Source organism: Schistosoma mansoni (assembly GCF_000237925.1).
Source record: "Schistosoma mansoni, WGS project CABG00000000 data, chromosome 7 unplaced supercontig 0100, strain Puerto Rico, whole genome shotgun sequence".
In the NCBI taxonomy this organism is placed as follows: domain Eukaryota; kingdom Metazoa; phylum Platyhelminthes; class Trematoda; order Strigeidida; family Schistosomatidae; genus Schistosoma; species Schistosoma mansoni.
In genome coordinates this window covers 133,680-205,768 of record NW_017386020.1, presented here as the reverse complement: position 1 = coordinate 205,768, position 72,089 = coordinate 133,680, and the positions used below count along the sequence as shown (strand labels likewise).

The following is a 72,089-nucleotide window of genomic DNA, read 5'->3' as shown; positions in this document are numbered from 1 at the left end:
AAAGGATTGAAGTTTATGTATTTACATATGAAATACACTATTTTTATTTTCTAAGTTTGAGTCTTTCAATAGATAATAAGTACTGAAACTGATCAGTCATTTTTTGGCGTATTTGCATCCTGAATGAACTACCCTGATATTAACAGATATTCACAAATACCAAATTCGTCTCCGTTGCTTAAATCAGTGGAGATCTGAACTGAATAGCATATCAGATAATGCGTTAGCGTCCGAAGTGAAACATACCACGTTAGAGTCCCAGTGCTCGCATATCAGTGCTGAGATTCAGGTACATACAGCCAACGAGTGTCAAATAGAGAGAAACAGACTTTTTGAATTACATTACTAGTCGCTATCCAACTTTACCATAATATACTATTTTTATTTGTTAAACATTTTTTAGTAGTTAAATGATAACGATCGATGAGATTCCAATAAATGCAATACCTGAACCACTCATACAACCAATGAATTTTAATTTATTGAATAGAGTGGATCATGACAGAACTCTTCTTGGTGGATTCCAGTACCTCGGTCAATCATTTGTAGAACGACGTTCAAATGAGACTGAAGACGCGTGTTAATGAATAATGTAACACGGCATTCAAATAATGACTTTAGTGAAGTGTGTAGTTTCACTAACCGAGTCTATAAATCAAAGTGGTGAGTTGCTTAAAATCGTTACTCATTGCTTGAAAGTTAACCTCTGAGACTAATTGGCCATGTTTGGTGTGTAGATTTTGAAAAAAATATGATTTTGGAAAACATCAAAAGATTACATAGTAGAATAAACACTGAAGTGATGTAATATTCAAAAAGATTTAATTTATTTCACGATATCTTAATTTTTAAATGTTTTGGTTTTATTTTAAACAAAATTCGTTCTCAAACATGAACTGGAGGGTCACTAAAAACCAGATTGAACTCATAACCGTCTTATGTGCGTTTAAAACGTATCAACAGCAAGATATATAACTAAATCTAGGAAATAGAAGTCTAGAACTGAGTTGGATAACTCAAGTCTATTGAGATTCATTCCAGTGAACTGTATTTCTAATGTGAGATATGGTTATTTGACTGTAAATAGCCATACTATTCACTTCTATTGATTTAGCTCACAGATCACAATTAAAGAGAGTGTAACTAGAAGATTTAATTTTCCAGCTTAGGTACTTATTGTAAATCTATTTAAAGCAGCGTAATACTTTCCATCAATATAACTCAAAGATCTACCTCAACTTCAATTTAGAATTCTTAGTTCCTTCAGAATTATGGAGTGTTTTGTTGACTGATTCACTGACTTAATATCATAAATTATGTTCGAATTAAATCATTTAACAATTAAACTCAATAAACGACCTGGATAATCTCACCTGAGTAGAAAGCATAATTGCATTGATATAATCAAATACTCTACCAAATTCTTTACTGTAGGGTATTAGGAATATTAATTGAGAAAAACCCAACAACGGCATCAGAAATATTATAGCTTTAATAGCTTTCCTATAAAAGAGAGATTTGTGGTATTTTAAAAAAAAACGACAGAGAATTAGTGGTACTAATAGTTTGTATACATATACTGAAAAAAATATGGATCACAGTCATAAATAAAAAAGTCATAACGAATGAAGACTGTAATAAATAAAATAGAAAGGCAGTCGAAGCTGTAAACGTAAGTCACTGAATCTCAACTTGATGATTTCTATTGTAAATACTTTATTTAAATTATAAGCAAAGATGAATAATGGCTAGTAGTGGAATCCAGGACATGCGTTTCGTCCCATTTAGGACTCGTCAGCTGACTGTAACTGCATCCTAGATTTGGCGCATACCCCAGGACTCGAACCCAGTGAACACCAAATCTTGGATGCAGGTACATCCAGCTTACGAGTCCCGAATAAGACGAAACGCGTGTTCTGGATTCTACTGCTAGGCACTATCCATATTTGCTTGTACAGCTTGTGACTTAAGGCAATATCGAGGCAATCCGCGCTAAATGCACATATGTCAACAAGAGACTGATCAATTGCAGTCCTAAACAACAATGAGAAGATAAAAGGAAACAACATCAAGTGAATTTAACTATATTTGAATGTTTTCACAAAATGTTTGAAACCGTTATGACATTGTGTGAAGAAAAACGAATTTCAAAAGTCTAAAACTAACTTTTCAATAGCTTCATCTTCAAAGAACACAACAATTTGATATTCAAATATATTTCAATACATAAATAGTATCAGTATCAGCCTTAGGTCATAAATGTTAACCGTCAATCACTTATAAACCCTTTGATTGAATATACTCTGATGATTTTGAGAAATAAGGATTATTTTTCATTTGTACTGTTTGATATTATTAGGAGGCTTCTACGGATTTCAACATGGGCAATAATGGAAATATGGTTTTGTTATTTAAGTACTTATGTACCAAGCATTACGATATGAGTTTAAATGACACTCCACCTAATTCTATGTAAGCAATCTGGCAATATACTATCACCAGATTATATCTTTAACTAAAACCTAGGTACAATAATCTATGTTTGGTTGTTCGGCTGAATTATTTATTATCTTAAATAACTGAGAATCTACCTTTCATAATCTCATCGACAAACCAAGAAACCGTTTATAACACTCATCCATATATAAATATACATTTTAAAAAAATGTAACATTTACCTAATCTCTTTTATACGTATTGCAGGGGAAGATAAGAAATTACTATCGATACTTTTACGTTGAAAATGTCTGCTAGTTTTCCATCGGTTAATTGAAGAGTTTTTACAAACTTTTTTATTATAATTGTTTGTATGTTTGTTATTGATAATTTTATCTTTCATAATAATTGTTTTATCAGATTTAATTGGTTGAGTTCCTGAAACATTTGAATTTGCAGAAGTGATACTTGCAGCCGCTGAATATAATGAAGCACTTGAAGTTTTCGAAGACGATTTTAGAAATTTTGTTTGCATCTTCTTGCCTGTTGTTACCTGCATACTATCTCCTGCCGTCTTTATCCTTGTAGTTGCTTCTGGGATTGTTTTTAGTGGTATAATTGGTGTTTGAGCATCTAGATTAATTATTTCAGCAGTGATATTTGTTTTGTTATGATTATTACTTTTGGTATTAGCAGTATTAGTGGTAATAATAGAATTGTTATCATTGTTTATTGTTTTAATCCTGTCTTGTTGTATACTAGTCTTATCGTTTAATCGTAATTCAGCCTCAGATTTATTTGCTCTTTCCAAAGCTGTCATCGTTATTGTGGTTATTTTGTTACTTAGTGTAATTGCATTATTCGACAACAACCCTAGTTGACATGTCCCACGTGAACTTTGGCGTTGTAGTTCAATTGTTCTATTATCTTTCGTTTTTCGACTACCCACTATTCCAGTTGGTTGTCTATGAAGTTTTGTCAACAGCATGAATAGTGTGATTGACATAATCAGAAAATTTACCTGAGAATAAGAATTGAAGAGAAAAACCAAAAAGACAATAAGACTGTAATAATAGCTGTACGTGTGATTGTCCTCATTTTTTTCCTTAAAAGTAAAGATTTAACGATTTTAATTTAAACACAAAGTGAATAGGGCTTCTTCGTAGTGCATTTTATTTATACCTTACCTATGTAAAGTCATACATATTTACAAATGATAAGTAAATAGATTTTTGGTGTTTGCTTACCTTATACGAAGTAAATTTCGTTTTACAACAAATCAAAATCAATAAGATGTCTTCTATGATGTCTCCGACTGAGTATATCAATATAAGTCCATACATGATAAAATAAGGGAGAAAAGTACATGTTCGTATCTGTGATAACACTTCTACCGATATTTTCTTCATAAGCTTAATCTGAGACGGAAATGATTTACGTTAAGTACTTTTTCGAAACAAAACAAAATTGTCAAGCATTTTATAAGAATGGGTATGGAAGCGTTGTAACTTCGTGCCGTCATCTGCTAGTTCGCATTACACACTGATGGGTTTTATATAAACGCTTTATTTTGAGCACGAATAATCATTTGCTGCTGTTTGGTCACTGGGTAGTGACAAATGTCATGTGTGTCAGGTCCTTCTTACTTTACATAGAATTCTATCGATCAAGTTGCAATGTGGCCACTAGTCTAGGTGACTCGAAATTGAATGCACTGTGTTGAGATGTAATTTTGATTTTATATTCATCCATCTAATCATCTTCAATAAGTTGATGATTCGTTCTTCACTAAACCGTTTTGGTATTGTTAATATTATAGCGTGTAGTAGAAATTATTGAATTTGAATTTTCTCATAAAGGATAACTATACTAAGAGGAAACAGCTGTTAATTTCTTCCCCATCTTTAATAGTTCCCTAATGAAAGTTGATTGATGATGTGAAATGTTTTTAAACGTACAGTTCCATTTTCACTTTGTGCCCATAAATTTTAACTAGAGTATATACCTTACCGAACGGTTTATAAAAACTGAGAGAAGTGTATGTGCGTCAATTTATTGCCATTTGAATAAATAGGAACTCTCTTTTCAAAAACTAATTATACCACCTGATCTACACCATTGATATTTCCAGTGACTGTAGTGATATGAGTTAGTCAGATGTAAGTTAGTAATTATATGAATTGTTGTCAAAAAAATTCCTAATCTACGTCACGTAGCGTCACTATGGGAGACGTTACTAGTGATTTATTTGGTTTATGGAAGTGCTCATCTTCCAATTAAACATTCAGGCACCAGTTGATCACAAACAGGTATTTATGCCATCTTGTTTATCCTTTACTACTAATAGATATCGATGCACCACAGTTTGGTACAGTCATAAAAATAAATAACCCGTTTTACAATCAACGCCGTTTGATATTAGATAATTACAAATCAATTGTCTTGTAGCACCATAATTTTCAACATTATATTTGATCGTTTTGAACATATCACTCAAATAGCTTTCTATTTCTGTCTTTTACTGCTTTATACACATGTTTGTTGTAAATAATTTTTCCTTCCATTTGTCCTCTATCGACTGGTGATGTGGTTCATTCGTCTTTGATTATTATGTACGAATAACAATCAGTTTTAAAAATAAATAATCCCTTGTCCTATAATTTCCAGTTAGTCCTCAACGTAGTTCTTTGATGAAAGTTTATTAAGTAGTAAGTATATGGTTTAAGCAAATAAATCTCAATCACTATTATTCAACTGATAAATAGCAGATCATTAGATCAATTTATATACTCCTCCTACACTGAATTCGAATTACTACTTTAGAAAAACATCAATGAATTTTATTCCAAGCATATAGATGATAACGATGTAAATAGTTGATGTAAATAGTTTCGGTTTTAAACTCACTGTGATTTCATCACGATTAACTCGTTGGTTTGATTTTTTAACAATTCCTCACTACTTATTAAATACCAACTTAAATGTGTTTTAGAATTTTACAAAATGACATGTATATGTTCCATACATTAGCCATGTTCTCACTATAGATGTAAGTACTGCTATTGAGTTTAGTTGATGCAAAAACATTGTTCACAAAACATCCTTATAATTATGTTTAATGTAATTAGACAAAAAGAAAAAGTATCTCATCCTCTTCAACAATACAAAGTTCAATATAGTTATCTAATGTGTTCAATTTTATTTCAATGAAAAAGATGTCATACAAGAAACTTTACAAAAAAGCATACATTATACAAAGACATTTCTAATTTATACTTGGCTAGATATAAATGATTGCAATCAAAATTCGAATCTTAAAAATACTTTATTTCAGTGGTACTGTTTTTGTTATAATCAGATAGGTAGATTATGTGTATTGAACACTAGAAATAGGGACATATTTTAGATTATAAGCCTTTGTGATTAAAGCATTATGTAAAACTTCAAAATACTTCTGATGATTTTAACTGAAATTTAATTTAAAAGTTGAATTCATGAGTCAATTAAAGCTAGACCACCATGGATAACCTGAAAGCATTGGGTGGCCATTTCGTCTTATCGTGGGACTCCTCAGCAATGAGCATCCACGATCCCTCCTCGCAAGATTCGAAATAAAGACCTATCAGTTTCGCGCACGAGCACTTAACCACTAGACCACTGAGCCGGCATCCAACGGTGGTAATGTCTAACTCCAAACAATCCACGAAATTGAGCAACCGTCCACCATTTTCTTCAGTGAGTTGATCCACATTTAAATGAATATTATTAACGTTGAATGGATATCGATGTAAAACGTTGTGATTTGTAAGTAAAAGTATATTGAATTTCTAAGAACTATTGTTCAGATTTAAGTGACTAGTTTCACAAGAGTTAGGTATGTGAAATTATATATTTATGGAAATGTTAGACAATGAATTTAAATAGTTCCAATGTTTTCAAATAAACAAAAACAACAATTTAATATCGAAATATTCATTCATAATCACTTACTGCAAGTGTAATAAGAATTGATGTGACAACAAGTATCCCTTCAGGGTCAGATGTAGTTGGTTCAGCCCAAAGACTCGATTTATATATAATACATGCAGCAAAAATAATTAAATCAATAGGAATAAAAGAAAAAAAGAGAACATTGTTTATATCATCGTCTTTTAAAGATTATTTGTTTTCAAATAAATAAATTGATGAAACTACTATCCTGTTGGAATCGCCAAAGATTACTGGTATTATATGAGGAGTGAAATGATAACTTTTGTACTATGAAATCTTCAAACTCTGACTCCTTGGACATTCTAATTCATTAAACCTTATACTCCAAACGGAAATGAAATTTGAAATATATAGAAAATGTACTTCACATATTAAATTAAACATAAAAAGCAACGGTATCTATTAATAAATAGGTGACCTATGGATTTCATAACTCCGCCTGTAGCTCCTCTGGGGGTTACTGCCGTTCCCAAGACCGGGTAAAGGAGGAGGGTTAGGCATTGGGTTAGCGACCCCATCCCGTAAAAAACCAACTCGCTAAAAAAACGCTAACCAGAAAAAATTATTCAAACCATTTAACCTCTGCCATGGGAGTTGAAGCAATAATTATGACGTCTCATGATGAAAGCCGGGTTCCTTCGGAAGTCATGAGGCCGATGCACCTTCTTACAACCAGAGCGACAATTTTTATGGGTAAATGGAATGTCCGGACAATGTGGGAAACCGGAAGAGTCTTCCAATATGCTGCAGAAATGAGAAAATACAACCTGGAGGTGCTTGGAATCAGTGGAACATATTGGACGCACGTCGGACAACAACGACTATCTTCAGGGGAACTTCTGTTATACTCCGGTCATGAAGAAGAAAATGCCCCACATACACAAGGAGTGGCATTGATGCTGTCCAGAAAAGCACAAAATGCACTTGTAGGATGGGAATCTCATGGACCAAGTATCATCAAAGCCTCCTTCAAAACAAAGAGAGAGGGCATTACAATGAACGTCATCCAATGCTATGCGCCTACCAACGACTACGATGAAGACGCTTAAGACCAATTCTACGATAGGCTGCAGTCGATCTTCGAAAAGTGCCCAACCGAGGATCTGACCATTCAGATGGGAGATTTCAATGCCAAAGTTGGAAAGGACAACACTGGATACAAAGACGTTATAGCAACTCAGATGCAATTGAGTTTGTTTACATCTAATTCAGCTAAGCCCTTTTGTTAACTTGTTTAATGGACAGTCATTCATACAATAAAAACCTATCTACACCATTGTACTTTTATTATATACGCTTGAACATTGCTTACCGCCTACGCATGTATTCATTCCACTAGCATTATTATTAATCGCTTATTTGATCCGATGATTCATGCTTTTCCACTTATATATATATATATATATATATATATATATATATATATATATATATATATATATATGTACGTTTTTATCCTGTTTACTACTTGCCCTGCTTGCTCTCTGTTCTGCACTACGCTACACCGTACTGTACACGCTTACTCATTCATTCGGCTCTACGGCACTGCACTTTCATGTTTGCTTGACGTGCCTGTAATATTGGATAACTGTGTGTGGTTCAGTAATAAACGCGATCAACCCTTCGTATTCGTCTTCTGATTTATACATCGTTAGAACGTTGTCGAGTAACGGTTATCAAGACGAACAATATACGAAGCTTAGGGATAGTACCGAATATCGACCACCACAACGTCATGGGACGACATGGACTGGGAGAAAGGAACGAAAATGGTGAGAGATTTGCAAACCTATGTGCCTTCAATAAACTGGTCATAGGTGGCACCATATTCCCACACAAAAACATACACAAAGCCACTTAGATTTCACCGGATCACACTACACAAAATCAAATCGACCATATCTGCATCAACAAAAAGTTCAGGAGGACGATGGAGGATGTGAGAACCAGAAGAGGAGCTGATATAGCATCCGATCATCATTTGCTGGTCGCCAAGATGAAACTAAAACTCAAGAAGCAGTGGACAACGGCGCGGACAACATCACAAAAGTTCAATACGGCCTTTCTTCGAGATGCTGACAAACTCAACAAATTCAACATAGCCCTCAGCAACAGGTTCCAGGCCTTTCATGATCTACTCAATGGCGAGGGGACTACCATGGAGAGCAACTGGAAAGGTATCAAAGAGGCAATCGTCTCAACATGTCAGGAAGTTCGGGGCCAAAAAAGCACCATCACAAGGAATGGATCACTGTTGGTACACTGGATAAAATTGAAGAAAGGAGGAACAAGAAAGCATCAATCAATATCAGCCGAACAAGAGCAGAAAAAGCCAAGGCATAAGCCGAATACACAGAGGCAAACAAGCAAGTGAAGAGGAGCATCAGAACCGACAAGTGTAAATATGTGGAAGATTTAGCGATGACAGCGGAAAAGGCTGCAAGAGAGGGAAACATGAGACAACTGTATGATACGACAAAGAAACTTGCTGGAAATCACCGTAAACCAGAAAGACTAGTGAAAATCAAGGAAGGCAAAGTAATCACCGACATTGAAGAACAACGAAACAGGTGGGTAGAACACTTCAAAGAACTCTTGAATCGACCAGCTCCACTGAACCCACCCAACATCAAAGCAGCACCCATAGACCTCCCAATCGATAATGGCCCACCAACAATTGAAGAGATCAGCATGGCCATTAGACAAATCAAGAGAGGCAAAGCAGTGGGACCAGACATTATCCCGGCAGAGGCAGTGAAAGAAAATGTAACAGCAACTGCCAAGATACTCCACATCCTCTTCAGTAAGATTTGGGATGAAGAACAAGTACCAATAGACTAGAAAAAGACTTCTGATCAAGATACCAAAGAAAGGCGATCTCAGCAAGTGCGATAACTACAGAGGCATCACTCTTCTCTCAATACCAGGAAAAGTCTTCAACAGAGTATTGTTAAACAAGATGAAGGATTCTGTAGACGCCCAACTTCGAGATCAACAAGCTGGATTTCGTAAGGATAGATCGTGTACAGATCAAATCTCAACTCTGCGGATCATTGTGGAACAATCAATCGAATGGAATTCATCACTCTACATCAACTTCATTGACCACGAGAAAGCATTTGATAGCGTGGACAGGACAACACTATGGAGGCTTCTTCGACACTACGGTGTGCCTGAGAAGATAGTCAATATCATACGGAATTCCTATGATGGATTAAAATGCAAGATTGTTCATAGAGGACAACTCACTGACTCGTTTGAGGTAAAGACCGGTGTCAGGCAAGGTTGCTTACTCTCACCCTTTCTTTTTCTCCTGGTGATCGACTGGATCATGAAGACGTCAACATCTGGAGGTAAGCACGGAATACAGTGGACAGGTAGGATGCAGCTTAACGATTTAGACTTCGCGGATGATCTGGCTCTTCTATCACAAACGCAACAACAAATGCAGGAGAAAAGGACCAGTGTAGCAGCAGCAGTAGGTCTCAATATAAACAAAGGGAAAAGCAAGACTCTCTGATACAATACAATATGCACCAATCCAATTACACTTGAAGGAGAAGCTTTGGAGGATGTGAAAACCTTTACATATCTGGGCAGCATCATTGATGAACACGGTGGATCAGATGCAGATGTGAGGGCGCGGATCGGCAAAGCAAGAGCAGCATACTTACAACTGAAGAACATCTGGAGCTCAAAACAATTGCCAACCAACACCAAGGTCAACACAAATGTCAAGACAGTTCTACTGTATGGGGCGGAGACGTGGAGAACTACGAAAGCCATCATCCATATGATACAAGTGTTTATTAACAATTGTCTACGCAAAATACTTCGGATCCGTTGGCCAGACTTTATCAGCAACAAGTTATTGTGGGAGACAACAAACCAGATTCCAGCAGAGGAAGAAATCAGGAAGAAGCGCTGAATGTGGATTGGGCACACTTTGAGGAAATCACCCAATCGTGTCACAAGACAAGCCCTCACATGGAATCCTGAAGGTCAAAGGAGAAGAGGAAGACCAAAGAACACATTACGCCGAGAAATAGAGGCAGACATGAGAAGAATGAACAAGAACTGGATAGAACTAGAAAAGAAGGCCCAGGACAGAGTGGGTTGGAGAATGCTGGTCGGCGGCCTATGCTCCATTGGGAGTAACAGGCGTAAATAAGTAAGTAAGTAAGGGATTTCATAATTTTTTATGGTAAAATGATTTAGTTGATAATTGACTAAATAAAGTTAGTTGACTACAATGAGTTATCTTCTCGATTTTCCTAAGATGATTTATATGAATTCTAATTGATCAAAGTATTTTTGGAAGTTAGTTTCTAAAGACGATTTCTAGGAACTACCAATGACTCCTAATATTAAATAATACAAAGTAGTAATTTTGCCAAAATTAACTATGATATAACTGTTTTAGCTGTAAAGTTTTGATCCTTTCAATCTTGTGACGGGAATACTAGTTTATCTGGTAGCTGCCCTAACGTTTTTCTGAGAAATCGATTTGGCCAAATTAGAATTAAACGTTTTTATTTATGTACAGTGTTTTCGAAAGGTCATTCAGAAGAAAACATGTAAGTCACAACAAAGCTACTACGTTTGTAAAATAATATTGCAAAGTCCCTATGTGAACATGAATATGAATGAGTTAACGTTTTAAGATGTTTTGCTATTAAAGTTACCACAAAACCTTATGTATATTGCAGATATAGAGTAGGTAATCTTCTAAAGATATTCTGATTTTCTCGAGCTATTTTTCTATACGAATTGAATATATCTGACTGTCTACTGTTAAGCTTATTCAATATTATATCTAATCGAAAAATACTATAATATAAGCCATTAAAAACTATACAAAGCGTTACGAATTCTGCCGTTATTAGCAATAACATTCGATATAGAGTTAAATGACGTTTCTACTGTTAGGTTTCATTTTATTCTTTTTTGAGTAAATAAGCGATTGTTAAACATGTTACACAGAGTTATGGATATTTCTCAAAGTTGCTTGAACAATTCAAATCTAGGGGACCTGAAATGTTTTTTATACATGCGGTTGTATCATAAATCTTAACATACAGCAGGTTGACTTATCTTATCTAATAATACAAATGTTGTGTTGCAGTCAGTGTTTCAACTATAAGACAAAGAAATTCTTCAATATCCTTCTTTCAGTGTCGTAAACAAATGTGTTATTCGGTGAAAGTGCAGGCGTTTTCTCATAATGTTCAAAGAGTTAAATAAGATGTTTGAATAATGTTTGGTTTTACACCTTTCCATTAGAGATGTAATGTTTGTTGGTTGATTGATTATCTTGACAATCAAACAGAACCAGTTTCTCGTGATCAAGTTCTTAATTAATTTGTAGGAGGGTAACATTGTCTTTCAATATTTAAGGATTTTTATTTAATATGATAAGTAACAAATTGATTACAGAAGTATTTTTTAAAAAGAGTTGGATAGTGGGTCGTAGTGGAATCCAATATGTGCGTTTTTTCCTACTTGGAACTCTTCAGCTAAATGTACGTGCATTCAAGAGTTGATGTTTATCATGAAAATCAAACCCAGTACCATTCGCTTCGAATGCCATAGCGTTATCAACTTAGCTCCTGAGTCCAGAAACCACTGCCTTGTGCAGTGGGGTGAAGTCCAATTCCCATATATTGGTTATTTGAATCTTCCCATTGCTGTTTAAGACCGTACTTGAGAAGCGCTTATGACCTAATGGAAATATCGAGGATATCGGAATAGGATTCATGTGTGTCAAACAGAGTCTGATCAATTTTAGTCCTAGAAAACAAATCAAATATTCAAATATTTAATATATATGGAGATTACATAAGTCTTTTCACTAAAGTTTTGCTTTTTGCATAACGTATGCTGCTAAAATAAACTTGAAAATAAATTTTTGAGAAACACCTCTTTCAACCAAGTGGTGGCATGTCTTTAGTTTGGAATTATTTGGCTTGTCTTGGTCAAAATAATATTTAGTGTACAGCCTTAAATGTTTTGAGAGATCCTAAAAGGACTATAATTTCCTCAAGACTGGAAATATGAGCTCTTTATGAGTACTAACTTGCATGAAATATATGTTAAAGACTCTTTACTGTTTGGCTCGAAATAATAATATCTCTATATATTATAAATGGATATTAGGAAAAACAAATAAAATAGGTTACTGTATATGTCCTAATTTCACTGATTTGGCAATTGCCCATGAACACGTCAATGCAGCTGGAATACCTACAAAATTAAACAAAACAAGTGAAATAAATTACTAAAACTGTAGTGAAATATACCAGATATTTTAGAGTAGAGAAGTTTAATTGAGACATCATTTCATTTTAATCAGACATATGAAACTACTTTTGACGTTTCATGACTGCTGATTACCGTGTAAATACACGGTTTAATCTTAATATTGTATCTATAAGTGTCAATATGCAGGAATCTTACAAACCAATAGAGGACAGGATCTTAATCACTCAACTATACAACCAAGAACACTATGATTTAGCTTATTGGATGTTGTCTGGGATTAGGTATAAGAGAAATGATTCAGTTTCATGTTAACAGTTATTCTGGCACAGTTATAATTTCCTTATTATGTGAAAGAGCTTTAGCATTATCTATCGTAATTGAAATTGATAACTCGAAAGCCTAAAGTTTTAAAACATCATGATATTTTAACTACAACACTGTTGAAAAACACATCAAATAACTTACCCCAACCAATGATACTATAACAAGTGAAACGAAACCTTCTAACAATAAATGTTAGGAATAAAATATTCATTAAATGTATTCCTTCAATAAGCATCCAACTATAAACTGCTATCATTCCAAAAGCCAAAACACATGTTAATATATTATTAACAACTTGTGAATGTAACTGGAAAAGAGAATATCAGAATGTAGTATATTTTTAGGTGAATGATTCATCGTGATAAATACTAAATAAAAAATCATAAAAGAGTACAATTTATTATTAGAATAAGATCTATCAACTTACCACCAACTAGATTTGTGATGAAATTCAGGAAGCACCTAAATAGTTTTCTCGTCTTAGTTTCGCGTCCCTCAAAATCCAACCAGGAATCGTGCGGTGAGAGCGTTAGCACCTAATCACAGAACTTGGATTAAATAGTTTACATTTTTGACTACAATCAATGTACAATAGTGCACAATATTATCCAAGAGCAATGGTGAGTAACAGTTTTACTTCTTACGTCGTCAAAATTCACACAACATTGGTGTTCTACTAGAACCATGAGATTCTTCTCCAAGACAGTAACCTGTATCTATATTATTGCCGTTAATACATTGAGAAACCTGTAGAAATCCTCTAGTTTGCAGGAAATTTTTCATCGCAGGTTGAAAACTCACTAACTGTGTACAACATTATTTATTATGCATACAGGATTAAAACAATGTGACTGGAAAAATTGTGTTAAGAGTAACAGGTAATATACACATGTTTCAATAATTAAAAACCGAGCATAAAGAATAAAATCTTCAAAATAGAAATAATCTATCATATTTCGAGGTTGCTCATCAGCTGCAAACGATCTAAAGTTGAAATTAGTTATATTCTTATAAATAAAATTTCATATATATTAAACAATTCGAATTAGTTTGAAACTACATTGATTACGGATAAGAAACCTGATTATGAGATACTGGATATTTAATGAGATAGATAAGATTAATGAGTGTTCATCTGTTGAAAACAGTCATACAAATGTGGTGTGTGCTACTTATATCAACATTAGTAGTATATAACGATAGTCAGGGATAGAATTTCTGTCAGAAGAAGGTTAAGAAGATAGAGAAGAAAAGAACGGAAACCGAAAGTAATTAGTATGGAAATGAAGGAACAGTGAAGTCTGAGACGATTGATTAACATTTGCAAAGGAACAGTCAAGTTTGAGACAATTGATTGATATTTTGAAAATGAAGTATTTACTGTATGATTCTGAGATCTCACTAAGAGATTCTGTATTTTGTGCTCAAATACACTTTATTGTCTCCATTCATGTTCTCGTTCACTACGCAGAAAGCATAATGATACCACAATAGATTTTAAGCGAAGTAAGTAAATAAATAAAATGAACTATTAAATAAAATAGATCTTTTCTTTCATTACGGTATAAAAAGTATTTAAACGCTCATCTTTCTACTTTTAGCTCAAAATCTTATGTTTGGTGTTATTGATATGTAACAATGCCTGCATGTTGGATATTTAAAAAGAACTATTCTTCATTTTATAAGGAAAACCCTCTTCATAGTTGGCAGATATCCCTGAAAGATCAATTCACATGTTAGTATTTTTATTTTCGCTATTAATCAAATTCAGAATAAATATTCAAGTGGAAAGTTATGACCTGAAATGTGAAACCGCCTCATTAACGAATTAATCTGATGTTTTACAACATAACATTCATGAATTGAATTTTAAAGTGTCAATCAATAAACTCTCGCCAAGTTGTTCAAATATAGAATTTTCATCAAGAGGTTTGAATATGATGGATTTGATCGTATATGAAATGGTTGGTGTACATTAGAGTAATAAAGTTGAAAACCGGCACACAATATTCTATTTCATACATTCACAAATATAAAATAAGAACTACTGACAAAACTCATCCTACTTGTTTGTTTGTTAGTTTATTAATGAATTGATTTTGATTAAACAATAATTATTTTTGAACATTTAAAGGGGGTTTCAATTTCTGTATAGGCAATGCTTCAATAAAAACCTTCTTTATAACAACATAATGAATGGTTGACATAAATAAATAAACAAATAAACAACTGAATATCATAAACAGATAAAAATACTTTTATATATATACATATGTCAATTAAAATATTATCCACTTAAAGAAATAAAGTGAGTTTATAACTAATATAATAAAATCTATTTATCATAATGATAATGGTATCCTTATTGATGATTTTGTTTATTTTTGTGATACACATAACTGTTTATTACTTTCTTTCTTCTTCTGAAAGAAAACAACATAATTTTATACATTGATAGTTTAACATTATGTAATTGTATGTCATTGACTAATGTATAGTTATTAATGTAAATATTTGAACCTTACAATCAACACTTTCATATCAGTTGATTAGATATAGTTTATAAATTATGATAAAATTAATTAGTTTATCACTACTCTCCCAATAATCAACGTTTGAAGATTGTAGATTAAAAAGATAGGTTCAAAAAAAACTTATCAAAAACAATAATTATAATGTCCATGTGAGATTTAGTTGGAAATCCGATGGGAACGTAATAATACTGCCCGACATACCGTATTCTCATTTGTGACTGGTTTCAAGAGGAATTTACTGGAGTTCTAGTGAGAATAAGTGACTAGTGGAGTTCAATCTAGTCTATTGTGAGATAGTAACTCACTGAAGACAATGGTGGATGTGTAGGTCAATTTCGTGGATCGGTTGAAGTTAGACATTAACATCGTTGGATGCCAGCCGGTTCAGTAGTCGAGAGGTTAAGCGTTCGCAAGCGCGAGACCGATAGGTCGGGGTCGTGGATGCGCACCACTGAGGAGTCCAAAAACAGGACGAAACAACCGTCCAGTTCTTCCAGGTTTTCCATGGTAGTCTAACATCGATTGACTCATGATCTCAATTATTAAATTATATAATTTCAACTTGATTAAATTATACCTAATTGTCGATATTTGTAATTAAACCTGTTTGCTATTAATACATTTCATTAGGTTCTTTATCCTACTACAAAGTTAATTGGAATATCTCTAAAGTGACATACTTTATAAATATGTTATACATTACCAGTAAAATTGATATTATTAAAATGATCATTTCAGATCAAGTAAATGCAGTAATACTGAAAAGATATCTTTCAATACAAGTGTATTTTTATTTTCTTAATATGATTGAAGTTTATTTTAGTGCCTTGTGATGTGATAGAATCCACAAATGTGCAGTTTATATTTACGTATAAATATTTTCCTAATTTATCAGTGTTCATAACTGAAATGTGAAATGGCTAGTAACAATGTAAAACTTAATTTTTTTCGGTTTCAATCAAAAGAAATTATAAAAAACTAATTACATATTAATTTGAAAAAGATGATTTTTACTTTAGTAACTTAATTTAATAAATCAGTTTAATAAATTGAAATGATGAAGTGATTGCTATGCTTTAAAAATTTTGGTTAACTGTCAAATGTTATTTATCTGTTCAAGTTTGAACAGTGAATAGTTGTTTTTAATTATTGTCAACTAGGAATCAACGCTGTATACAAGAAATCTCATTAGAACAAAGTCTAAGACATACAAGTTACTCATGAAATGTGATACATTTAAACTACTGTACAAAAATGTAATAGTTTATATTTTTATAAGTCACTTTATAATTCAAAAATTATCATTTAAACATTTTAATGAGAATTAATGATCAGTAGAATTCATCAATGTCTAAAATAATAATATGTCTCTACTTTTACAAACCACCTGTAGCAAACATTAACCACTACATACTTAACTGAACAAAGAAATCTCAATTACTAGAATGGTTACAATATCCATAGTTCTTGGGGTTCGCATTCCAAGTCAGTGAATACAAGTACTTAATAGTTGAAATCATGAGTCATTTGAAGGTAGACAACCATGGAAAACCTGGAAGCACTGGATGGCCGTTTCGTCCTATTGTGGGACTCCTCAGCAGTGTGCCTCCACAATCCCTCCTCGCGAGCTAGATTCGAACCTAGGACCTACCAGTCTCGAGCTAGAGCACTTACCCACTGGACCACTGAGCCGGCATCCAACGGTGTTAATGTCTAACCTGAGGAGCCCTATAATAGGACGAAACGGGCGTCCAGTGCTTCCAGGTTTTCCATGGTGGTCTAGCTTCAATTGATTCATGATTTCAACTATTAAAATACTGAAATCTCCACAAAACTCCTTCTGAATATAAGTTCATGATGAAAAATTATTTTTAAAGTTAATTAACCTTTATAAATCACAATATTGAATATTTAATTAGTGATAATATTATAATTATTTTTCTTAACTAGATAATATAACAATAAACATATTTTGTTCCAATCTATATTGATATATAAACCATATGGTACACAGTTATATATTAAATAGGATTATAAAGTTATTACCATAGACTTGTAAAATAAACTAATTTACTTTTATTCTGTTATGATGAATACAAACCAAGTTCACTTTCACATGATCTTATATGTTAATACAATCAAAATAAAGAAAAAAGTTGTTTAAAAGTTTTATTATGTATTTGGATAATGTAAGATAAAAAAAAATATTGAAGTAGTCAATAATTTTAGCTTTTAAAAAACAAAGAATAATCATGTAATTAACATTGAACTGATAATAGGTGATTTAAGGTAGTCAACACAAATATTTGCAATTAGATTTCATACCAAATTGACAATAGTCAACAAGGTGTATCAGTAATCTAAAAGGAAATGATGTTCCCTAATGAATCTGAACTGTAGTTACTCAGTTTTATAGTCCAAGAAGTTATTATTAAACAATTCGGGATACTGAGATAATTACAATAATTAATCACTAGGTAGAAATTATTCAGTTTATATGTGGCTAGGAAACCTTTCTTAATATAGATGCTACCTTGTAACTGATGAACTAGCTGATGGCCATCTTGTTCCAGTAAATCGCTTCATTAGTCTTGAAAGTGAAAAAGACTCGGCTCAAGTCCCAGTGTGAACATCAATACTTGGATGCACGTAAATGCAGTTGACAAGTCCTAATTTAAGACGAAATGTATCACCTTAATTCAACCACTAGTCACTATTCACTTTTAGGATGGGAAGTTTATGAACATTGTTCCACGTGAAATTTGTTTGCACCACAAACTAAGCTAAAAAATAATAAGCACTATACAGTTTTTTCTTTAATTTAAATGAGTGATCAATCCAAAAGACATTTCATGATCCAAATCTTCGTACAACCTACTATATATGCTATAGCAGCTCAGATACAATTGAGTTTGTTTACATATATTTGGCTAAGCCCTTTTGTTAACTTACTCTTAACGGACAGTCATTAGTACAACAACAACATATCTATACTATTGTACTTTTATTATATACGCCTGTGTATTGCTTACTGCCTATGCATGTATTCATTCCGCTAGCCTTACTATTAATTGCCTAATTGATTTGATGATTCATGCTTCTCCAGTTGTATATACATGTACATCTTAATCCTGTTCTCTGCTTGGCACTGCACTGTACTGTACTCGCTCATTCGACTCTTACGCTCACTCGCCTGCTTTATGGCACTACTTTTTCATGCTTGCTTAACGTGCCTGTAATTTTGGACATTTGTGTGTGGTCCAATGATAAACGCAACCAACCCTTCGTATTCACCTTCTGATTTATACACCGTTGGAACGTTGACGAGTAACAGTCATTAGGACGAACAATATACGAAGTTTAGGGATAATATCGAATATCGACCACCACAATACCGTCTTAAATACAACCATGTGAAAGATAGGTTAGCGTGACTGGCCAATTCAGTGAATAGTTACCAGTTCACCTACTTTTTTAAAGTTAGGTATTTAGGTCAATCGACCAAGCCGCGACTTCTCTGCATTTGGAGCACATGCAAACAGAACCGAGGTTCTCAGGAATTCACAAGGTCGATGCCCACCTTGACAGCCAGAGCAACAATTAATATAGAAACATGGGTTTCCATACAACGTGGGAGACTTGCAGAACAAGTCAAATAGCTACATCTTGATGGTGCTCGGAAATAATGAGACCCATTGTACTCAAGCTAGACAGAAAATATTAGATTTAGGAGTGACACTGTTGTACTCTGGTTATGAGGAAGGTAATTCCCCAAACACAAAAAAAATTCCACTGATGTTGTCCAAAGAAGTAAGAAAGCATTTACGGGATTGGAATTCCATGGATCCAGGATCATCAAAACATCCTTAAAAACAAAGGAGAGAATCTCAGTAAATGTCATCCAGTACTATGTGCCCACCAGCGAAAGACAGGAAGATGAAAAAGATCAGTTTTATTAGAGGCAAAAGTTAATCGTAGAGAAATGCCTGGGAAAGTACCTGGCCATCCTGATGGTGTAGTGGACACTAACCACAGAAAGCACCATCATGGTGAATGGATCTCTATAGAAACCCTGGACAGAGTGTTGTTGAACTGAATGAAATATTTAACGGACACTCAACTTCGAGATCAACAGGATGGATTCCGTTAGGATGGGTCATGTCCAGACCATCAAAAAACACCACGGATCATTGTTGACTAATCAATGATATGGGACTCGTCACTTTGCATCAAATTCCTTCACTATGAGAAAGGATTTGAATTTGTGAACTCAAGAACCCTATGAAACATTTTCGACAATACAATATTCCTGAGAAGATCGTTAACAACAAACGAGATTCATACGATGGACTACACTTCGAGGTCGTTCCTGTGGGACAGGTCACAGATACATTCCAAGTGGAGACCGGTGTCAGGCTGCTCAAACTTGCCCTTTCTCTTCCTTCTGGTGGTCAATTGAATTATGAAAACCAACACATCTCAGAGAGGTACAGAATACAATGGACAACTTGGATGGGGCTAGATGATTTGGACTTTGCAAATCCCCAACCTAGTTCTTCTAATCCATACACAGCAACAAATGCAGGTGAAAACAGTCAGTGTAACAGCAACGTCTGTAAATTTAGGCCTCAACATACACAAGGAAAAAGCAAATGTGAAGGCACGGGTTGACAAAGCGAAGTCTGTATTCCTACATTTGAAGAGCAATAAGAACTCAAAACAACTGTCAGACAACAACAAAGTCAGAATTTTCAACACAGCCGTCAAGACATTTATCTTTATTGTACAGAGCTGAAACTTGGAGAAATATGGAATGGTGGTCTGCTTAAACATCCAGGCTCCCTGTTCTTACAATTTATAAGTTTCAGCAACCTATCTAATTTTGTTTGTTTTAATGCATCGTTATGGCTATTAATCGCACAACCTATTCAGGTGCGTTTCTGAAAAGTGTACAACCTTTTGCTGCAAAGGTTACAAAATGCCTAATTAGAGATACGGTGATTAGTGGCAATATGCAGCAAAAAGAATGTACATTATTCAAATGTCGATTGACTAGACTGCTAACTTTTAACTGGCGATTACTCAGTATTTATCGTCAGGATCGATGAAGAAGTAAGGAACCGAAAGTTGCTAAAATACATTTTGCTGAGAATTCTATATTGTACCGACAATAAAATATTGAATAAAGCTAATACTAATAAAAATAAATAAATAGATAAAACAAGCATCATCAAAAAAATGTAGGAATTCATACACTATTTTCTACTAAAGGTACTCCAGATTCAGATCTCCCCTATATCAGCTGCATATTGACATTAAATTTTACTCCAGTGTAAAAGTATGTCGAATTCTATTTATAGTTTGGAACTATTACAGACTGCAGTTAATGAGAACAAAATGCAATTAAATGATTTCAGTTTATTTTACAGTTAAAATTGTTACCCTTAATATTTGCTTATTAATAAAACTGAACTTTGTGATCCAAGTAAACAAACACAATTACTTTGTAATCCAAAAATTATAAGCAAAATGTCATTAAACAAATGTTTATTGTTTTCAATCGACTGTTTAGAACACTTTATAAAAAAACTATACATAAGTTATTCAGAAACACAAGATCTTTCTCAGTCATTATCAACATTTTATGTAATATGTATTATATCCAATAATATTTGGAAACTTATCCATCATTTTCAGTGAAGATGAATAATGGCTTACAGTGGAATAAAGGATGCACTTTCAGTCCTGATTGGGACTCGTCAGCTGAATGTAAATGCATCCCAGAGTTGATATTCACTCCGGGACTCGAACCCAGTGCCGTTTGCTTCAAACACCATTGCGTTATCCACTTAGATACTGAGTCCTGATATTCACTTGCTTGTGCAATGGGGTGAAGTTTAAATTCACTTGGTATTGTTTACTTGATTCTTCCCATTGATGTTTAGGACTGCAATTGATCAGTCTTTTATGAGCATATGTGCATACTGTATGTATTGCTTCGATATTGCCTCAATTCACAAGCATTATAAATAAACAATACCAAGTGAATTTATCCATCATTTATTTTGTTTTTCTCTTTTTGAACTCTTAGAAAGAGAAATTTAACAGTAACAAAAATTTTTCTAAGGTTAGTGGATCATCAGATATAATAATGTTTATTATGAATATATTTTCCTTCTTTTAATACAATTGTCATCATATGTTCTTCAATTATTAACTCGCTCAATAAGGGACAAATCCATTAAGAACATACTGTGAGATGAAAGTAGAAAAAGTGTGAATGACAGTGTACCATTAACTGTGTGTGTGTGTGTATGTGTTTGAATAATGACATCATGTATGAATGGAATAATAATAATCTGATGAGATATATTTATAGAATATTAAAATGAGATTGGAAATATACATATTGTAGAGTTTATATTGACTTATAACTGAATAAATAGTTAATTAGAATAAAGGCAACAATAAATGAAGACAACTTAGTGAGATTTTGAATAGAATGAAAGAGAAACCACAAGGTCATAAGATGTATAATAACTGCAGAAATGTCCAAAAGGAAAAAAAAAATAAATTCAACATCTCCAAAAGCAATTAATTTTCCAATATTTTGTACCCATCTTTCTCTTCTTCTTATCTTTATATGTATATATCACTTTCCTTTTAGCACTAATGGAGACAATTCTTGATTTATTCAGTAGAGACGTTTTATTTTTGCATACTAGATAACATTTTGTTTTTATTTCCATTCAATATGAATAATAAGAAAAGGAAAAGTAGTATAATCATTATTGATTATTATTATTATTTGTTTCTTTCCTTTGATCAGTGTAAATAAACAACTAATCTAAATATAATATTGGTTTCAAAATATATCTATTATACTTTTTGAAAAGAGAGTTGTTTAACAATCATATAAGGGATAACAAAGATTCTAATGTCAAACTGTAAACATTACGTTGCAACAATTGAATGTTCACATATTAAAATGAACAGTAACTGTTTAAATCTGCTTTATCTTCACTTATTCAACTTGTGTTAACTTGTAAATAATAATTTATTCTTAGAAAAATCAATTTATGGTCTGTAGTGAAACTGCCAAGTATTTAATGATGGTCTAACAGCAATCATATCATAAATTTAATTAAAAAAATATGATGAAACATTGAAAATTTATTATCTTTAATCCATACAAGTATTGTAGTGAACAAGAACACGAGTGGAGACAATCGAATGTATTTAGCACCACATTACAAAATATCTCATTAAATTCTGATAACCATACAGTCAACAGTTAATTTGTAAAATAACAATCAATTGTCTCAATTTGACTGTTTCTTCTGAAAATATTCATCCATAGTCTCCTATTATAATTGTTCATGCATTTTCGTACCAATTACGTGCCGTTATCGTTCTCTCCTTATCGCTCTCCTACTGAATTACATTCAATGCCAGACCATCACCATATACTACTTATGTGGATATCAGTAACCCATACCACAGTATTATGAATATTATAACTGTTACTTATTATTATTAAATGAATCAACTATTCATTGTTGAATAAATTCAACAATGATCAAGTGAAATATTAGTAAGGATATTTTTTAAGATCATCAATATTAACTAAATATCAATAAATTACATATTAATATCATAACTAAGAATACAAGTTGATGGTTATATAACATTTACCATACAAAGTAGGCTGTATTGATATGGAGTAGAATAGTTTATCACGTATATATATATTTCATAGTCGTTATATGATTTCACTTAAACAGTAATAAACTAACTAAAAGGGTAGGTTAAATTTTACAAAAAAGAAAAGTAAATTAAAATTAGTAGGAAACCTTTACATATCTCTATGGAATTTCACAAAGAGTAATAACTTCTCTAAAACCTAACTTCATTCAATATTGTTTGTTTGAATCTTCCCATCGATGTGTTAGGACTGCAACTGGTCAGTCTCTAATTGGCATATGTGCATACTGTGCGTATTGCCTCGATATAGCCTTAATTCACAAGCATGGTAAGCAAAGATGGATAGTGGCTAGCAGTGGAATCCAGTTTGACGCGCGTTTCGTCTTATTTGGGACTCGTCAGCTGGATGTACCTGCATCTCAGGGTTGATGTTCACTCTGTGACTCGAACCCAGTACCCTCGCTTCAAACGCCATCGCGTTATCCACTCTGCCATTGAGTCCTGATAGCCACTTGCTTGTGCAATGGGGTGAAGTATAAATTCACTCAGTATTGTTTGTTTGAATCTTCCCATCGATGTGTTAGGACTGCAACTGGTCAGTCTCTAAAACTTGTTTCATTTTAATACTGTTATGAAAGATAAAACATGTAAAAGTTTTTGTTTTCAGAAATTCTGAATTATATTACTAAATATATTGAGTGATTATTTTAGTGGTACAATTAAATTATCCGTTTAGTATTATGAATGTTTATGAAATTAGGAAAGAAAATTAAAGATGATCTTCTATTGCATTGATATTAGTTAACTCAAATATCAGAAATTAGATTGAATTCGAAACCATTTTGTAAAGTTATGTTAACTTATCAAACACTCTATTAGTTTAAGATTAAATAATAACGATCCTATGAAGGTTGATATACAAATTGAAGAGGTACACGATTTAAAGAATATTCGATTTATACAATATATTTTTTTAAAATGTATATTTAACTTGAACTAATCCACGAAGTTGCGCCACCATCCACTATTGTCATCAGTGAGTTAATATCTCACAACAAACCCGGTTGGACTCCACTAGTCATGGCTTCTCAGTGTAACTCCAGAAAATACCTCTTGGAGACCATCACTAGTGAGTATATGATGAATATAATCTCTGATTATATTTAGCTTAGTTGAAGTCACTCAAACTTTCACATGCGATTGAAAAGAGAATATGAAGAACTTGAATATGTTTTCATATGAGTCACAAATTGACTTAATTAAAATGCATTGATTTTGTTCAACTGTACTGAAAAAAAATGACAGAAGGTGTATTCAATCAAATCTTACTACATTTCAGTTATCATGCGTCTAGATGATTTAAAGAACTGCTATATGAAGAACTGATATCATTTTTTTAACATGTTAAAATTAAATGAATTTCCTTTATATCCAAACTTACCAAGGTAGTTGTATTTATTAAAGCTAGACAAATCCATGAAGAAGCACGTAATAGTATGGCAATCATCAAATGAGTATGAATATTATTACGTACACATTTTAGTGACCTGTAGAATAGATAAAAGTAACCATCAAACATAACAGCAAATATTTTACATTCACGTAAATTCAATAATCCCATGTGAAATAATAATAAACATCAATAATTAGATAGTGGCTTATTTAGAGCACTAAAGTTACGAGAGGTTTAAATAAATTTTTTGATATACAGATAACCTTTTTGAGACTTTAATTATTTAGAGTTATTATGGTTCGTAATTCGAACTGAGTTCGAACCTCGTGAGGCGGGATCGTGGATGCGCGCTGCTGAGAGTCTCACAATAGAACGAAACGGCCGTCCAGTGCTTCCAGGTTTTCCATGGTGGTCTAGCTGCAATTGATTCATGATCTCAACTATTAAAATTACTATAATATCTACAAAACTCTTTCTGATATTAATCAACATATGTTCACTAGTGACTGGCTTCAAGAGGAATTTACTGGAGTTCTAGTGAGAAGCAGTGACTGGTGGAGTTCAACCAGGTCTGTAGTGAGATAGTAACTCACTGAACAAATTGGTGGATGTGTCCCTCAGTTTCGTGGATCGGTTGAAGTTAGACATTAGAATCGTTGGATGCCGGTTCAGTGGTCTAGTGGTTAAGCGCTAGCGCGTGAACCAGTAGGTCCTGGGTTCGAATCTAGCTCGCGAGGCGCGATCGTGGAGGCGCACTGCTGAGGAGTCCCACAATAGGACAAAACGGCTGTCCAGTGCTTCCAGGTTTTCCATGGTGGTCTAGCTTCAATTGACTCATGATCTCGACTATTAAACTGACTTCATTTAGACAGCCATTAAATACTAAAAACTACGGTTTGGCTATTTTATCGTCGTTCGAAATTCTACCACTAATCATCCGCTACATTATGTGAGATAGAAAACTAAGCTTCCAGTCTTCACGCTGATAGTTCCTTTACACCACGAATCAACTTCTTATATTCTACGTTTACAATACATTCATGATAATACGATCCATATATATTATTCAATGCTATTATTGGACACTTCTCTCATTTTCAACATGATCGAACTCAATCGATCGGTAGAACATGCAGAATTCAACTCAACACCAGCCACTAATGAGAACAAAGCAAGTTATTAATAGGTTCCCATTTAAAATACTATATAATACTTATCGTTTACATTTAATGTCTTAAGATTTTCTTCAAGCCATTATCGCCTTACCATTAGTAAACTGATTTTATCTCATTATAATAAAAGAATAACTTAACCTGAGCAATTAAATAAATTTTTAGCTCTCAATAACTGATTACTTTTATTCCAGTCACTTAGGGATACAAATAAATAGAACAAAAACTACTTATATGAGGATCATTTTTTCAATATTTTAGTAGAAGTTAATTAACGTCTAATGATATAAAGTATACTCTTTTATTATCTTTTATTAGAGGTTCAAGATTAAGTTGCCATGTTTAAAATATGATGCTGACTATTAGAATCTTCATGAGTACTTTATAAAGAAAGACCAAATATAGTAACTTATGAAATCGATAAGAAAGTGTTGTTTGTGTGACCATCAAGCATAAATAATGTCTTTTAAAACTAAAGGTATGTCAGTTATCTTCTTGTTCGAGTCCCGACCGTTGCTGCTACCTTGACGTGGTGGTCGGGCTTGCCTATCGTGATGAATCAATCGAGCTATACTGGCTGGAACAATCAGTCCTCAAGGTCCTACCATGCCAGGCAGGTCGGTTGAAGAGCGGTGAGACTAAAAGCAGCAATCTCAAGGTCCGAAGGCGAAGTCGTACTGCTGACTGTACAGAGGTGTGACAGCAGTAAGGTGTTTCCTTCAGACAACCAGCATGACAGCGATGCTGCCTTTCCACAAGGAGGGGTGGGGTTAGAAAATGTCGACCCTAAAAATGCACACCTCGGCTTATCCCACGGATATCCGTCTCCGGCGGTAAGGTCCTTTGAAGAACGGAACTAACATAAAAGTTACCCACAAAAAGGCCGTGTGTGACCGACCTCAAGCAGTTGCCCCTCGGGCACTGCGGTCACGCTCTCAGGTCATTAAGACCACTTCAAACCCAATTTCCTTTTCAGGCACCCCTAGAATAACCCTTCCACGGTGTGGGCGACCGGGCGACCCGTTGGCTAGTTCTCGTGGACTTGCAGGTGTAGGCATAGCACTAAGTACAAGGGCAGAACAGGCACTACTAGAATGGATCCCCGTTAACAGTCGCCTGTGTGCTGTCCGGCTAAATGGCTCCGTAAGAACTCGGAAGGATAGGGACACACGTCGTTACCTTTTCGTCGTTTCTGCCTACGCTCCCACTGACTGCAGCCATGATGAAGTGAAAGATGACTTTTACAGAAAGCTCTCTGAGCTTCTTCAGAAAGCTAAGCGCTCAGACATAGTAGTCGTAGCGGGTGACTTTAATGCCCAGGTAGGCAGCTTAAATCAAACAGAAAGACATTTAGGTGGGTGTTTTAGTATTCCGGCTCAACGAACCGATAATGGTGATCGTCTGTTGCAACTATGCTCAGACAATCGTTTATTTTTGGCAAGCACTAATTTTAAACATAAGGAGAGATATCGTCTAACATGGCGACCACCTGCACCAAGCCAACGATGGACTCAAATAGACCATATTGTCATCAGTCATCGTTGGAGAGGCTCAATAGAAGATTGTCGCTCGTATTGGAATACTTGTTTAGACTCTGATCACGCTTTAATACGAGCGCGCATTTGTCTGCGCCTCAATGGACGCAGGAAAACTACACTAAGAAGACCCATTAGGATTGAACTGGAGGACGAGAAAGCCAAATGCGAATTCCAGAAACAACTGAGTTCACATCTAGGCAGTTCTGTAAACGAGACTGACCCAGATGCTGCTTGGAAAGACACACGAACAGCTGTGGAAACAGCAGTAACATCTATTAGTTATTTAAACCATAGGGCTCCAAAAAACCAGTGGATTTCTTCTAAGTCTATTTCACTGATAGATTCGCGTAAACTCATCCCATCAGGCTCTGAACATCACGAAGAGCGTAAACAAATTAGATCTAGGTTAACTAAAAGTCTAAGGAACGATCATGAGCAGTGGTGGGCAACGAAAGCAAAAGAGATGGAAAAGGCAGCGGCTGTAGGCAACACCAGGCAACTATTCAGACTAATAAAAGAAACCGGAATTAAGAAGTCAAGTGTAAGTGAGACAATCTCGGAAAAAGACGGAACCCCTATCTGCTCTCAACCCAAACGTTTAGAACGATGGGCGGAACACTTTAAGGAGCAGTTTATCTGGCCTTCAGCTACTGCACAACTACCCACTATTCCCAGAAAACCTGAATGGAACATTGAAGTAGGCCCCCCGACCCTACTTGAAGTTCAAAAGGCTATAAGTAATCTGAAACGAGGAAGAGCAGCTGGTCCAGATGGATTGTCTCCAGAGGTCTTTAAATATGGCGGCCCAATTTTAGCGACTAGGTTGACTAATATTCTGGCTAAAATCTGGGAGACGGACGTAATCCCATCTGACTGGTCACAATCTCTGATTGTCCCAATACATAAGAAGGGGCCAAAATCATCCTGTGATAACCATAGAGGGATTAGTCTCACTAACATAGCATCTAAAATACTTGCCTCAATAATTATCGGGCACCTAACTAAGACTCGTGAACTGCAAACACGAGAAAATCAGGCTGGCTTCAGACCTGGTCGTGGCTGTATCGACCACATATTCACCATTCGTCAAGTTTTAGAGCACAGGCATGCTTATCGACGTCCGACAATGATAGTTTTTCTTGACTTGAAAGCAGCATTTGACTCTGTAGACTGAGAGGCTCTGTGGCAGTGTCTGTCATTAAAAGGTGTACCTGAGAAGTACATAAACCTTGTGAAGGCTCTTTACTCGAACACTACCAGTCGAGTGAGAGCTTATGGCGAACTGTCATATGATTTTACAACCTCAAGTGGTGTCCGTCAAGGCTGTCCACTATCTCCATTTTTGTTTAACTTCATTATAGACTTGTTGCTGGAAATTACACTCTCGTCGACTGAATTTTCAGGAATTGATCTTCTACCAGGAGGTTCACTTATCGACTTAGAATACGCAGATGACATAGTCCTGTTTAGTGAAGACGCTGGCAAAATGCAGAGTCTTCTGTTAGAAATGAGTAATAATGCCAGGATGTTTGGGATGCGTTTCTCCCCATCCAAATGTAAATTATTACTCCAGGACTGGCCTGCGTCAACACCTGAACTAAGGATAGGGAGCGAAATAGTCTAACGCGTCGACAACTTCACTTATCTTGGAAGTCTGATCAGCCCTTATGAGTTGGTGTCTGACGAAATCTTAGCACGGATTCAAAAAGCTCGTTTAGCTTTTGCCAACTTACGTCACCTATGGCGAAGACGAGATATCCGTCTATCAATTAAGGGACGAGTATACTGCGCAGCAGTTCGCTCTATTCTACTTTACGGCTGCGGAACATGGCCATTAAGAGTAGAAGATACTCGTAGGTTACTAGTATTTGACCACAAATGCCTTAGAAATATTGCTCACATCTGCTGCGATAACCGGGTAAGTAATAGTAAGGTTAGACACAGGGTATTAGGAAATGATGGTAAATCAGTTGATGAGGTCATGAATCTTCATCGACTGAGATGGTTGGACCACGTGTTACGTATGCCTGAACACCGATTACCACAACGCGCTATGCTGACTAGTGTAGGGGATGGTTGGAAGAGAGTTAGGGGCGGCCAAACCAAAACATGGCATCAGTGCTTGAAGTCACAAACTTCTAGTCTGAGCCATGTTGGCAGATGCAGACTACCTGGTTGGGGTCCGCGTGACTATCGTAACCAATGGTTGGAGACTCTGGGTGACATGGCCTAGAACTGATCACAATGGCGTAGGTGTATACACTCTTTATCTTCCCTTAAACCTTGAGATTAAAATTGCTTCATAACATTTTTTCCTTCCTATACTATGTCTTTATATACAACCTATCTTTTATATATTACCACCACTAAATTAACTATTTCTATGAATCTGGTGTTCATCTTGTCGTGCTAACGAGGTATGGCAACTTGGACCCGATGCATCTGTGTGCCTGGTCCTACGTTGTAGCTGAGCGACTGACTGTTCGAGTAAACCTTTTGTTGAGAATGATAAACAGTAAAGTTTGTTTCTTTGTTCGGTTGTTCAAATGTTAGTCACATTGAAACTATGGAAGTGTTAACAAACCAAATAATGATCCAGCCCATAGTTTAAAGATATGTGGAAGGATTTAAAGATTTGCTAATCCGTTTACCAGAACTAACCAGATGATAGCTACACAAAGCAAAAGCTTTTAGACGGAAAATGACCAGCATTTATTTGGCGATACAGTAAATAATTATACTTGGATTAAAGAATTCAAAATTAAAAGACAACAAGAAAACTAATTTTACTATAATTACATTCTTAAAAATCGAAAACTCAATCCATCTGAATGGTTGATAGCTTACAAAAAATTAAATGGTATCATTTTCATTATGAATATGACTTAATTTCATGTGGGGAGCACAGATACACTAGAAATGTATTTTGATGCCAGTCAACTGCTATCAGTTAACTAAACTGGTTTATTTTTTATTGAGATCATACACCGATTGATGTTAATCCACCATTAAAAACCTGGAAGCACTGGACGGCTGGGACTCCCGAACAGTTCACACCCACGTTCCCGCGAGTGGGATAAACTAATGATGTCAGTTGACTAAACTAATTTAATTTATTTTGTATAATTGGTTCTACTTGAAATGAAACTCCTTTATAATAAAATGCTATGATGTTCTCAGTTTGCTCCTGATTATTACGATTCTAATTTTATCATTTATATGAGATTTTACTTGTTCGTTGCAGACAAAATGTTAGATAATTGATTGATTCAGATAGTTTCAGAAACAATGGTGAGGGATAAACGCATTATATATTTAGATTTACTTTTAAAGATAGCTAAGTATGTCCATACAATAGCTTGGATATTCAAATGAAGCTCATGAAATAGTTTTGGTGGATTCTTAAAAGAAATAGTTGTTTTGTCGTTTTTTGTCCTGAAGCACTGATTTGTGCGACATACATTTAATCAGAAGTCATAAAATCTTGGTTTTATAAACTTTAAAGTGTACCTTCAAATTTCCTGCTGATTGTGTTAACACAGTGGTTCTAGCACCGTTTCCGATTTTCTAAACATTCCACAATATTCTCCGAATTCAGACTATCTAGATAAACTATGTTTGGACGTTTCATGACTTTTTAATCGTCCAAGTACAGTCCGTCGTCTTATAAAAATTTTGAGATTTGTGAAAAAAGTGCTCAAAGTGCTAAGATCTTATGAGTTTAGATGCTAATTTAATATGATGATCAAATCACAGGCTAGGAATTCGTAGATAATAATTGCTCTACGTGAAGACGAATAATGATATATCAAGTATTTTGTTATTATTATGGCTTCTTTCTAAAAAGTCTAAATCACTTAAAAGGATTTGTTTTTCATTAATGTTTTATTTTCATAACAAAATAATTACTTATACTTTAGTTTAAAACTGAAGTTCATCCACCAGATCTATTTCTTAATATATCAAATTGAATTGTAAACAGTATTTTTTTTCAACTCTGAAAATAAACATAATGTTACTTACCGAAAATATTGAAATATGAAAATTCCACTAATAACACTTATCATAGATATAATATAACCGATTAGAAAGCATAAAAAGATGAAGAATTCATCACTTAACTAAAAAAAAAAAGAAAAGAAATCAAAATTAAAGGAAACAAAATTAGGTTTTAAGTTATTTATAAGCATAATTATCACTTAAACAAACTTGTTCAAGCATAAATATCACAGGGTAAAGTACTGATTATTATTTAGAAATCGCTTATGTACATACATATTCTGTAATGATTTAAAAAAGGTATGAAATGTATAACGTCATAGTAACGGAAAGAAAACGCTAAAGATCCTTCAACAGAATTTGAATGGGCAATTTGTATTTTAACCTCTATTCAAATCTCTTGTTAACAATATTTTATATTATTCCGTCTTCTTTGTAGGGGCTTTTGTTATGTGAACCTGGCTAAAGATGTATTTTTTATTACTTAATTTACTGTTGCATTTTGCAGGACTATTGACAACAAAGTCATGTTTGACTAAACTCAAGGTTCAGTGTATGACTGTTAACCTTTGACTGTCTGCTTAGAAAGGTTGTCGGAATCTTTGCAAATGAACATCTGATCCCTTATTGTTGAGAATATTTTTATCCACTCTTAGGTATCAAACTAATTTTTGCTAACTATTCTTTTCGTTGGTATCAATACCAAGGTTTGACTTAATAGTCTAAACATTTGTTAATTAGATTTCGCTTATTAATTTACTCTAAAGAAATGGCTTACATAAGTCATGAAACTTGAGAAATACAATTTTTGTCATTGGGGTATAACAAAAATACATTTATTTTATTCCTTTTGTTGTTTAGTGCGTTAGTTTGTGCTCAAGAAACCGTTGATTCTATAGCAAAGGATGTATCGTTTAAGGTATTTTATAATTTTGCTACATTTTATTCTCCATATTTTGATATACTTGAATAAGATATTTTTATCATAATTATTCCTTATTTATCTACATTAGTTATTTAGTACACTAATATTCATGGGTATAGTCGGAGAATTTCATCGTTTTTCTCTGTTACCATGTACATAGTTTGCGTAAATTATGATTATTTTTTTATTATTAGCTAATTATATTCTATGCGTTTCGTGTTTTCATTTGTTCTTCACAAATGTTATATTGTACATTATTAGTGTTTAAAAAAAAGAAATCATTTAATGATTAGAACATTTGTACAATCTGGTTGAATGAACAACCATTTTTAGTTAAAGAAATTCAACTTAGAAACGTATTCATTTATGGTATCCAATTATGTTGAGTTTAATAATATGATCAGTAATAGTAATTTATTGATAAATGTCTTTTTAGTTCGATATTAACTAAACATCTATATTATAATATCATTTGATTTAATCGAATGTAATTGTATCCCAGTAGATAAAGTGATCCAATTTTCCCTTTTAAATTCGTTCAATGCATTCAATTGTCTTTACAGTAAATCAAGAACAGTCAAAGAGTTCTTTCCAATTACTTATGAAATAGCTAGCAAAATGGTGAGAGTTCCCACACTAGATAGCAATAATTGTTTGATGCTCCAGGTTTTTGTCGGTTTTTTAAGTAAACCAGACCGTGATATGGAACTTCATACTATAAACTAAACCCAGGGTTTTGATAGTGGCTAACGGAGGAATTTAGGTCTCGGGTTTTGTTCTATTTGGGAGTCGTCATGTGGATTTTCCGTTCATAGCTAAGTTGACAACGCATCTGGGTATTTGAAACGAAAGGTAATGTAGTGGACGCTACTAACAAGGATCTTTGTAAGCAGTGTGTAGTGGAACGTGAAACCTAAGTTGTAACAGTTTTCAAACAGAGTGACAAGTTTCAGTGTACCGAAAGCGTGGCGTCAGCAGAATAATCGAAGGCCAGTCGAGAAGACATTTCAGACTGCAGAACACACTGAAATATGCAAATGGAGGATCGGGAGCTACGTTTCTGTATTGTCAGTACTTTGTAACTTCTCGCGTTAATTGCAATTATCTTGCTTAACGGTAGTATTTACAAGTCTCGATATGAACATCAATACAGGTGCAGGTTAATTCGGACGATGAGTCCTGAGTAGGAAGAAACGCTCGTAATGCTTTCTAATCATTTATCGAGATGAAATGTAGCTGCTAATGAATGAATGATGAATATGATTTCCTAAATTTTTGAGATTTAATAACTTGGTTAAATTTCAAAGTTATTGTCAGTTCATTCAATCTAACCGTTTATTCAAAATGTAACTGTTAATCAGCGTAGAAATGAAAAAGTAATTCATAATTTAGAGGTAAAATATATTTACATCTATCCGTCTAATCTTTGCACTTGTGTTGATTGCATACAAGAAGACTCTGAATAGAAAAATTAATTTGGGGTCTAGACCATATTAAGTAGCAGTTACTAGTCTATGAAATAGAATATTTTTTTATTAAACGTCGATTAACCATGTCGATTCTCAGGTTAAAAACTTACTAGTTTAGTGTGACATCAATTTGTTCAAAGCAAAACAATATGAATATTTAAACAGTCAAAATCAAAAATCAATCCATTATCATTTGAGCAAATGTACACAACTAGTCTAACTATTACACTTATGCCTACTAAGTTGGTATGAAACTGTGAGACCATACTTTTAGCTGAGTGTGTTACTTTCCTATGGTAGTCAGTATGATAATCGCTCGACATAATATTTCGTCCAGTAAAAGACTATTATTTTTATTATTTATTTAAACACATAAATATTGGTACAAGGAAGCACCAGATACATATGCGCCTCACAAATCATATTCGATTTGCTTGAGACCTGTGATACTTCCCAGGTGCCCAAACTGAAGCAGGTGGTTTTCTTAAGGGCCCACACCCGGAGCCTTTGGCCGAAAGATCTGATCCACAAGGCAGTGGAGCATCGTGAGGAGATGCAGTCCCATGGTAGCCGGTAATCAACGATTGATTCGTACGCCATTTGTTCCCTCAGGATCGTGGAGCCCATGTGCACCATTGGTTTGGAATCAGGGTTTTCCAACTCCCCTAGGTGGACTCGCCTTGTCCACCAACCCGGTTAAAGCGCCGGACATTCGCTTTTCGTCCTCTCAATTTCGTGAAGAACCCCCCTGCCACGAGAAGGCAGTGAGTAGGACTTCCCTGGCAGAGTCTATATATTCGCTGGCCATGTGAGAGCATTTGGATAGGGAGAGCGGAGTCTCCCCACTATCGGCCGTACCAGGGCTTTTGGGGGCTACTTTAATATAGCGTTTATTCCGTATGGTATTCCCCATATGAATTTAGCATGAATTTCGTTCACTATGATTTAAAGGACAGGTTTTTGTAGTAAATCTGTGTGCTTCACCTATATGTCATAATTTTTAAGTAAACACGAAGTGTAAGCATAATCATCATAGAAAAGATGAGTCTGCTATCGGAGGATCAACAGAACCTACATTTGTCAACAGCTTTTTGTTTTTCCTGTTGTAACAATCAAACTCCTAGCGGTTTCCTGTTGCAGGTATTCTGTAACCTCATTGGTACTGCAAAGTACAGATTAAACAATAGTGACCAATTTATAGGTACTACTCCGATTCGATCTACTTTTGATTTTTCATTAGCTGAACATGTCTTATTTCTACGATGATGTAACTACGGCGACTAAAAACGTGAGAGATTGCATCATCGATGTCATTTTTTTCAATAGAAATGCTGACAAACGAAGTGAAAGATTTTCCAGCACTTCAGAACAATTTACTCAGTAGCTGAGTGGATAATTTGGTGGCGTTTGAAGCGAACGGTACTGGGTCCGAGTCCCAGCGTGAACATCAGCTCTGAGATGCAGGTACATCCAGCTGACGAGTCCCAAACAGGACGAAACGCGCGTCAAACTGGATTCCACTGCTAGCCACTATTCATATTTGCTTATAATGCTTGTGAATTAAGGCAGTATTGAGGCAATACACATAGTGTGCACATATGCCAATAAGAGACTGATTAATTGCAGTCCTAAACATCAATGGGCAGATTCAAGCAAGCAATACCCAATGAATTTAATACTTCGACTCAGTTAACTGGCTTAAAAAATAAATAGATGTGCATTCACAAGCGTACTTAATGTTGTGGAACAGATTGTATAGATCACAGAAAACAAGGTTTCTCGAAGCGCATCACTGAGCATTATCTTACAGCTTAGTAAAGTCAGGCAATAGCTCAATTCTTAATCATATTGTAAACAGAGGTTTACTTATTGCAGCCTGGTCTCTGTACATAATAGTGGTGTGATCAATCTGTGATCTTACCGTAGACTTTCATCTTCGATAATCTATTGTTACCATTCCTTCACTATTTCTTCATGAATAGTAATCAGCTAAGGTTAAGAAATTCGATCATTATGATACTCATAGTTACCAAATGAACAATTATCTCTCTTCGAAAAATATTCTAATTATGTCTTCATTAGTCGTTAGATCGTTACGTAACTTCCATTTTAGAATTGATGGAACCAAACAATTTATTAATAGGTTCTCAATATTCTTTAAAAAAATGTCAATGAAAGACAATTTTCGTAAAATGAAATTCATTTGATATATGAAAGGACATTTCGAAAGAATTGTTATAAGCATTAGGTACATTATAGCAACGCATCTTCAGTTACTAGTACATAGTAGATTACAATTGCGCTATTATTCTTTGAGTTGTTTCTGTCTTAATGTTGATAGACTCGGTAAAGGGTTCACGATGTATTTTGTAAGTGATTACTTATGTGATTCGACTGAATCGTAGACTAGTATTCATGTTATGTTTGGATATGATTGTATTTATTTGAGTACGTCACATAACTCTAAATAAAATAAGATGACGTCCTTATTTATTTCAATCAATTACGATTATTCATTGATGTAGCAACTTCAAGAATGAGCGGTTGACAGCTCAACCTATACGAATATTCTTTATTGACCAAAAGCAGTCATTACTGCTGACATCAATTAATAATTTTTTATATTGAGATCACAAATCAATACAAAAAGGGCTGAGCATTCATTTTGTTCCAATGTTGGACATTTTATACGAGGACGAAACAGATATTCAGTACCTTCTGATTTTTAATGAATTTTTAACTGGAATTGATTTTATTAGAATCATGAACTGATATAAGTTAGACCACCATTGAAAACCTGGAAGCACCAGAAGGCCGTTGAATCCCGACTCAGTGGTCTAGAGGTTAAAAGTTTTCTCGTGAGACTAAAGGTCATAGGTTGAATTTCTTTATATCTGTTCGTGGATGAGCACTGCCGAGGAGTCCTATATTATCAAGAAACTGTCATCCAGTGATCCCAAGGTTTCTATAATGATCTACCTTAGATTGACTCATAATTTCAATGAAATTCAACTGAATCCACAACCCGTTAGTAACAATCAAATCGGTCTATCGTCATCTCAATAATATTCTACAATCTTTATAAACTTTCTACTGAGAACAATCATTTATTTATTCCACATATGTTATAGTGAATTGAATTTTTCTACCATAATGTTCAATCCTAAGGTATTGTGCAAAAATAGATAATATTTTAAGTATATTTCTCAAAATAATTTCAAATTTATAATTAAATTTATTCTTGTTATTATTAGTGTCAACTGAAAAAAGAAATTTACTCTAATTATTATTATTTTTTCTTTCTTTCTTTACACTGAATAGTTTTCTTTCTTTCTTTCATCAAACTGATTATCAGATTGTTTTCTTTTCTTTTTTTTTTCTTTTTTCTTTTTGAAAAGTGAAAGTGTTTTTGTTTTTTAAATTTTAGTCATCCAATGAGTTCCTTTTTATTTGGGTTTCATTTATTCAATCATTAGAAGTAATTATTAAGTAAAAAAATTATTCTTTATTACATTTACATTGATTAAAAGAAATGAATTGAGAAAATATCATAATGATCCAGTATTATATGAATATTTCAAAAAGTTGTAGTGTAGTTAAGTTTTGATTCAGTTTACGAAACAGCTAATTTTAATGTATATTAGTAAAGATTTACAACTCACTAATCTTTTCTGGTATATAAACCTGCTGAGTGAATTACCCTGACAATAGCATTTAGTCACAATACGTTGTAATGTTAGATTATGGCCAGTAGTACAATTCAGAATGTCTGTTTCATCCTATTGAAGACCCAACTTCAACTGGATTTATCTTCACCCCGGTTTTGATCTGCAGTCTGAGGTTCAAATTTGTAGCATATCATTTTAAAACGTCAAGACATTATTTATTCAGTTTCAAATAAATTGAACATTGGGTAAAAAGTTAATAATAAATATATCTTTCGTTATATCCCAATGAGTAGAAAAACTGTATTTCTGACTTTTAATGACCTAATGTCAGCCACTCTTCAGAAAGATCCAACTTTCGTAGAGCGAAAAGCCAAATACTACGTAGGAACATTAACTGTTAAGCCTAAATAAAGTACTCATAAATCATGATTCGTTATAGGTAGAAGGACTAAACCAGATGGGGATATCTGGCCAATAACTTTATTGTATTGATTAATTCACTTCCTTCTCTCAATCACACTTAGAACGCATTTTCGAGACGTTGAGGAATGTGATCACTTTTGCTCGGCATATCCATTTTTAAATTTAATAAATAATAGGGTAATAAACATTTAACAATAATGAATAGCTAACAATCAATAATAACTTGTGTATACGTTTATCAAGAATTATTCTTACTGGATAAATAATGGTACACGCTGAATAATCAGCGAATTCAGCCCAACTTCCATTTGTCAAACATTCACGAAAAGAGTCATCTATAAAAATAAGCAAAACAGAAACAAACTAATAATAATCAGTAATATTAAGAATAAAATAAGTTCGTTTAAACAGTTGTCTATAATCAAATTTAACAATAAATAAGTTTAAATTCAGATGGTTTATTAAGTAAGTGATAAAAATATAAGTCTAACACATCAGCTATTAGTACTATCTTACTTCCAATAATACTACTTGGTTGGTGAAAAGAGACAGTCGATGGAAAATGATTTTCAACTATCTTCATCAAGGCACACCTGTAATATTAGAGCACTTGGTCTATGTTATAAGCTGTAAATGTTCGCCAAAAGTGTCATATTGAAAGACGTAACCGTATAGCTATGTGATCCACAAAACTTCTTCCATAGGATTTAAATTTCTTCACAATTATTTCGCTCATTAATAAGAAAATTCATATTGTGTAGTCTTCGAATGATAGCAGACATTTAATGTAACCGCTAAATTAATTCCCTCAATATCACAGTATGTATTGTTTATTGTTGATTAATTGTAGCACAGCAGTTTAATCAGCCTAATTATAGAAGAAAATGTTAACAGACAGCATCAAACATTTGGATGTCTTAAAGAGCTCTTCAGTAAAAACCAATTACAGTGACGTGTAGAATAGTATCCCGCAAGGGTTTGAAGCGATAATTATTTAGTTTGAGTTCAAATACGAATATCAGAGATGAAGCGCAGCCTCGTCTGATTTCTGGCTCCTGAAGAAAATGAAACATGTGTCTTGAATTACACTGGTGTTTACAATCCAAAAATCGAAAAACTGCGTATTTACAGACATTATTGTGATGTTCCCCCAATGAGTTCATATATTAACAAACACTAATCAACTTCAACAACAGGAAATGAATAATGACATTAGTATTAAAAATGATGTTTGTGACCATTTTCGAACGTTTTCTAGTTAAGTAAATATCAGGCAGGGATTCAGTTTAGAATTTTGTTTATTTTAGGCTTCAAATGTTGTAGTCAAAACTATGATAGTAAATAAAGCAATTACTGTAACTATATCAATGTTCATGTAGTAGATTAAGTTTATTCTTAATTAGACTATATATATATATACTAGTAATAAAATCGTGCTTAGTATTGGTTTTATAATAGGATGGTATGTTATCACATATGACTGAAAATAATATCGACCATTTAATTGAGTAACTGAAAAGAACATATGGTAATTACCATCATCAAACTAATTATCTGTAAAAATGGAAAATATTTAATGCAACGGTTTCTAAACAAGACAATAAATAATGGGGGTATTAACGAAGTATTATGATAAAAGTACAGTGCTTCCAGGTTTTCAATGGTGGTCTAACATTGATCCATTCAAAATATCATTCTAAAAGTTATTTTGTCATTAGTCAAATAACCATTAAGAGGAAAATATTGAAATCACCTGTAATTAGAGTGAAAAAAAATTTAGAAAACCTTTTAAAATGTGAATTACGTCGAAAATCCGTTACAAATGATTCTCGTATGGTCTAATCCGATAACTAGCGAAAACGGCTTGTACTAACACTTATTAATTGTAAATTCTAAGTTTTAATATGTGTGTTACGATGACTTCAGTTATATCCATGAAGTGAATTTGATAAGATTTGGTGGACCACTCCGAAAACTTTGTTCAGGCTCACTTAATTTCCTTTCAACCATATGAGTGAGGATAACACTTAATCGGCCGTAAATGTCCTTTACTGAACCCGTGTGTATGGGGTTTAGAGATACAATGACGGGCTTACTGAGCTTTACATCCAGTATAACTGCTTTCACAGGAACTATTCAATTATTAAACATATTTGGATGTAATGAAATCAAGGTGACTGTCTTTATTGATAGTATCTATCATTGGATAATTCTAAGAACGATTTAGCATTAGTAAATATCTTCTGTACAGCCTTTCTCAACCTCTGAGTTAGCATTTTTCAGGCTGTCATTTTTGAACAGTAACTTCAAGAGGAGTAAATACTTCGTGGGACTTGCTATCTGACCTATATCTTTCTCACTCATGTTTTTCTCAATGAGTTTAAAAAGAGCTCGTTCTTACTCAGAAGTTCACCGGGAATATCACAATTCATCTTCGATGGTGTCGTCGGAGCTAATCACTCAAACTTGGTGAGTCGAGATGTTCATCAGGTTTTTTTTTATCTGAGTGATACATAACTGTAGATATGGTTATATTTTTCCGACTATTGATTTTCTACATATACTTCTTTTCAATGCTCTATCCTACGTTCTTTTAATCGAATACCTGAAAATAATGTTCGTTCTTACCCAAGAGTAAGTGTTGAATGAATGTTATATAATATGTTTTGTCTTTGATTTTGAGAACTACGAAAGGACCACTTACATTACGGTTCTATATTAAATAAGGCCGAACAGATCAGTGGTAATGTTTGAGGCTACGAAGCCGCCTGACGAGAGTTTGAGTCTCACAGAGAGCATCAGTTTCTCTTCAAGACTCCAAGTACTACTTCAATTGCACGGCTTTCTGTCAACTATCGTTACCCATCTAGCATCAATATAATTGTATTCCCATAGTCTATATTAGTAAACACATGAATATATTTTTATTCATTTCTAAAAAGTATATGTATTTCACTATCCTAAAAGGGTAATCTCCTTATTGAAAAGATTTATTCAATAAGAATAATGTAGTTATTTGATATGATAATCCAAATATTGTTGTTATCATTTGTAATTCCGTTTTTTATCTCTATAAATAATTATCCGTTTACAATCCACCATAAAATATCTAACTAATAGCTAAATAGATTAAACATTCAGCTAATCTATCCTCTTCATTAGTTGTAACATTTTAACATTTTGCAATCTTATTTGCTTATGAACTGTAATTATTCAAATAGACGTTTGTATTAGACCGGTTAAAAGTTAGATTTAAAACTTGACTACCAACCAACATAGATATAATCTTTATAAATAAGCTTATTGTAACACATTTATTATCAGGCAGATCTACATCTTTGATATTCCAATACGCAGAAATAACTAAATTTAAAGAAAAAAAAGGCAAAAGTTTAAATTTCATATCAATTTAATTTTAATTAGTTATTTATTCATTCTTTTTGAAGAAGCTACTTAAGTTGTGAAACATCTGAAATTATGATTTCTTCACATGGGGATATCATAAATATATCGATATTTAAAGATTCTACTGACTGATCAATTTATTCAAAATTATCAAGTCAACCCTCAATCATAATAATTATAAATTTCCATCTATTTGTCTTTTCTTCTTCTTTATATTGTCATTTATATTTATATATACTTGAGCCCAGTATTGAAACAGAAATACAGTGTTCTCGTTATTCAAAGAGAAATTGGATTTACAATATTTTATAAGGTAGTTGTCAGTTTACAGCATTTTCTGTTATTGAACATCACGTGATCTTGCGTGCTTGATTACTATCTCTAAAAATCTTAACAGTATTCAATCCTCAACGTATATATCTTACTTAGTTATCGAATCAGTATCAGTTAGTAAACCATAGGAAGATTAGCCGTTTTATTCGATATAAATATGTTCTCACTTTTATCGATTTTCTGTTTCCGTAATTATCTATACTAATTCTGATCTACTTTACTCATCAGCCTTGAGTAACAAGGCTTATTAGAGTAGGTAACAGAATTATTACGCTAACACTGATATTATGTCGTCGTATCATTAAACTATAATGTATACAATATATTATCTGTAACAATCATTTTCATTTTAATTGATGTGTAATATTATGTCATACGACTTTATTATCAAATCATAGATAATTCTTTAATTCGTCTTAATAATACTACTGGTATTTTCCAAAACGTAATCATGAAGATTCGACCGAATAATGTTCATTGACCTACTTTTCTTCTCAGTCGTACAAAACTTGAGTTACGACCAGAATACGAAAGGTATAATTTGTTGAAGCTACATTGCAAAAACGTTGCATGAGTTTCTAAAGTGGAACTAATCTACTTTAAGTCAAAAAACTTTACCTAATAGTGAAATCTTATAGTTATGATTACTTAACAACACGAAACGTAATATAGGTTTTTTCTACGCACGTCAATTAATTATGCTATAGTGTTATGGTATGTAAATTAACGACCATAGTTAGTTAAACTGATTAACAAAGGAAAATTGATCATGCATAATCAGCCTGAAATTAGAGCAAACTGCTTTTGATACAAAAGTACTTTAAAATAGTATTTTATTTGTTTTATTTGATCATATAAATATTGATACATAGGGGCACCAAATATATATGCGCCACACAAAAAATTGTCATTTCATTTCACTGTATGAGGGCTATGATACTGCCCGGGTGTCCAGACCTGGAGCAAGTGGATTTCTTGAGGGGCCACACCCGTAGCCTTTGACTTAAAGGCCTAATCCACAATTCAGTGATGGAGGTGCAGTCCCATGGTAGCCGGTGACCAACCATTGGTTCATATACCATTTATTCCCGCAGGATACTGGAGCCCATATACGCCATTGGTTTGGAATCAGGGTTTCCAACTCCCCTAAAAGGAATTTCTGTGTCCACCGATCCGGTTAAAGCGCCGGAAATTCGCTTCTGGTCCTCTCAATTTCGTAAACAACACCCTCTTTGAGAGGAGGTAGTGAGTAGGACTTCCCTGGAAGAGGCTGTATACGCATGACCATGTGAGGGCGTTTCGAGAGGGAAAGCGGACTCTCCCCACTCTCGGCCGTACTAGGGCATTTCGGGGCTGTAACTGAAAATTGTAAATGTCATAGTTATATATGTTTACAATAATGCTTTAAAATTATGCAAAAAAGAAGGCAACAGTATTACATTTCTTTCAGATTACTATATGTAAACCTAGTGTGTATTTTACTACGTTCATAAAGTGGAAATAAGAACTAAACTTTATGAATAAAAAAATCAAAACCCGTCAAATTCGATGAACTAGCAAACATATTTTGTTATGACACACTGATTTATGATGTATAAATAGTCTACATTATTAACAGAATGAAACTCAGATCAATAAATTATCTTGTCTGTTAAATAGCTTTGATCAACAACCAGCATTGAAGCCTTACTGTGAATCATCCTTAGTTAATTTACGAGCTATAAGGTTTAAACTCATTGATATGAAGTGAAATCTAAGTGTTCACGACCTGATAACTCATGAGTATGTACTGTTGAAGATTTCATGTTTTTGTGTGATCCATTTAGTTCATCATAATTCTGAATTTGGTATAGCCCCTATGATGAAAAACCATTGAGTAGATCAACATTCATAAACTTCTGCGTTAACTGTAAAATATTTTGTTTTACATTTTTTTTTAATTATCCAATTATCAATACCATAAATTTACTTTCTAGTTTTAGAGCCTAATATCATCAGTAATGTTCTTTATTATTATTTACACTTGATTGTTATCCATCAAAAATATAATGCTATCGACCTAGAATAATGAATTATCTTTCAAGAAATTTGATTATTAACAATTAAATGAATATTGTTATAGCATAAAATGTTTTGATCGTAATAACTTTTGTGATTCTATATCTGACTCCAATTGGATTGTACACTGATTGTCATCAAAAAACACATGTCGGCTATCCTCGTATATTTCATCGACTTAACTCGTGTTGGTGAATAACGGAATTTCAATAAGTCAAATATGAGAATAAATTTCTCATACATATATATTTTGTACACTCGTTGATCCAGCCAAACGATTAGAGGAACAAAGCAAAGAGAAGAGAGAGAAATGAAATGACGCGCGGTAGAGAAAGCATGTGAGCCAGCTCCATTCAACCAAGCATTAATCAATATTTATAGCCAGATATAAATGAGCTACAGACATGTGATGAATAGTATAAGTAGTGTGCACATACATATGCTCATATAAAAAACCAGTCAAGGTTGACTAGTGAGTAATTATCAAGGTTGAAACATGATCCAAGACTAATGGACAAAGTGGCCTGTCCAGAAGCTAGAATAAGATATATGGGCTTAACATAACAACCGATACTACATAACAATTAGTAAGTCATGAATGGAAATAATGCAAGCTAATAAGAGATTTATTAGCTATTCTGCAATGTAGTTTTAAGAGTCAAAAGTCAACAAATTTAGTTCAGATGACAGAAAAAATAAAATTATATTATTTGAGATCGTGATTCAATTGAAGCTAGACCACCATAGAAAACCTGGAAGTGTAAAATTTAAAATTGATCATGTCACTTGAAAGTTTTATTTGTGTACATACATCCTGCATAAATGTCCGACAACAAAAATGTCATGCTACTGGTGTGTAGAATGAAATATGCTATGTCATCTTATGTCAGAATATCAAGTTGAAATTAGGTGTAAATAATGTTATCTTCATATATGAGTGCAATAGCATGATGTTCATACTATCATCTATTATTTATCGATCAAACAGGCTTGAAATACAGAGGAAGTTTAAGGTATCTTAGATTAAATTTGCAATTGATTAATAACTTTTGGAAAGCATGAAAGAAATTTTCATAACCTATCGACAGATTACACCAAAAAATCTACAACAGGGAAGAATTAGATGTTGAGAGAAAATAAGGTCCTGTGTCTACTGATTATTTCACTAAAGATAATATAAAGGTAATTAAAATATCGATTTTAATGATGAGACACTCTTAACAAAATATATTATAAATGTCGTCAAAAGGAAGTAAGATGAAATCATACAAACTGACAGATAACATTTTCATCCTGATTTGGGACTGATCGAAAATGCATACAGTGATATTTATGAAGGAGCTGATATATTTTTGTTTTTCTTATGAATCTCTAAAGCAAACATTAATCAACTGGTGACAACCTTACTGGACAACCTAAAGTTACTGGTGGTGTCATGAAGAACCAATGTTTGGAGTTCCATACTAGAACCCAACGGCTGCTCAATGTTTCCTGGTTTTTACTAGCTGACTACAAGATATATGATCGAATTCATAATTTCTGCACCATCTTTTACTCGGTTCATATGTAATGTCAGCTATGATTGCATTACATCGGATACCATTCGTTTTACGGAATTGAAATCTAGATTGAGTAATTTTGTAGTAAAGTTCATGAATAGTTTGCCTCTTTTCGAATATATATTTACGCCAATATAAACATATGCATATCAACCCCTGTTTTTTGTAATAATCAAGTTGACACTAATATGTATTTAATATCAATAACAGTACCACTAGTCAATGACTGTAACTGAGCTACAACATTTCACTGTTTTCGTTTTCTTTTTTAAACCAAACAGAATATATCAATGACACACTTATTTCCTTAGAATATTCAACCTAGGAGAGAAAAACAACATATTTATTCGATTGTTCACTTGTATAAAAATATAGATATATATCTGAGTTGTTCCAATAAAGGTTGTTTATAATTCTAGAATCCAAATATTCGGTTGGTTTATTCTCTTATCATTCTGCATTATGCAGATTTAGTTGGTTCAAAATCTAGCAACCCAATCAGATCAAAATTTGTTTTAAAATATATTTTGGTAAGTTACAAACACACGTAAACTGCTGATTAAAATGTTCACTATTCTTGATTTTTTTTAAAAAAGTGGCCTCAAAGTTCAATGACTAAGACTAAGAGGAAAAACTTAAAACAATATATAAAACAAATACCAAACTATCATGAAGCTAATGACTGGAAATTGATTCTTATGTCAGAGCTTAATGATAAATATGGAGAAATACTGAACATAGGAAAAGATGTATTTTAAAATAATTCCTCTAGTAATGTAAAGTCCTGTAAATTAGTCGTAAACTACCTGTTCTATATAGGAAGGTTTGAGAACATTTTCCAATATAGTTGCTAAGAGATAAACTCTTGACGAAACTGACCATATACTTAAAACCATTTGGTCACTGAGATTTATTGACGGAAGCCGTATTTCATTATTCTATCTGAGTAACTAAAGACATTTTCGTGTCTAAATAGAATCTCGAAAAATGTTCACTGTAAATCTTACTCATAAGTATCAATTGTTTCCATTTTACTATATAAACGTGCGTTAATTTAATTCGGTTACTTATTTACTCTGAAGAATTGGCTTACATTAAGTCATGGAACGTCAGAACTACAACGTTTTTACTCATTGGGATACAACAAAAGTATATTGATTATTAAATCTTACTCATGTTAAACTTTATATTATTTCTTATCTCTGTCATTATCTTGGAAACAGAATCAGTAAAACATTTTCAAAATGAAAGAATAGAATACAATGAATTATATTCAGTGCTATACATCCACCAGTGAAAGCAAAGAAGAAGATGATGATCAATTTTATGAGAGCCTACAGTCGGTCGTAGAGAAGGGCTCAGAAAAGTAAGGACCTGACAACCCTGATGGGAGAACTAAACGACAAAGTCGGAATAGACAACACAAGGTATAATAATATCATGAAGCAATATGTACGAAGAGAAGGGAACAAAATTGGGAAAGATTCGCAAATTCATGTGCCTTCAACAAAGTGATTATAGGCGGGAGTATATTTCTTCACAAACGCATACACGAAGCTACACAGATCTCACTAGACCACACCACGGAGAACCAGATCTATCACAATCGCATCAATCAGAAGTTATTAAGACCTATGGGAGATATGAGAACAAAGAGAAGCTAATTTAGCTTCAGATCGTCATCTGGTGGTGGTCAAGATGAAAATGAAGCTAAACGAGCACTGTACAACTTCAGAAACAGGACTACAGACGTTTAATTGAGTCTTCCAGATACTGAAAAATTCAAGATAGCAATCAGAAACAGGTTTCAAGCCTTATATGATCCACTTGAATAAAAGGAAACTACCATGAAAAACAACTAAAGAGATTAGAGAATCAATGACTTCAATGTGTCAGGAGATTATGTGCCTCATGTAGCACCAACATAAAGAATGGATCTCTATTGGTACACTGAACAAGATTCAAGAAAGAAACAATAAGAAGACAGCAATTAATAACAGTTGAACAAGTGCAGAGTAAGCCAAGGCACAAACTGAATACACAGAACAAGCAAAAGTAGCATTATAGCTGACAAGCAGAAGCACTTGGATTATCAAGCAATGACAACAAAAAACCTGCCAAAGAAGAATATATGAGACAACAATATCATACAACGAAGAAACTTGCAGGAAAATACAGTAAACCAGAGTTAACAGTCAAGAACTAGGAAGGAAAGTAAACCACTGAGATTCAAGTAATGAGGAACAGATGGATAGAGCACTTTGAGGAACTCTTGAATAAATCAGCCTCACTAAACTCACCGGACATCGGTGCAGAACCTGCAGACCTTCCCATAGATGTCTGCATGACTACCAGATAAGCGAACAGTGCGAAGGTGGCATCATCAGACAAAATATCAGCTGAATTACCGAAGTCAAATGTGGTGCTGTCTGCAAATTCTCTTTGAAAATATTCGAGAGGAAGAACAAGTGCCAACGGACTGAAAAGAAGGACGCCCTGTCAACATAGCAAAATAAAGGGGTCCAAGGAAGTGTAAGACCTAGCGAGACATAGAATTGCTATCAGTACCAGAGAGTCTTCAACAGAATATTGTTGAACCGGATTGAAGATTCACTCAATGCCTAGCTTCGAGATCAGTAGAATGGATTTCGTTAAGACCTGTCGTGTAAAAAGCATCAAACAACACCACGGACCACTTCTGAATAATCGGTGGTGGTCATGTCCAGACCATCAAAAAACACCACGGATCATTGTTGACTAATCAATGATATGGGACTCGTCACTTTGCATCAAATTCCTTCACTATGAGAAAGATTTGAATTTGTGAACTCAAGAACCCTATGAAACATTTTCGACAATACAATATTCCTGAGAAGATCGTTAACAACAAACGAGATTCATACGATGGACTACACTTCGAGGTCGTTCCTGTGGGACAGGTCACAGATACATTCCAAGTGGAGACCGGTGTCAGGCTGCTCAAACTTGCCCTTTCTCTTCCTTCTGGTGGTCAATTGAATTATGAAAACCAACACATCTCAGAGAGGTACAGAATACGATGGACAACTTGGATGGGGCTAGATGATTTGGACTTTGCAAATCACCTACCTACGTTCCGAATAGATACCCTCATTTAGGTCAAGTTTGAACCTTGGAAAATTCTTTTTAATAAACAGTCTATTTATTTTAGCTAAGTTCATCATTTTCTGCTACTATTATAGTCTTATTTTTCTTTTCCAAGTGCTAGTCTATTCTGGTTGATTGTTATTCAAAAAGAAAAATTGAGTTGGATAGCTCCAGTCAGTTTCCTTGACATTTATTTATCTAAAACATTTTTACAAATCAATTACTAATTAATTCCATAATACATCATTAACTACAGTACACTTGCAAATGTATACGAATTGAAACTAACCATTTTCATCGTAATGAAAGTCGGTGACATTTGATGGACAAGGTAATTTCGCAAACTGTCCAGCTAATGTAGGCGGCCAACACTGATGAATTGAATTTAATGTTGCATGGCAGTACGACATGTTCATACCTAAAACAAGCATTGTGCAAGATAAAAGTTTAAAAATAAGAAATCACTTAAGAAAGAGAAGAATAAATAGACACCTATGACTTAAAGGATTTAAAATACATAATGACTTTAGACAAATCCACGTAATACTGGCCAGCTGTATAGTTCCAACATAGGACTTCTCAACACTGTTGACCCACAATCACCACAGAAGATCTTTTCCAGAACCCTAAGGTCTAGCTGAGAACGCTTAACTTTCGGACTATCGAACCGGTATCAAATAATTTACTTATCTAACTTGAATCAGTTTTCAGATGTTGTCTAGGGTCAGCCCATGACTCTAACTATCAAATCCAACAACCACAATTACCCTCTGAATGAGAAAAATGACAACAGTTTTTTGTACGACACACCTACCGAACGTCAAAGATAACTTCAGCCGTCTGGATATTTTTCGTTCGGTAAGTATTTGTCCCCCACCCAATATGACTGAACTTTCCTAGTACTGACATCGCAGTCGAACCAAAACTTCTATTTGTGGCTAGGTAGTAGTGATTGCATGATTATCAATAATCTAGAGTATTGGAGATTGTTGAACTTAGTAGCTTCCTTTACAAAACGAGGTTATTTAAACAACCACTCATGACCAAAAGCATTGGACAGCTGTATCTTTTTAGCATGGTATTTTTCAGCAGTCCGTATTCATGATTCCATCAGATATTGAACTCAGAACCTTGACCTCCTGAAGTGACAGCCTAACCTTAAAACCACTTAGTTGCTTACAATCACTTACATTTCTAGCTTCAACACATATAAGGGGAAAATATTGTTTTTAGTTGGGCTGTCATCAAGTTTTACCCTAATAAGTTACATAGGTTTCCTATTGAATATGCATCTACAAATTCATTTCCTTTTGCCGAAGTAGCTATAAAGGGTGTACTGCCAAGAAACTTCACGGATAATTGAGTGGAATTCTCTCTAGTTGGTTTGAAAAGAGAAGATACAGATGATACGTTGCTCCATTTTGGTGCACCCGTCTGACTGTGTTCATATGATGAAAGTAAATCATTTTGGGTAATCTTACATATACCTTCATCGTTTACCAATGGGATTCTATGTCGTTTCCTGCACATAACACAAGCTGTAGCGATCCGAATATATAACCTTAATTTATGTATTCAGAAGAATTTGGTGATTCTTTTGTCTCTTACTTGGCCGGATATGTTTCAATAAGTTATTTTACTAATTTATCTCATCCTATATTTTTTGTCGTTCTTTAACTCCTTCCGTTTACATTCTTCACTATCTGATCACTTGTACACTTCATATTACGTGTTTGTAAGAATCGTTAGTGATTATGATCTTAATATCCATAAATCGAAGTTTGAGTTACTTCCTATGCTGAACTATCGATCAAACGTTTTGCTTTTTATTATTCTTGTCACTACTAGTACACCTGTCCTCTCAATTGTAATTAGTACATTTTGCCTATTACGTATGGCTTCGGTTGTTTTAAGGTCTTCATAGATCCATATAAATGTTACTGTAGACCAGAGTAAAACCTAAAGACGATCTTATTGAAAATACTATTGTTCGCCTACATGTGATTTTTAAATTTTCCCATTGGGGATCTTTATTATATCCATCTTAAATTAATTGATAAATGGTAAAAGTAGTTAAGGAATTTAGAATTATTGATACCAATGTATTCCTCATTCATTTTAATGTTACACAAAAATACTAACCAATTATCTTTCAGTACTGTCATGCACTATTATGTTAGCCATTTTTAATCATTTACTCTATTCATTTTCCCGTTTGCACGTGAAATGACCGTTAATAATAATAATAATGATTCCATACTTTTTTTCTCATACCTACAGTAATCTTAGGAAAATACGTGTGATATTAAAAAGGAATGAAAATCAATTTTCATTACTAAAGAAAAATTCACCTGGAAAACTAACTAACTATACAGCATAAACTAATTCACGATTTTCACTCTAAAAGAAAGAGATGTGATAAATGAAGGATTTCTTATTCCATTTGAATAACCCATAAATATTATTTTATTTCTAAAGTAGGTATTGACTGAAGTGAACGACTGATCAAAAGTATTTCTCACACTGATGAATAACAATGGAATGGATCTTTGCACTTCCAATATTAACAAGGGACAACTAAGTAATACCAAATGGTATTAAATTTTTATATAAGAGAATTACATTTCATAGGTAGTTGTTTCTCTGTAGTTTGTAACACTACCGATGGATAGTGACAAAATGACAAATATTCAAGACATGCAGTTACTAAGATACTACTTAGAGCATTAAAACAACATTATATTGTCGCATTTTCCAAATTCGAACAACTTACTGTTCCATGCAAGTTGATGATTTGTATCTTTAACGAAAATCTCTTTAGAAATAACATATGTTGAGGTGTTTTCTTCCTGATCATAACTCGAGGGTACTTTTTCTCATGATAGCTAACACTCCATTTAAGCGAAGCACTAAAAGTATTTTTTACATAATATATAACACCTGAATAATGAGTAGTTATGTTCTCCACCTACCAAGCAGTAAACTGTAACGCGAAATCTGCTCTATGAACTTAGCTTTTAGTACAAAACGGTAATAGTAGATAGCAACGATGAGAAAATTAGATACTTTTTAAGCGAAACCGTTTAGTAATATACATAATTGATCATTTACGCATAAATTTCTAAATATAGACGTTGGTCTTTGTGTATATTTTGGTTTTCTACATTTATCCACCTTCTGTTTCAGTATATCTAGCTATCTAAAAATACAGTAGGATGAGGTGCTTCGGAAATATTAAACCATTCTTTGAACTTACTAGCTTCTAATTTATAGGGTGTAATTCACCGCTTATCAACCTACGTGGTGTTGGTGATAGTGGAACGGAAGATCTAATGATCTTATTTACTAAAAACAATTTGAATGGTTCAGACGGCTTCAGTCTAGTTAAGGACTTTTCAATAATGCATACCATCGAACCAATAATTTACTAACCGTAAGATGAATACATTATCTATTAGATCATTCAATCACAACTCAGTAGTCTAAATTTTTATATTTGCTGAACTGAGCGTATTGCGCGACCGTTATTCCTTTTTATAGGTGATATTTGTCTTATTCTCAGTATTATGTCAGTTTACTGAATGAATTAAATTGTTATTTTTCAGAGTCACTCTTTTGACTTCAGTCCTTTTCAAATAATTGCATCCTTTCATTTTTTTGGCTTTTTTATTCCAACGTTCGGAGGCGAGTAATAGACGCGTCAATGTGTTTCAAGTTACACTTTATTCAAAATCCATTTCTTTTTAGTACGGGAGTTCTCAGCGATGCTCACTTACGACCCAACAACGTAGATCGAACCAAGGACCTGAATGCCTAACCGCTAGACCAGTTGTGCACATTTCTTATTTTAGTCACTTCGCGATACTTTACGACCATTTTCCATTGCTTTTGGCGGGTAACTACCACACAATTGACATGTTTGAGATCTTCTGGTCATGTCATCTCACTTTCAGCACTGTGCTTTTTGGTTTTCAATCACGGTTCAATTTGGGTCGGTTCATGGTTTCAACATTGTTTAATGTTCTCCGCAAACCCGCTTTACAGAAAACCGTCATTGGTTCGGAATCTAAGAACACTATACTAACCTAATTAGATTTTATTAAGTCCGACCTTAAATCATAACATTTGAGAACATTGACGATCCATCTTCTTTTGTAATGGCTGTAAACGGGTAACCTAATTACTACCGATCCAATTATTTATTAAAGAAACAACCGTATGGTTGCCAAAAGTAACCGCTACAACAAAAAATTGGTTTTTTCAACTCTTCTCAATAAGATACTAGTTTTCAGTTTTCATTATTACTACCAGGAACAGTGCAAACGTTTTCATAAACATACTTTTGAATCCTTTATTCTTCACTTTAGAAAAGAAGGTACGTTGGTCGATAGGCTCGAAACTTTAAATCCCTAGTCCGTCGAATGTTTGTGAAAAGTTTTACGTGCACAATCTTGTTCTGGGGAGTTTTTTATATCCAAAAAGAGATGGAATTGATTGGTTACTGAGTATCAGTGACTAGCATTATGTTTATCTAGTCTGTAATCCTCAAGGCTAGATAAAAATGACACCTGTTGCTACTCGATGGTCAATCAGAGTCAACATCTCAACCCTACATAGGGTTAGTTGAGGCAACGGCAGCTCAGTGTTACCGTTTCAGAAAGTGACAGTGAACTTTCAGGTTTCCAGTTTCACAAAGACCATCCAAGGTTGTCTTGGTAATGAGTGTAAACTAATACACATCCTATGTCCAAAGTTTCTTACTGGTTACCTTCAATTTTCCAAAACAAAGATATATGAAATTAGGTAAGCTTTTAAAAATTGATAACAGCCTATTGTTTTATGGACTTAAACAGCTAATTACTCATCTCTACCAAATATTTCTGTGGAAGTTTAATTGGTAACAATTTAAAATGGTTTCCCTTGGGATGAAACTATGTCAACTTATATTTTAAGGTATTTCAGTTGCAAATGTGTGAACATATTACAAACTCTACTGCCTCGTACAACTATTTCACAAATAATTTATTAATGAGTTTGGCTGTACTACGTTAACCGTTCAAATGTGAAGTTTTGTTGCCATTCTAGACAACATCATCATTTACTTCGTAGTAGAATAATTATTTAAAATCAGTGCTGTTGATAATATTATCCGGAATGAGAGCAAAAACTTCTTAATTAAATTAAGTATTGTGGGACTCCTCAGCAGTGTGCAACCACGATCCCTCTTCGCAAGATTTGAACCCAGGACCTAACAGTCTCACGCGCGAGCGCTTAACCTCTAGACCGCTGAGCCGGCATCCAACGGTGTTGTGCTTCCAGGTTTTCTATGGCGGTCTATCTTTAATTGACTCATGATCTCAACTATTAAATTACTATGATATCCACGAAACCCCTTCTGATATTAAATTAAACATCTTGGTGAGTGCAACACATCTGAAAGTATCCACTAGAGCTACAAATCTTGTTCCCTATTTCAGTTTATTATTAGACGTGAATATATACATATATATATCTATATCTATCTACCTATCTATATATCTATCTATCTATCTATCTATCTATATATATATATATATATATATATATAAGTTATAATTTTAAAAGTTCGACAGAATTCATCGAAAAATAAAATATTGCTAATCAATGCTGATTACTCTTTGATACTTTATTGTGAAAAAATTACTATTATTTTGCGTGGTAATGTCGGTTTTCTTCACGTTTTTAGAAGGTCAACAGTGTTGGTATTCAGTCATTCATAATGTATCAGTTTTTATGGATATGAAGTTACAAATAATCATTTATGGTAAATTTAAAATGAAATGTTTAAATTTAGAGATCATTATGACCGCCACTTAATTGACATGAATAAAATCAAACCAAGTGAATTTTTATATCTATAAATTTAATAGAAATGATGTATAAGAAGACTTCTAATATAAAATGTATTTACTGTATTGTAAATATGCAATACTACGAAGTTCCCACTTGTCACCAAATAACTTTTCAGTCCTACGTTGGTTTCAAACGATCTCTGAATGGTGTCTTTGTTAATAAATAAAACCCATAAATATTCATAACAAACATAACAAACTTTACTCAGGATAATTTTATTTTATACAACAATAAATTCATTTATACATTATCATATTAATTATACTTTTCAATATATGGTAATCATTTTATAACAATTAATTGAATAAGTAAATAACTTAATAGTTTGTTAAGCAAAGATGGATAGTGGCTAACAGTAGAATCCAGTTTGACGCGCGTTTCGTCCTATTTGGGACTCGTCAGTTGGATGTACCTGAATCTCAGAGTTGATGTTCACTCTGGGAAGATTCAAACAAACAATATTAAGTGAATTTAAACTTAATAGTTTTTTTGTTTGTTTTTTTAATTTGACAAACTAATCATGCCATCCCGAAACTTTCCAAAAAAAATTTTTGGGCGAAATTAAAAGAAAACTTTATTATAGTAGATAAAGTATAATGGAGATTATAAAAAATTTACTAAGACAATATTTTTTCACATAAAACATTTTCGGTTGATGATGATGGTTTTTCTTTTTTTTTCTTCTTTTTTTACCAGAGAAAAATAAAAAAAAGAAGTCAATGACCTCCTGATTTTGATATGAGTTAAACGGTAAGTGATCACTTCTAATAATAAGATATAATTTGTATTATTGTATTATTAGTACAAAGATTTTACAAGATAATATCATGTCATCATCTTATTTCTTTATTTTGTTGTTTTATTTAAGAAAGTTTTTGTATTTTGTTATCATTTAAATAGATTAATAAAATATGACTTATGTTTATGTTCAGATAAATGAAAATTTGATAGTGGAAATGTGGATGAACCATTCCAGGTAGTGATTTCTTATAAATGCCAACTAATGTGAAATCAAGCTTGAGGTTATCTTATTGAATATTTCCAACCATCTAATTACTTGTGAAGTGAGTTGTTGAACATATCTGTTTAACAAGATTTTCCCACTGATGTTGAGGGCTGAAATTGATCAGTTGCTTTAATCATGAGTGTATCTGTTGTGCATTATTTCGATATTGCCTTCAAGTCACAAGCATTTTAGACATATATAGATAGTAACCAGCAGTGGAATCTAGGACTCACATTTCTTCAGATGGACGTACCTGAATTCCAGAGTTCATATTCTCTGCAGGACTAATCAGTTGCAATTTTACACATCAGTGAGAAGATTAAAATTATAAATATATAGAATTGAAATTCATCCCATGAAATAAGTGAGTAGTTGTCCGAACTCAGTAACTAAAAGGATAATACGGTGGTATTTGAAGCGAACGGTAGTGGGTCCGGTTTCTGCAGTAAACATCAATTCTGGGATATAGGTACATACAGATGACGAGTTTCAAATAGCACAAAATGCACATCCTGCATTCGACACTAGCAATTATCACTCTGTACTTAAAACACAAGCATTCATTTGTTTATTTATCCATGCGGTGGAATATTTGATTCATATAGTCTCGCAAATTATCTAATATTATCAAATTCCTAATCAGATATGAAATATGATCAATGAGTTTTTCTCGCATCAGAGCTGTATACATATACATACAAGGAGTAGCTCAACACAATTTCCCCACACTGCAATAAATTTCACTTTCAACACTGTTTTTATGATTGGATGGTTTGTTTAGTAAACGGTTAACCTGTGAACCATGTACTTATATTCAATAATTCCGAAGCTTAATTACATTTCCTTGAAAATGCTTGAGTTAGATTGACAACTGAAACTTTGGATTTTTCATAAAATGCGATCACTATGAATACAAATATAGTTCTCCTCCTTCATAATGTATTTGTTTTTTACTTAAGGAAAATTGTAATGTCTGATTTTGTTTAAAAATTGTAATAACCAAATTATTGAATCTATCATTGTTTATATTTAAAAATTGGAACAAGTATAAAGAATAAAATGCTTGTAAGATCCTTACGTGTAATCAAAGTGACGGTAAGATAAAAAGAAATTCACCTGAACGGGAACCACTTTTGATATTATTTCTTTTTATACCGCAAAACTTTATAAGGTAACTGTTAGTCTTATTTCATTATTCAGAATAGTGTAGAACCTACATGTGGATTTGTTTTGTATCTCACTTATCTACACCATACTCATTGGATTCTTAAATAATCATTGTTTAAATAATTAAAGTAGTTTTTCTATTTTCATTTTTCTATTTTATTTCAACCAAATTCTCCATGGATGCTCAAATTGATTAGAAACAATTACACATTGGTTGTTTACCGACGTTAAAAAACAAAGAAATCTACTGTATTCTAAATTAGTCCAACGGACACATTTATACGCTACCAATCATGCATGCACAATTACATTCTCACTCCAAATAGATAACTCATGTCATTTAACATCAACTAGTTTTATATATTATTATTATTAAATAGTTTATTCAATTACAGTTTGTTTCCTAATTAATCAGTATTAAAAGCTTTTCTAAAGAAAACTGACCTAAATAGTCTCGTACGATCTAAACCTTTCGTGTATATTTATCTAATGTTAGAGATGAAATGGTTCCAGTTCAACGTTAACCGGAAGAATTAATATGTAATAATTTCGAACAAATTTAATCCTTCGGGTTGGAATACAAAAGACTGTAATTATGCATGGTGAAGTGATTTGAGCTTGACTATACTAGTTTAAACTTCGAGTATTTGCATAACTACCATAAGATTTTGTTACTCAATTAGTCATCAAATTTAATCTGGTATTCTTTTTCGGAAAATCTACTGTTTTGTAGCCCGGAATCTGAATCCAATTGGCTTGTTTCTGATTGCTATTGGGATAAACATATCGTCTGTCTTTGTATAAAATTAACGAATTAATCCGTTTTAGTGTATAACAGAATTAAGGAAGTCGAATATGAGAATGGATTCCTCATATATACATTTTGTACACTCGTTGATTTGAACAGACAATCAGAGGAATGAAGCAAAAAGAAGAAAGTGAGACGAAACAACGAGCGGTAGGAAAGGTATGTGATCCTATTCCATTTAATCAAGAGTTAATCAATATCTATAGTCACACAAAAATAAGCTATAGACATGTGATGAAGAGAATTAAAAGTGTATTACACTGTATACATTTGTTACATTAGACAAAAATGTCCTAATCATTAAATTTGCCTAAATCGTATTTGATTTAATTTGATCTTATGATTTATCAAGATTTTGCCAATTTAAGTTCTGAACTAACCTGTATGTAAGTGCAAACAAAATGCAAATGATTTTTACATGATCGTCCCATTTAACGACTGCAATCATCTATAAACCCTGACTAATCATAGTAAATCTTTAAACTAAACTACAATTCTGTGTTTATTGATGATTAACTTCCATATGATATCCTAATATTCTGATGAAAGATTATAACTGTTACAGAGGGTAGAGTGCAGTGATTACACAGTAGTGGTATCCAACGTTTATCTCGTTACATCGAGAATCGATATAAGCTCGAAATGTAGACGCTGATAAATTTCTTGTTTGTGGTTTCAACCCAAATTCATTTGTCACCAAACCTGCATGTCTTGGGATTGATCACGAAATTGTCGATTGCATTTTTTTTTCAATGACATGACCAAAACAGAAAATAAAAGAGCAGTTATCGATTCCCTTCAACAACATTAACAATCACACTAAAACATACCACGAGTTTAAATCCACAAAATGAAATAAGGAAAAATACAACAATAATTATCATTATTCAAATGACTAATTATGATCTCGATTTTTTTTCTTTTTTTGAACGGATTTTATTTATAATCAGAGAGGGGTTTTGTGGATATTATAGCAATTTTAATAGTTGAATTCATGAATCAATTGAAGCTAGATCACAATGAAAAACCTGGAAGTACTGGACAGCTGTTTCATTCTAGTTTTGGGACTCCTCAGCAGTGCGCATCCATAATCCACCAAACAGTCGTCCATGGTGATCTAGCTTCAAACGATTCATGAATTATACTATTAAAATCTTATTTATTTTGTATAATAATAACAACAAATACATTAAAAATATCAAAAAGAATAAAATAAAACTAAACATTCAAAATATCATATCATAACTTCGTTCTTAATATATCAGAAGAGTTAAGATAACAGATGATGACTTTGAACTAATAATTCTTATCAACTATTCATTACAATTCAATCCTAATTTTACAATTGTGATAAATTGGATTGATGTCGATTACATCCAAGTCCTTATATCAACTGAACGTATATATATATATATATATATATATATATAACTATTTCTCGAGGGTGGAAGACTAAGTTCAAGCAAATCATTCAACGTCATATTATGTAACTTACTTTTAGATTGAATGAATTACAAGAAAAAATAACTGTGTAAATTCATAAAATCTAATGTATTAATACTCTTAGGCACAATTTGAAATTAATAATCATCTTGCTAAGGTTAACAGTTAAATGACATTTTAAAATAACTGGAGACAAGTAATATAAAATTTCTTAAATATATAAATCTTTTATAAGCAAAGATGGATAGTAGCTAGCAGTGGAATCCAGGACATGCCTTCCGTCGTATTTGGGATTCGTCAGCTGGATGTACCTGCATCACAGAGTTGATGTTCACTCTGGGACTTGAACTCAGTACCGTTCACCTCAAACAAGTAAACAACACAAGTGAATACAAATCTTTTGCTTTAATTAATTTAACCATAAATATTTCTAAAATTATCCAGAATTTCAAAATAACAGTGAAATTCTTGAAAAAAAATCAGGTGGAAAAAATGATAAAAATAGGTCAATGTAGATGAAATGGGTTTCTTGTCTAGAATTGATATCTGCTAAAAATGTACCTAAACGTTGTAAGTATTAGAGATATTTGTACAGAATTAAATCTAAGTTACTTTTCCAATAAAGTTCTAACTCTTTTTCTTACTGATAATAGAAGCTAAAGTAATATATTTTCTTATAAACGTTTACACTAATGTACTCACCTAAGTTAGTCTTTTCTGTTTACTGAAAATGTTCTCCCATTTCTACAAATTAATATAATCTACCTTGAATGAAATTGTTTATCTCTTCATCATCTATTCTTTAGAATTTCGTAGTTTACGAGATTAATGCTCATCATCGATATGATCAGTCAAAACTTCAAAATGCAAAGTCCTTACTTAAGACATTTCTAAGGATAGGGAGCCAATCCAGTTAAAACTTCCTGGTTAGACCATTTCTATGAATATGCCAGTGAAATGCAACCGAAAAGGCAAGATATAAAACATAATAATTCCTAAAATGAAAACTGTAATGAAATTTATGCTCTGTTATATACCAATCGTCCACTTAATGAACGGAAAACTAGTGAAAATTGCTGTGTTTAACAAGTTACTTGAAGATTGGAAACGTGATGGATAACGTCAACTAATTCCATTCCGACTGCTATTTATTTTATTGATAAATGCATTAATCATGCAATCAAAAAGTTTAAAAAGCCTCTTTTTCTTTCATTCTAAACATAAAAAGATATTTCAACTGGCAATTTGAATAAAGTGAATTATCATTTACAACCGTAAATAGAAAACTATACCAGCAGGATAATTTGCACGATACCCGATATATATATATAAGATGTATATAATTTATGACTGACAAATACTAATTGTTTTAACTAAGATTAAGTATAGAGAATAGTAAAATTAGGTCATTGAAGAGTATAACAAAAGAGGAAATAATATGAAAATTAATGTTTATTAAGTTGTCATAGATTCCTTAATTGATTTCAGTATCTGATTTGAATTAGAAAATAAACAAAATAGTTTTTACAATCTTCTAATCAATCATTCTGTGATATTGAATGGATGTTAGTCCAGTACATCGAGAACAAAGTTCAAATTTAAGTGATAAAAGAATTCACTCGACATGGAAAAAAGTAAAAGGAACAAATTTATTGACTTGGTCAAAAAGATTGTTCAGTGCTTTTGTTTTCTGTTTTTGATAGCTTTTGATTCTGGTCAATAATCAAGAAGATATGGTAGTTTGATTTATGCATAGAATGTGACTTCAACTGAATGATGTATAATTATGAAATATGAACAACATTCGAAACAGTGAACGATCAGATTAATTTACCACCATCACAGTTTTTAATGTTAACATTGATATTCGAACTCAATACCTATTGCTTTAAACACCAACGCGCTCTCTAAATCAATATGTTTGATTGATACATCTTATTATCAGTAATCACCTTATTCATTTCATTCCATTGAGAAAACCCTTGTCATAATATAAAATATAGTTTCCACCACCTAATCAACCAAATAATTTTGAATTATGTTTGGGGGTTGGAATTATTCAATAGGATACCTAGTTCCAGGGTTCCTAATTGAAAACATCCACACGCCTAACATTTCAGCATAGTGTATGAATCACTTGAACTAGCGACAATATTGCCACTTAATCAATAGAATTTAATAAGCTTTCAACAGGACCTAACAAACATAACTTTATCACTACTCAGTCACTAGTCAGTTATCGACTCTTGAATTATACACTAAATCATATATTGTTATCAAGAATTAACAGTAGACAAATAAATCATTTGGAAATATAAATGAAAATTTTAGAGAGACGTAAAAAAAAGGAAAATCTATTATGTTTTCTGTAAATATAACTTGTGAATCGCTAATGTTGTTAAGTGAACTATCGAGCGAATTGAATGTTCAATGTTCATGACGTATTTATTTACAAATCTATTTATTTACGTTATATCTTAATAAATATATAAATTCTAATAGAATTTATACACATTTATTTGTTATAACGTAAGACACGGCTATTACATGACAGTTTAACCATTAGACAATGTCATTATAACACTATCTAGCTGCACATAGCTTCGTTGATGGCAGTACAGATTTTAAAGACAAAATATAATAACTATTTTTGAGATAATAGTGAATCAAATAGATTGAAACTCATTGCATCAGTAAATATTTAAGTTTCAATTTTATTTATTCTAACAAGATTTAATTATTTCAAACATTTGCTTTATAAGATATCCAACAAACAGGCTTAGATACAAAGCGTTACTCATAAATGTCCATGTACACAAAATACAATATCTTTCTCCTTATATAACGTCTGAAAGAACGAGACGTCAATACATTAGATTCCATGCACGCAAGCAAGTATATGAAAGCTCCACAATACCTTGTCTAGCAAATATACTATGTGACGAACAGATTGTTAGAGCTGAACTAGTCAATAACTTGTATCCTTAAACATGTTTCCAATTAAAACTTTGTACAGAATAAAATCTTCTTTATGAAAATCATTTCATTTAATTTCAAGTAGTTTATTTACTTCATTTATGTAGATATGTATGCAATTATTGAGACCCTTTACTTTTTTCCTGTTTTGTAAGAGAAACTTGTTGAAATACTTTGTGCCGAGATTTCTAAATTGTACGGAAAATATAATATTGAGTAAAGCCATTAATAATAGTAAAGCAAGATAAGTTATTAAAATTTAGATGATTTTTGCATTAATCATCTTGAAGTTAGTAGCCGAAAACAGATTAGTTAGTGGTTAGTGCTAGTTGAATACTACCAATAGTTAGACAATATCTTGGCGAATACTAAGAGATAAATCATGTATTCAACGAAATTCTATAGTAGACTAATCACAGGTCAAAGAAGTGAATGTTGACATTTCTGACTGAAACATTTTGACGAAATGTATTTATAACTCTAGAAAAGAATATTATTAACTTGGAGAATCTTTTGGAAGCAGGGAGCTATATCTAACGGTTTTATCCTAATATCTCAGGACACTAGGGACTGGTCTTAAGGTAGATTTTTAGAAGTTACTATAAGCAACTCTAATAATTGGAGTGAACCATATCGGAATTGAGATAGTAAGTTACTAGTGACAATGTACGGAATCAATGAGTAAGTGAAGTTGAAAATATTATTTAAATCTGGGTTTGTTCTATGATGTGGTCTTGAGTGTGCACTTCTGAAGCATCTCAAACTAAACGATCAAACATTTATGCAGGACTATTCATACAAACTACTCATGATTGTTCAGCACAGATCACAACCAACTCGATTAAAATGAATAAGGTCTGTATAAGCAAACCAACAGATATATCTAGAACGTATCAACTGAATTAAATAGTAAGTCAACCAGATAGTCAAAGGTCTACATACTCTAGGAGTTGGCAGAAGAAAATGAGGCTGGCAAAACTTGCTTTTATTTAAAAGATTGTCAGAATTATCTAGATCTTATAAACTTAAGACGGACTCATATTGATGCGATTTTCATCACAGTAATTTTTTTTAGAAAAAAAACTATTTTTTATATAAAATTATTTACAATAGAATTATATTTATGTAAATACAATCGAATTCAGATTTCTTGTTACCATTCATTGTTTACAATAATATGATTTCCTATGCATTGCTTTTATTGAAGAGTGAATATTGATTCGTAAACAATCATTTGAACATTTCAAAAGAAAGAAAATTTCCTTGTGATTTTTAAGATCTTTTTTTTTAAGCCTAAAATCACTTTCCTTGTGTATGTAAAATTCTATCCGTTGAGTAGAATTAGCGTGAAGTAGTTGGGATAAAAGAAAAATATATGAGTAAACACTACAAAACACTACACAATGTATGTTTTTATTTACTTTTACATGATTGTATTATCCTCAGTTAGGGAACTATTGAAAACTAAGAAGCCCTAGATGTCTATTTTGTCTTAGTATGGAACTCTTCAGTAGCAGTGCTCTCATCAAAAAGAAATTATCAATGGAGTCCAACCACATTAGCAGTATGAGGGATATTACGAAGAGAAATAGATGATAGTTTGAGTATTGTGTATTGACAAAAGCTGGAAATATAAATTGTTGAATGTCAACTCAATGTTTTGAAAGTTCAAGTTCAAAATTATTTAACCAGTAAGTACATGATGTGCGTTCTAATTGTTAGGTAATTTATTGTGAAATCATAATAAAAGTGAAATTTTCATGTTTATTATTAGGTTTTAATAATGAAATATAACTTTTAATATTGGTTAATTTTAGCTGATTGATAGTTTTTGAAAACTAAAGCATATTAGACAGTTGTTTAATTTTAATCTTAGATTCATCATCAGTGGTGTTTCGATGGTTGTTCATGTTCAAAATCAGTCAACTATATGGACAATTTCATTGAAGTACTAAAGTGTTTTAAAACATTATAGCTCCTGATTGTTTATGTCCTTTTTTTTATAATATTTGAAGATTTCCATTTTTGGTACTATAAAAGTGTATCTGTAAATCTTTGACGTTCTTTGTACGCTCTGATACACAAAAGTAGTATGCTGGGATGAAGCACATAAATGAAAATGTAAGAATTTGTGAACTATTTATCAAATCATCTGTTTGTAGTTATTCGGTGTGCATATATTGAACAACTGGGTTATGATATGCTGATCACGAATCAACCTAAGTTAGTCAATCATTGAAAACATGGATACATTGGACAGTTGTTTGTTTCTAGTATGGGACTTCTAAGCAGTGCTCATCTCATAGAATGGAAATTAGAGCCTTTGATCTCGAGACTTAATACTTACTTGCTTACGCCTGTTACTCCCAATAAAGCATAGGCCACCGATCAGCATTCTCGAACCCATTCTGCCCTGGGCCTTCCTTTCTAGTTCTATCCAATTTTCGTTCATTCTTGTCATGTCTGTCTCCGTTTCTCGGCGTAATGTGTTCTTTGGTCTTCCTCTTTTCCTTTGGCCTTCAGAATTCTATGTGAGGGCTTGTCTTGGACTTATTATTTATAGTATATTGTGGTCTTGGATTTTATATGCATATCATGCATTCTACATAATACTAGGTGCTTAGATTGTTTTTCTAGATTTGTGATGGAAAGCTTTGGAGAACAAGTCAGAACTTTGCAGGGATCATAAAGCGTTCAGACTGGATATGCTAAATGTCTTAGCTAACCAGATTTTAGTGAGTAAGGAAATATAGTCAAAACAACCTGGTAACAAAGGGTGACGAATTTATAGCACTGTTATAATTCTCTAATGTTAACTACATTATTATCAACCTATTCGGTAAGTTTTTGTGAGATCGAGATCGTTTATCATAATACAGACGTTGTCTTATCATTTGTTATATTGTGTTCATCATTGCTATCAAAGTAAAAAAAATATAAGCAGTAAGGGTTTTCAACTAATCGAATCTGATAATTTCCTGAAGTTAAGAAAACATTTTCCAAACTATATGTTTATTGAACTTGAATAGATAAATAGTCAGATAATTACTTTTCATAACAATAAATATAATTTACATACATTGTATTATCCGAACATCAAACCATGTGTCAAACTATATATGATGTAGAATATGATTGTTCTTGAATGTGACTCCAGACTAACTGAAATCAATAAGATCAAAATGAATTCATTTTGTCGAGTGCATGCTGCTGTCTTCGTTACTTTTTGCTGAGCACATGTAAATATATGAACTAATCGTGAACTTTTATCAGTCAAATTACTACTCAAGTCTAAAGGGGCATTAGGAAGACATCTTCCGACAGAGTTTCTCATTGGAAGGCATAATGTAGGATTTTGAATAAAGTTATGAATAACTCTAATCCGAATGCATAACCTCTGGTGATCATCATCAGGTATATCCATTGAGTTGAGTTTTGACCGAGGTCATTAACCGATCAACGCTAAACCACCATTGAAAACCTGGAAGCACTGGACGGTTGTTTCATAATAATATGGGACTCATCATAATTTTTTTTGTTAAATTTAACCATACACCTAATCGTAAAAAAGCACATTCTTTATAACATTTTGCAAGAATCAGTTTCAATATTAACTGGAATTTTTAATAAAATAAATTGAATTCAAAAGCTGAAAACGTGAAAGAATATCGGTTAAATCAATTGTAGAACCAATCGATACAACGACTACTTACGATAAACTAGTGAACACATGTAAGTTCTATTAACCTTTGAACTGGAAGTAGATTTTATTAAAAGAAACTGAGTTAACTCAATTATAAAATAAATATTTTGCATCTAATTGAATATTCAGATCATAACTTCTTCGGTTAGATCTTGATAGATTGAAGTGAACAGTATATTTGCATCAAATCATATAATTTTATTGTAGTTGATTTTATTTCAATCTAGATCTTCAGACATTTGATCGAATTTACTCGATGTTGACTTTGTACCATCATTCTTACTAACCTTTTTATAATCAAATGAATCGTAGCTTTAAATATTCTATCTTTATTTAACATCATCTATCGATTGGTTAAATAGACAGTATCTTGTCTATTTGAAGTACCTAATGTATATATTTTTGTTTTAAAATGTTGAACATATTTCTGTAGTTTTGATGTACAAGTATTTTGCAATTTAATTTATTATTTGTGTATGTGTTATTCACATTATTGATTATTTTCAATTGGCTGAGTATTGGTAATCATTAATGTAATGTACAGCTGTTTCGACTTAGTGAGGCGCATGTTAGTGCCAGTAAATGCATACGACTCTATCAATTACAAAACTCTAGGTTTGCAGTTATCGTGGCGAGAGTGTAACTATTAGAACTTTTAGTTGTCATTCAATGTTACACGTATTGAACTTTAATAAACACAATATGTATTTTGCGGTATTCACAATTTAAAAAATATAACTTTCTGTAAGTTGGTAATATTTCGGCGATATATGTATACTTTATTTCTTTCATCCGTTCAGTTTGTCCCACATTATATTTAACTAAATACACTGCTGAGAAGTCTCATATTAGAACGAAACGGCCATCCAGTACTTCCAGGTTTTTAATGATAGTCTAACTTAGATCGACGCGTGAATTCAACTGTGAAGATACTCCAATCTCCACAAATCCCCAGACTGTTAAATACATATTTATTTTTCTTATTATTACTGTGTTTAGTTGATTTCCTTCCAATGGTATTTCTATTCAATCCAATCAAAAAAAATCGACTAGTTGAACGCGTACTTTAAAACCAATAATATCAACACATACACACACACACAGCTTGTATACACTTAACATTGATGCTGAGGTAGGAGAAACAATTATACAAAAACAAATGGAATAACTTAATCTTCTGATTTATTTTACATCGAATACATTTTAAATTAATTAATCCAAATTTCAGATGAATATAAACACAAATTACTTTTTTGTTTTTGTTTAAAACAATCATTTATTCACTTACATTGATTCTTCAAATAGGTAAGATGTAACTAATTGGATTTTTAATAGTCATAATAAACTTTAATAAAATTCATATTAGTAAACATAACATTAACATTGATAAACTGTTTATATATGTATATGTGATATATATATAAGTGATGTAATTAACTTATTATTGCAATAATAAGTTCTGTTAGTTATTTGTGTGCTTATTTAGAATAATCAATAATGTGAATAACACATACACAAATAATAAATTAAATTGCAAAATACTTGTACATCAAAACTACAGAAATATGTTCAACATTTTAAAACAAAAATATATACATTAGGTACTTCAAATAGACAAGATACTGTCTATTTAACCAATCGATAGATGATGTTAAATAAAGATAGAATATTTAAAGCTACGATTCATTTGATTATAAAAAGGTTAGTAAGAATGATGGTACAAAGTCAACATCGAGTAAATTCGATCAAATGTCTGAAGATCTAGATTGAAATAAAATCAACTACAATAAAATTATATGATTTGATGCAAATATACTGTTCACTTCAATCTATCAAGATCTAACCGAAGTACTGGGGAATAACTTTTAGGACACTAATCAAAATCTATAAATTAAAATTTTTCGCATAGTGGTATCATTAGACATTATAAACTTTAGCCAGTATAGTATTTTAAGTAATACAATAATTATTTCTTCTTATTACATACAATATAAATCACAACGAATATATCACTTCGAACGTCTATTTCTAGGCTATTAAAAGAAGAACAAGCGGGCCTGTATGAAGCTAAGAACAGATGCTCCTACAACTAAAATGAAATATAACATATTTGTCATCCCAAATTGTACTGATATATATAACGTTTTTTCCTGGTTAGCGTTTTTTCAGTGAGTTAGTTTTCTACTGGAAGGGGTTGCTAACCCCATACCCAACCCTCCTTTATCCGGGCTCGTGACTGGCATTAACTCCAGAGGGGCTCCAGGCGGAGTTATATACATATATATATTGATGAATACAGTTAAATGTGACTTATTTCAATGTCAATGAATGTCTTTGAGGTGAATTCACGTAGTTCAAGTGAAATATTATGACTAATGGAGTCCAGTTCTCTTGATGCAAATTAGTAATCATCAATAGTATTTGATGACATTTCACTACATCATGAAATGAATAAAGTTGAAAATGTGGACCATTGTATTCCAATTCACTAGCATTAATGTTTATTATGTAGTATCGGTTGTTATGTTAAGCCCATATACTTTATTCTAGCTTCTAGCCAAGCTAATTCACCTATCAATTATGAGTTATATTTTGATCTTGTTAATTATTCGCTTATTAATCTTGACTACCTTTTTGTATGAGCGTACGTGTATGCACACTTCGTATCTTATTCATCATATGTCTGTCATTCAATTTTGTCTGGCTATAAATATTGAGTAATGCTTGCTCATAGCGAGTTGGCTTCCCAGCCATCTCCAATACATGTCATTTTCACTTCGCTCGCTTTTATTCGCTTCATCACCCTGATTCCCTGGTCAGATCAATGAGTGTAGAAAATATTTGTATTCTAAAACCATTCTCGTACTTGACGTATTTAACTCCTTTGTTCACTAACGCGAATAAAGTCATTTATTACATACGAGGATAGACAGTACCTATACTTTGACAACTAACAGTCATTCATACGATCAAAAAGGAATCAGATTTAAGCTACAACAATTACTCGCCATGAGGCCTGAATTCTCTGGGTTCGATCTGTGATGATGTCAATGGTTATCATTTGCTCTTTTGCGGGCTTTCATTTTTAACCAAAAACAGTTTGCGTTAGAAGATTCCATTTTTATTGTTGGAGACTGCGAGGAACCCGATCGGGAAAATTTTATTATTCTGCAAACGTTTTAGTCCTCTGTCGGTTTACATCTGATGTTATGTCTCAGCTAGAAATCATAAATATAAAAATAAGTTTTTAATGTTTCGTCTCAACTGATGTATCAACAAGTGGTATTCTATCAGTATTTAGTACTGAAGAAATCCAAAAATTAGGTTTCCTACGTAGCCATTATCTTAGCTTGCCTAACATACTGAAGCAGGTTATAATGGTAGTGGAAATCTTTCAGACTAAATCATTAAATCGGAGCTTCCTATTTGCCATTATTTCTTAGTAGGAGATATTACCCTAGCATTGTGTTCTCATGCTGTCTCTAACTTTGGAGTGCTTGTACTTAAGGCTAGAAAACATTGGGATTTCGTATGTCTCAATATAGGAAGTAAAAATGATATTATATATAACCGAAATAAGAACAGTACGGAGATGGGTGTTAGGGATAATTACTTCAAAATGCATGCTACGTCATAATGGAAGAACTTCACACTAAATTAAATAATATCAAACGTAGTAAACACCACAGTGTAAAAAAATTTAGTTTTATACTGAATAAAATATTACACTGAAATAAAACGAATATTACAATGAATATTCAGCACACTGTGTTAAAAAGAATGTTAAACCAAACAGTTTTTATGAAGAACTAAAAACTGAGGTACTACAGAATGAAAACAATATAGACTTAAGAACTGATCTCGTATATTTATCTCTTCGTAACACTTGATATTGGACTTTAAGTTAGTAAAATTTGAACGCCTGAAGGACTATACTAGTTGTTAATCAGTTGTTTAAAATCCACCAACAAAAAACACTTATTCATAACTAACTTAAAATCAATTATTTTCGATGTTTAGACCCAATCTACTTCTTTGTATTAGCCATGGTATATATCACATGTTTCATGAAATACATTATAATGATGGAAATTAAACTAATTTATTAGTAAAATTAGCAATAAGGATTTAAAAGTTAAATTATTTTACATTGTCTTTGATTTTTTTAACCACACAAAGAGGTGATTTTGTATCTGATTGTTGTTTAGATGTCGGATAAGACAGGGAAATGGAGATTGATTACTTTTTCATATTTCGTGGCACTCAATAGGAAGTAAGAATTATGATATACTTCAAACCCGATATAGTCAAATTAACTTCTTAATATATTAAAGAATATGAGAAAACGGAAACTAAAAAGCACATTTAGATCTATCTTGCATCATTCATCAGCTGGGTATGCTTGAATTTCAGTGTTTATGCTCACGAAAGAGTTAAACCCACGACTAGTCGTCTTGAAAGCCCTGGTCAGTTATTCACAATAGCCTCTAACAATAAGACTTCACTAGGCTCCTACGATTATTAATTGCATGGACAAGCTGTTTGTAGGAAAAATGTTTAGAATCATGAGTATAACGTTTGTGTTTACTTGTATTGAAATGAAGTTATCCGAGTAATTGTCATTTGAAAAGTTTCAAAATTTCCATACCTAAGATATAATCAAATTGACAAATTTGTATTTTAGCACTCTATTGTCTGTTCATTGATCAAGATTAGCTACTATGCAAAAAAGTTGTAATAAGATTACTCCCTTTTGGATGTAATATGATAATAAATTTAGAATTCAAGCGACAAAATCAAATATTTGAATACGGTCAACCGGAAAACATTTGCAACGTATTTAACCATTAAAGAAAATGGGATTTAGTTTAGTAAACATTTTGGTCAGAAGATTTAGTAATAAACCGAACAAAGGAAGGTATTTATTTGAACTAATCCCTTATGAGTGTTACAACTGATAATAAAATAAATACAAACAATCTGGCTGTAAGTCCGGCCAAAGACCTCTCGTTTGTGCTGCTGAGTAAAAAAGTAACCTCATGAGGTAACTTGAGAGGTCTGTGGAGATCAAACTAATACACCACATTATTGAATCTTGGATAATTCAAAGACCATACTTGAGGCACCGAAATCATAAAGGACTATTCTTTGTGCATCCCTGTAAATATGAACTGCATGGATGTCAGCAAAGACAAGAGAATGGAGAGGTGATCGTCAATCCTTCTTTACGAGTGTTTATTCCTATGTGTATGTTATGAAGTGCATGAGGGCAAGCCTATTTGTCAGTGGTGTGCGTGCAACTCCTTAATGTCAGAAAGAGGTAGCAAGTACGAATGAAGGTAATGGTAACCATCAATCTTCCTTGGTGTGAGTATACCTAAGTTTATGCCAGGAGATACATAAGTGAAAGCCCATGAGTCATCGATATGCATATAGAATATACTTGTCCCAAGGGTGAATGAACCTGTGTTACTGGTATCCATGGGACGTAGACGTGTCCGAGGTGCACCAGGATAAAGACGTTTTCAACGATCTCCACACGAAAACATATCCACGTGATGTGTTGATATCCCTTGAAATGACAGTCTTTCTTCCGAAAAAACCTTTGGACTTCATCAAGCTCAAATGGCTAATACACCTCATGAAACAGTCTAATTAGTCAATTAAAATTATGATAAATCTACAGTTATCTACGAAAATAATAATATGTAATAACATACAGATGTTTCAATTTTTAACTATCGATCAATAATATCTGGGAAACTACAGAAATCTAGGGACTAATCATTGGTGTTTGTACAATACCCTACATGGAACTAAAGACTAAGACCTGCGGGTTTTACCCGGGGACTTTCACCTTTGCCTACTGAGTTACAACCCAATGTTTAGCATTTCCAGCTTTATGACACAAAACTAAGGTCTTGGCGAACTCTTTAATGACTGAATTCGAAATGGATTACAGAACTTCTATTAAGAGTCGTCAATGGTGAAGTCTAACCACCTCAGATTTGAAGCAGTCGTCTATTATAATAATAAATGTCATTTGTTTGAAGTTGGAAATGTAAACTATATGATTGCAAGTCGAATTGTTTGTGGTGTATCATCCTAGGTTCAATCCCTGACGAGATTGTAAGTAAGCATTGCTGCAGAGTCTCATACTTAAACAATGCATTTATCCAGTGCTCCCTGTTTATCAGTAGATCCTCAGCTGACGAAAATCACCTTCATTGTAATCTATGACTAAGTTTGCTCGAACAAAGAGACAAAAAGAGTAAACAAAAATAGGTCCATAGAAAATCTACCCTAACATTTTTCTCAAATTTATATTACTCTTTATTTTTACATTTTAATGGGATAATTCTATGTAATCTATATGGAATCGATCATTTTCAAAGCAAACTAAAACCAATTTTTGTTTGTTGTTAATGGATTACTTTTTGATATAAATACACGTTCTACGTATTATATTCAATTAAAGTATTTCCTACAGGAAACAAAATACCATCTATTATATTACACCGATTGTATTGCTATTAATCTGATGATACCAATTTGTTGAATAATTTTTTTAACATTTTGTTAAGTACTTTGTAAAGGTTCGTTCGATTTTAAGATAAACACAAACTTATATTAGCTGGAAAGTCGTTGAAAACCAGAACTAGGACAACATATGTAAGCGGACAACTATTTTCAATTAGATCGTCATCAGGCTTTTCT

The 72,089-nt window shown here is 32.9% G+C and overlaps 3 protein-coding genes across 3 annotated transcripts in view, besides 1 other annotated feature; all 3 read right to left on the bottom strand.

Moving 5' to 3' along the window:
* Positions 1–474: 474 nt before the first annotated feature.
* Positions 475–6,727, bottom strand: Smp_144650 (hypothetical protein; the record flags this gene model as incomplete). The annotated part of the gene is made up of 5 exons (XM_018791025.1): positions 475–567; positions 1,374–1,503; positions 2,679–3,457; positions 6,427–6,584; positions 6,658–6,727. 5 exons carry the CDS (start codon positions 6,725–6,727, stop codon positions 475–477), a joined length of 1,230 nt encoding a protein of 409 aa, XP_018645735.1.
* A 5,550-nt stretch (positions 6,728–12,277) lies between these two features.
* Positions 12,278–38,204, bottom strand: Smp_144640 (hypothetical protein; the record flags this gene model as incomplete). The annotated part of the gene is made up of 3 exons (XM_018791024.1): positions 12,278–12,445; positions 24,691–24,796; positions 38,152–38,204. The coding sequence occupies 3 exons, from the start codon at positions 38,202–38,204 to the stop codon at positions 12,278–12,280; spliced, it is 327 nt and encodes a 108-aa protein (XP_018645734.1).
* Positions 38,205–48,661: 10,457 nt separating this feature from the next.
* Positions 48,662–72,089, bottom strand: part of Smp_144630 (hypothetical protein) — a gene marked incomplete at both ends in the record, with an annotated part of 24,846 nt that continues 1,418 nt past the window's right edge. The window contains one exon of the mRNA XM_018791023.1: positions 48,662–48,795. Within this exon, the coding sequence (XP_018645733.1) occupies positions 48,662–48,795 (134 nt within the window). The remainder of the gene's footprint in view (positions 48,796–72,089) is intronic.
* Positions 57,038–57,058: a sequence feature (Short protein (Smp_198400, CCD59378.1) was converted to a misc_feature.).